This window comes from Benincasa hispida, chromosome 6 (assembly GCF_009727055.1).
Source record: "Benincasa hispida cultivar B227 chromosome 6, ASM972705v1, whole genome shotgun sequence".
In the NCBI taxonomy this organism is placed as follows: Eukaryota; Viridiplantae; Streptophyta; class Magnoliopsida; order Cucurbitales; family Cucurbitaceae; genus Benincasa; species Benincasa hispida.
In genome coordinates, this window is record NC_052354.1 from 31,520,761 (window position 1) to 31,592,849 (window position 72,089).

The 72,089-nt window shown below is 32.7% G+C and overlaps 2 protein-coding genes and 1 long non-coding RNA gene across 3 annotated transcripts; all 3 read right to left on the bottom strand.

Annotated features, from left to right (window-relative positions):
- Positions 1-12,360: 12,360 nt before the first annotated feature.
- On the bottom strand, positions 12,361-20,055 carry LOC120079561 (ABC transporter B family member 21-like). Its single transcript, XM_039033791.1, has 13 exons — positions 19,929-20,055; positions 17,354-17,710; positions 17,200-17,254; positions 16,932-17,107; positions 16,618-16,839; positions 16,141-16,379; positions 15,524-16,049; positions 15,166-15,439; positions 14,044-14,927; positions 13,702-13,968; positions 13,343-13,606; positions 12,958-13,251; positions 12,361-12,858 (listed from the first exon to the last, which is right to left on the bottom strand). The coding sequence occupies exons 2-13, from the start codon at positions 17,681-17,683 to the stop codon at positions 12,496-12,498; spliced, it is 3,894 nt and encodes a 1,297-aa protein (XP_038889719.1). The 5' UTR covers positions 17,684-17,710; positions 19,929-20,055; the 3' UTR covers positions 12,361-12,495.
- A 19,507-nt stretch (positions 20,056-39,562) lies between these two features.
- Positions 39,563-41,419, bottom strand: LOC120080334. Its single transcript, XR_005482477.1, has 2 exons — positions 41,142-41,419; positions 39,563-39,862 (listed from the first exon to the last, which is right to left on the bottom strand). It is a non-coding gene; the product is annotated as an uncharacterized LOC120080334 (long non-coding RNA).
- Positions 41,420-44,860: 3,441 nt separating this feature from the next.
- LOC120079809 (ABC transporter B family member 4-like) lies at positions 44,861-50,993 on the bottom strand. Its single transcript, XM_039034219.1, has 13 exons — positions 50,840-50,993; positions 49,808-50,166; positions 49,652-49,706; positions 49,386-49,561; positions 49,072-49,293; positions 48,747-48,985; positions 48,131-48,656; positions 47,773-48,046; positions 46,652-47,535; positions 46,310-46,576; positions 45,951-46,214; positions 45,567-45,860; positions 44,861-45,341 (listed from the first exon to the last, which is right to left on the bottom strand). Exons 2-13 carry the CDS (start codon positions 50,135-50,137, stop codon positions 44,979-44,981), a joined length of 3,894 nt encoding a protein of 1,297 aa, XP_038890147.1. The 5' UTR covers positions 50,138-50,166; positions 50,840-50,993; the 3' UTR covers positions 44,861-44,978.
- Positions 50,994-72,089: the final 21,096 nt, after the last annotated feature.

Sequence of the window (72,089 nt, forward strand, 5' to 3'; positions counted from 1 at the left end):
AAGAATTCATGAGAAAGTGAGCTTGTGTTGATCAGGAATGAAAATCTTGGTTAACCCACTATTATGCGTTATTTTGCGTCTAATTGTCTATTTTTGTAGCTAACGCAGGAATCGATCGCATGCGATGAATCTCACCATCGCAGAGGCGATCGCATACGTTCGATGCATGAATGTTGTGGCCATTAACCGCATGCGTCCATCGCATAGAGGTTGCGGCTATAGAGTAATAACCATAATAGAAGGATGAACGCAAGGGTGGTGGAATGCGATGATACTTTGGAAACCAAGCATGAATGCATACCTCGGGAGTATCAAAAGATGATGTTGACATTTCACCTACCACGCCATTAGTAGCAGAGATTCAGAGCAGGTCCATCACGCCGTTAGCAGCAGAAATTCAGAGAAGGACCATTAATGCTGTCGGCGATCAAGCTCTATAAATAAAAGCCTTAGAGCCCAACTTGAAATCATCCGAGCTTTTGCCTTAGGTAGATCCTTGTGATCCAGACAAAAGCGTGAGAAGATATTCTCTGAGAGTTCTTCATTCCTCTAACCATTCCAAGTGATGACCGGAGCTTCGCCAGAGATAGATCTCGAGAGAGACTACTCCACCGCCCATCCATGGCACCACCGACAGCCTTAACACATATCTGATGGAAGCAAGACATTGCCCATCTGGCCCTCCATCTCTCTTCTATCTCTGTATTGTATTACATTGTGGCTCAATGCATTTCTCTATTTTATTAAGTGTGGAATATGGATGATATGTGTTGATGGATAGCGTTATGCACTCAAGTTTCCCCCGCAGAATCCAAGTGTAAATTCCTCTGAGTTTCCTGGTAAGTCCAGGGTTGATCACAGAGACTTGTGAAAATAGTTTGCGTTGATAAGTTTCATATGAAAACTTTGCGATAACCGGTAAAATAAAAAAGGTGGTTGGTTTGTTGTTGCGTTAATGAAAATAATATTAAATGTGGCAGAGTTTGAAAAAAGTTAGAAATAGGAAATACGATGAATATGCGGTGAACGGGTTGAGAAGGGTTTCGGCTAACACTCCCTAGGTTGCGTTCATGCCTTACGATCATGCAACATGCATACAATAGTAAACCACTTCTTGGCGTGAATGCCACGGCTTCTAAGTCTAGAACACATGCGATAAATATACGATAAGTCTACAAGGTTTACACATAAACCTCTATTTCTATTTATGCAATGACAACATGATATTCACACAAATATGCGACCGCATAATATCATTCCTATTCCTAGGATGCATGCGATGCAAGTTGACAAACAGAGCTTATCTCTAAGTCCTTATTTCTTGTTTATGCAGGCCTAATCTTGCTCTTTCAAGTCAGATTCTAACCTAGCTCTCTCGAGACATTAAATTTTTCTTTAGATTCTCTCTCGAGCAACTCTAAAGGGATGTTTTGCATAGCATAAAACAAGACAATCGCAAGAAATGAACTTCCTAGATCATGTTAGCTTAGTTCCTCTCAACCCATTCAACTAGTTTAGTTACTCATGCGTATTAATAGAGTGAGCAGATGTAGAAATATAACTTCCATTGAATAGATAAAAGATGAAGTACAGAATAACAATGCAAGTATAGTAAAGAGCCTGGAGCAATTTCTTGCCACCAGGTGTTACACTGTTCTACTCGTGCTCTAAAGATATTCTCGCTTTCGCGAGAGTCAACCCCCTCTCTGCTCTTACGTCCCAAGGTTCTCTCTTGAGCCGCCTTGGACAATCTCCAGCGTCACCACTCTTCTCTAGCTCCACCGTGAAATGGAAAAGAAAACTATGAACAAAGGTGTGAACTTGTAAAGTGATGAAATAATCGACTACTTGACCCCATTCTCTGAAGAATGCACTTGGTATTTATAGGGAATCAAAGGTGAAAGACGGCTTCTCTCTCCTGGTTGTACAGGTGCGACAGCTTTAATTCCTGACTGATGCACCGGATAATTGTCACCGATAAAGCTGGATGTATTTTGTGACCGTTATTGGCTGTCAACTTAATTTGGATCCGACTGCCGTTAGCTTTTTGTCCCATCGATCTTAATTGTTCTTTCGTTCGAATGTGCCCACCATGTTGCGGTGATTCTTCTTGGGTGAATGTTTGCGAGCACGATCAACGCAAAGTCTTGTGGTGAAGTTGCGCTCAACCAATGTATTCCTATGATCGCATTCTTTGCATTGCGTTAATGCATTATTCTGCACAAAAATATAAAGATCAACTGCTCTAATGCATTAGACGCATACGACTACAATATTATAGAATTTATGCTTAATGGACGCAATTTAACATATTCTATCAATGCAATCCAACATTGTTTAAGAACTTAGCACTATGATAACGTGCATTTATGCCCGTTATCACACCCCCAAATTTAAACAATGCTTGTTCTCAAGCATAAGCTAAAGATTCCTTTAGCAAGTCCACCACAAAGTTCCTTTCCTAGATTTCTCAAGGATACTTCATTCAAATCCTATGTACTAGAATTTTCTTAAGTCTTATTCAAGTCTACTCTTAAAATATTTCTAAGACCTAGGGACTGCAAGTTTAATTTTAAAAAGGACTTTACTAAATTTCGGAACATCGCATGATTTATTTCAAAAAGAAAATTTTCTATCAGGGTGACAAAAGATTTATCCTTGCACAAAAATTTTCTTTATTTCTATTTTTTTCTGACCTTGCGCTGATCCGAGTGTCTTGGCTTCGTTTTGGCTTGCCCCCATGGGTGTCATGCGACCATCCAACTACGAGCAATGCACTATTTCTCAGACTAAACTCATACATTTGGCATTGGAGTTGCGGTCATTGATTTATGTGTTGATCTTGGTAACTTACTTTCATTTTGACTTGCCCCCACATGTGTCATGCGGACAACCAACTATGAGTAAGTTCCTTTCACAACTTAACTCTTATCAACATGGGTTTCCCCTTTGCGTTGACAGTGGAGTTGTTATTCTCAAAAATATTTTTTTTTTGTAGAACATAGTAAGGTAAAAAATAAATACCTCACCTCCAAATTTAAAATGCGGCAATGTCCCCATTGCCAAAAGATTAAAATAAGTTATGTGATGTTCTAGAATGCGTTGTAAAGAGAGTTTGCTAGCAAACCCCTAACTTCTAGAAATATTTTATGAGGTGACTATCTTAAGATTAAGTTGACTCTAATATATACGAAAGAAATAGAAGCATATTTTTCATCATTAAAATCATACTTGGCAAAGAAACAGAATGCGGTAGACTACTAAATTTATCTACTTGTTAAATGATTGCGGTAATAAAAAAGGATGCAGTGATAAAACTTTGAAAAGCGAAATGCAAAGTGATAACGCAAAATTTGAAATAAAGATAAGGAAGAATACACTCCTAAATTTTGCGTTGTCGCCTGCATTGTATTGACGCATCCATCCTTGCGGCGGTCTTTCTTCTTTGGGTTGTGGTGATGGAATAAGATGAATGCTTCTTCGCATAACATCGCCGCAATCCAGCGCCCCGATCGTTGTAAAAAAAACAAAGAGAGGGTCAAATTATTTTAAACAACGCAAATTTTTTTTTGTTGGCGGTCTCTCAATCTTCTCCTAAAATTCCTCTCAATCTTCGGGTCATAATTCGCCAGAGATTGAGAGTCTTGTAAAGAAATTACAAAAATTACCATTAACAACTATTTTGCCCAAGTCCCGGCAACGGCGCCAAAGACTTGATGCGTTATTTTATTAAGTGTGGAATATGGATGATATGTGTTGATGGATAGCGTTGTGTACTCAAGTTTCCTCAGCGGAATCCAAGTGTAAATTCCTCTGAGTTTCCTGGTAAGTCCAGGGTCGATCACAAGGACTTGTGAAAATAGTTTGCTTTGATAAGTTTCTTATGAAAACTTTGCGGTAACTAGTAAAATAAATAAGGTGGTTGGTTTGTTGTTGCATTAATGAAAATAATAATAAATGCGACAGAGTTCGAAAAGAGTTGGCAACGGGAAATATAATGAATATACAGTGAACGGGTTGAGAAGGGTTTCAGCTAACACTCCCTAGGTTGCGTTCATGCCTTGCGATCATGCAACATGCATACAATAGTAAACCACCTCTCGGCGTGAATGCCATGGCTTCTAAAACTAGAACGCATTCGATAAATATGCGATAAGTCTACAAGGTTTACACATAAACCTTTATTTCTATTTATGCAATGACAACATGACATTCACACAAATATGCGACTGCATAATATCATTCCTATTCCTAGGATGCATGCGATGCAAGTTGACAAACAGAGCTTATCTCTAAGTCCCTATTTCTTGTTTATGTAGGCCTAATCTTGCTCTTTCAAGTCAGGTTCTAACCTAGCTCTCTCGAGACATTAGGTTCTTTCTTTAGATTCTCTCTCGAGCAACTCTAAAGGGATGTTTCGCACAGCATAAAACAAAACAATCGCAAGCAATGAACTTTCTAGATCATGTTAGCTTAATTCCTCTCAACCCATTCAACTAGTTTAGTTACTCATGCATATTAAGAGAGTGAGCAGATCTAGAAATATAAATTCCATTGAATAGATAAAAGATGAAGCACAGAATAACAATGCAAGTATAGTAAAGAGCCTGGACCAATTTCTTGCCACTAGGTATTACATTGTTCTACCCTTGCTCTAAAGATATTTTCGCTTTTGCGAGAGTCAACCCGCTCTCTGCTCTTATGCCCCAAGGTTCTCTCTCAAGCCGCCTTGGACGATCTCTAGTGTCACCACACTTCTCTAGCTCCACTATGAAATGGAAAAGAAAACTATGAATAGAGGTGTGAACTTGTAAAGTGATGAAGTAATCGACTGCTTAACCCCATTCTCTGAAGAATGCACTTGGTATTTATAGGGCATCAAAGGTGAAAGATGGCTTCTCTCTCCTGGTTGTACAGATGAGAGAACTTTAATTCCTGACTGACGCCGGACAATTGTTACCGATAAAGCTGGATGTACTTTGTAACCATTATCAACTGTCAACTTAATTTGGATCCGATAACCGTCAACTTTCTGTCCCATCGATCTTAATTGTCCTTTCGTCCGGATGTGTCCACCATGTTGCGGTGATTCTTCTTGGGTGAATGTTTGCAAGCACGATCAATGCAAAGTCTTGCAGTGAAGTTGCGCTCGACCATTGTATTCCTATGATCGCATTCTTTGTATTGCGTTAACGCATTATTCTGCACAAAAATATAAAGATCAACTGCTCTAATGCATTGGACGCATGTGATTGCAATATTATAGAATTTATGCTTAATAGACGCAATTTAACATATTCTATCAACACAATCCAACATTGTTTAAGAACTTAGCACTATGATAACGTGCATTTTTGCCCGTTATCAACTAACTACTCGAGAGGGTAAGCAGTTGAACTCATTAATCGAAGTAAGCAGTGTTCCTAAGGATAGGAATAATCTTATGTCAACCATGCTTTGTGTGATTACCTTGTCTTATGAGTGAATAATTCATCATTTGGGCATACTTGGGAGAGTAGTCTAAAAACCAAATCTAGGCTTGGGAGAGTCAAATTGGGTCACATAAGCAAGAATAGAGGCTTAGGAATAAGTTTTGTTTGCTATTACACAACGCATGCACCCTATAGATAGGATATGAAAGTATGCGGTCACATCGCATGCGTCCAGAAGTAGGATACGGTGTTATACGGTGACCTTTTTTATGTGTGAGAGCTCGTGAGCAAGAATAAAGACTTAGACATAAGTCCTATCGACACTATCGCATATGCATCGCATGCATCTTAGTCAATTGTGTATAGCATAGTCGCATAACTTGCGTTGGCTGGGGTTACCCTTGCAATCAAGTTTATTGATGCGGTGAAGTCATCCCCTCCACCATTTTATCTATTTTTCCATACACCTTATTACGCGTTAACAGTTGCTATGTCTCTAACTCTCATAGCCCTACTTCCATTGTTTAATCTATTTAGTTAGGAGTAGCCGTAGAGCATAGCCCTTAAACTTTAATATTCTTTTATTCTTCGCCACAACACATTACTTCATAAAATTTAGCTACAAGTCCCTGAGTTCGACCTCGGATCATCCGAGAAACTTATGTCGTTATACTTGGCAAGAGAGCAAGAAAACTTGTGGTAGGAATGCATGGTCATTGCATAGATTCTCAGATGCATAATGCACATCCCTTAGTCCAACGCATGACCAGCAATGCATGGAGAATGAACAATGAACGCATATTTATTTACTTCATTTTTCACACATCGAGGAGGATCATATTAGGGAGCACAGTCCACGTAATTAGATCATAATTGAAGGAACTCTTATGAAAGAGGACCTATGAGTGAAAGCAAGATCGTTCCAAATTCATTGTGACAGAAATACCGCATTCACAAACATACATACAAGTTATGCATTTCAGAACAAATTATGGCATGCTTTGAAAACTAATTAAATACAAAGAACCGAAAGACTCACCTTTGAGGAACCTTTCTTCTATCATTCTCTCGGTCTCACTAGGAACAACCCTCTCACTGTCACTGTGATCACCAAGACAATCGTCTATCAAACTCGTTGTCGCTCACCACTGAACGGTCTTCTACACGAACAGGCAACAAGGAGGACACCACCACTTAGTGACCTTGGTATTCTCGGAGTGAGAATTTAGGAGGTGTGAGCTCCGTTGGATTTTTTAGAGGGAAGAAGGAAACACGATCGTATTCAATGACCAAGCAAGTGGGAGAGATTTTATGTCTACCGTATAAACAGGTGTTTAATCATTTAGAAAAGGTACACGATCGTTTAGGCAATCGGATCTGATTGTTTGGACGATTGTTTAGGTAATCTCGCTCTCCGCACGATCGTTTAGTAAAAGCTATACGATTGTTTAGGCCGACTACATGTGTACACAATCGTTTAGGAAAACTTGGGCTATCGAGTAGGCTCAAATTAACTTTACGATGGGCAATGTACAACTTAGTGAAGTGATAATCCGATCCTTTACAAAATGAATACTATGTTCATTTATCCTTCAGTTATAAAAAACTGAATGCAACCTCCCACTTTCACGCATGGTTATGGAGAAAACAACCAACAATTATCTCATGATTGTTTATTTATAAATAAATATAATAGCTAACTTATCATATTATATTTATAACCTATATTTTTAATACCACATCATATGCAACATTTAAACCATAGTCATTTTCTCCTCCACTAGATATAAATCATATTTATATCATTCTCCTCCAATTAATGTATCTCATGCATCATGTCAACTATATCATATATAATCGACCAGTTTAATCATATCATATATAATCAAACTCCTTTTTGTCAATTTGAACACTTCAAACTAACCCAAAACTGATTTTCAACTTGAATCCATTGAGCTATCAAGGGGACCTTATGGACTTGTGGCTTGAAGCTCCAACGGTACGTGAATAACTGACGAAACTCTTTAGCCACAAGATCCACCATCCGTTAACTGCTAGGCACTCAACTAAAGACCGACAGCTGCACTCTTCTCACCACAAATATATTTTTGTGTCCCATCGGTTATAACCAGTCAACAGTATGATTACCATTCACAGATGCTCATAAGTACAATTGGGCCAATTTACCATCTAAATCCTTAAATACCATTAATCCCTCTAATGAACAATACAACATAGTCCTACTATGTGTGGACACCTTTCGGGCCATGAGAAGGTGTGGTGCCACATCATTCAAGCCTTGGAATCAACCCTTAAGTGAGCAATCTACATGAGCATATTTTACCAAATGTTGACCTATTTTAACTATTAAAATAGGTGATTAATCTACATAAGCATGTAACTTATCTTTGTTATGGACTTTAAATGTCTAACACAATTTTATAACATCTTACAAAATTTTAGACATGCTAAGCATCCATAACATACATCAAAGTTATTAAACATTTAATAAAACATTTATATTGAAACATTTGAAACCCTATACATGCATACTATATATTATAACACTTTATAACATACTTTCAATGCATGTAACATGCTTCCTATGGTGGGATTTTAAATCTACATGACATACTTTATGCACATAAAAGATTTATTTCATTATAACATTCATCACATGCATAAATAATTAAACACAAACCGATATGGTTTTTGTTTTGGCATTTTTAAGCAAGCAAAGGCCTAAATATTACAAAAAATAGCAAAAACCGGCTCCAAAACACTTCTGAATTGCTTGAACCGCCTTGGATCAGACTTGAACTTCTTGAACCGGACCTCCAATGCTCAAAATTGTGCTAAACCAGGCAAAAAACCATCGAGTACCAAGCATTGAACATGCCACCAAGCATCGAGTATGCCTTCAAGCACCATCGTGTATCGAGTTTTTGAGCATTGAGCATCTAGTATTGGGTAGTGGCTGAAACTCCAGTTCCTGCTGCTCGACTTTCTTCACTTCTTTCTTCAAATACAACCTAATTGCAACTCTAATGAGTCCAAACGAATTACAAAAACTTAAACACACATTAAGGCTCATAAAAAAAGAGCCAATTACAAGAATTACAACATAATTGAAGAGAAAACAATGTCAAAACTCAGAAAAACCATATCATTTCATCATTCTCATACAACTTATGGAAAAACATCTACCAAGCCAAAGTTAAACCAAATTGAATGCTTAAATGATGCTCCGATACCAATTGCTGGATTCAGAAAGCAGACAGCAAAAGCAAAACAGGATCATAAGCATTCTGATTCATTAATTTTGACTTCAAACTAAGCATGCTCATAAACTAAAAACAGAGTTTCAATACTAAACTTTGAAGTACATTTGATTCACAATCTTCAACTGCAATCTCCTTCTTCTTTAGTTGTGAACCACCACAAATTCTTCCCTACTATTCTCTTGGTGCCTTAGATTGAGTTGTAGAACTCAAAATAAGCTTGAATCGAAGGGAATTGAAGAGAAGGTTACTAGTTTTTCACAGTGTGAAGAACATTTCTTCAAACATAAATTCTTAGCTTCAGCAACGATTGCTATATGTTCTTCTTCCACTCAAAATTTCAGCTTTATATTGCATGACTTTTATGCAACTAACAGCCTTGCATGAATCACAACTCATGCTTGATTAATTTAGCTGAAGAAATGGTGGATTAGTGACTAAGGTGCTTGCACTGAAAGTGAGAAAGTCCCACTTTTTCCATTTCCAATTTTTCTTCTTTTATTTTGATTTCCAAGACCAAAAAATCATATTAATAAAAAATTGAAATTAATTTTACAAAATTAATAAATTCAATAATTGATTTTCTAACAAAATTAATAAAATTAATAAAATAAATAATTTTATTAATTTTATTAATTTAATATCAAATATTAAATTAATTTGTCATTAATTCCATTACCATGAATCTTTATTTATAAATTTAATATTTAAATCATATTTAAAAATTAATCGATTCTCCAATTTTGTTTAATTCCAAAATTAAACGTGTAATTATATCACATATAATTGCTAATTCCCTTAATTGAAATTTGAACGTTTCAAATCAATTTAACATGCTACTCAAGGCTAATCCGTTTGTGAGCTAGTAGGGGGACTTAGTGGACCTACAAATCATGGGCTCCAATGATCCGAGATTAATTGGCTAAACTCTTTACATCAAATTAATCCCCATTCATTAACTACTGGGTCACTTCACTAAAGCCCGTAGTTGCACTCCTCTCACGTAGATTTATTATGTCCACTCGATATAACCATAATTAGTAAGTTAACCTTTCATAGATTATTCGTAATAACAGCTGGGTTAATAGGCTGTTTAACCCCCGAGATTACCTCTTGTTTCTTAAGTCTCAGTGATCCTCTAATGAACAATTGGTTTGTGTTCCGATCATCAAACCAAGTCCCTCTCGGGCCAATGAGAGGGTGAGGCCCTTGTTCAAGACTCGAAGTCAGTATTTAAGGAAACAACCTCTCTACTATCCCTGAAAGTGGATAGGAGTGAGTTTTATCTTGCACCCTATATCCCCAGCTATCTACCCGGTCTTACACCTAAAATGGGAGGCTTATTGAGTCGGCGTTGTTGAGCCAACCCTCACCTATGCAAATCTAAGGATAATCCCAAATAAACAGGAGTTCATAATTAGCTCAAGATTAAGGTCAAGTTACCTAGGTCATCGTTTTAAAATAGTTAGTCTTAAATAGTAAACAACATTATAAAGTAAGAATGACTTATTTCATGGTTCGACCATGTGCAAACTCATTGCATAGGACGCCCCCACTTCTCATGTCATCACATGTACGAATTAGGATCACTTCGTCTGTAGCACTTTACAACTCTTTACCACAAATATAGAGTGGACCGCATCCGATAGTGTTACCAGAATAAGGCATCCAACCTTATTCATATACTATAGATCATTTTGACTATTTACTCGACCTGATCCACTTTTATGTCTCCACATAAAGTTCAAGTAATAGTCATGGATCTTTTAGTTTATTGGATTTATTTCTAAAACGAAATAAGCAATTCATATATTCAAAACAACTTTACAGAATGAGTTTATTGTTTACAAACCACGAGTTTTAGGACCTAAAAACCAACAACAAGAGCATTGTAATGCTAGGTGAGGAGTTGCTGTAGCGTTGAAGTACAATGTTATGACACTGCCGCAACGCTTGCTTGTGTGCACACTTCGTCCATTAGAATCCGAAGTGTTGTAACGTTGCATGTAACATTGTGACGCTGCCCTATTTTGCCCAAAAAGCATCGCTTCTGTCTTCAAGCGTTGCACAATGCTTCTTTTAAGCATTGCAACACTTCGCTTAGGGATGATCTTTTCTTCATATGGTTTTCTACAAACATTTTTTCCCTCAATCTGATTCCAACCCTCCATCTGACGAGTGCACATTTGAAGGTAGATGTTGTGTTAATCTTGGGGAGCAATTGAGAAAAAAGATTTGCAGCCTAGGTCATGCCGAATTTTCTTTCAAGGTAGTGATTTTTCACGACAAAAAAAAATTTAGATCTAATGACGAACAACAAAAATTGTGGAAGAGAAAATCTTGGAAATGAAAATAAAATTGATAGATTTGTTTGACGAGAGAGAGTCCTAATTTCTTTATTGTGAATTTTAATCTTAATTTTTGTTTATTTAAAGATGGAAAAGTTGAAATTTAATTGCAATGAAATTTCTATGTAATAAAAGTAAGGAACGAAACATTTGCTAGTTCCAAAGTCTTTTTGTTGGAGAATGATACATTTGGTCTTATGTTGTTAGCAAAGATACGTTAATGCCTTTATTACACTTAGATATGATACTTCAGACCCATATAGTTCTTCATAACCTTCTTAAGGTCAAACGATATCATTTTTCACATCTAATGATCAAACTACCATTGGAATGTTCAATAGATGCTTTATTCATGTAAAACCTTTTAAATATATATATATATTTAAAATTCCATCGGTTAAATGCTCAATTCGCAAACCAAGACAAAAGTTTGTTTTGCCAAGAGCTTTCACTCTCTTTTGAGATATTCTATTACCTTTGAAAGTCTTTCAAGAGTTTCAATCATATTTAAATCATTAACATATACAACTTAGCAAATCTTGACTGTGGTTTTTTTAATAAAAGCACATGGACAAAATTGGATTATTTAATCACCTAAAATATCAATAAATGAAGTTTTTTAATTAAATATTAATTAAAATATTTAATTTAATTAAATAAATATGAATTAATTATATTATTAATAATTAGTAATAAAACATAATAGTTAAGATAACATAAAATATCCATTGTAAATGTATTAGTTGAAATTTATTAAGTCTAAATAATACAATTATATTTAATAATTAACTAAAATTAATTTATTAATTAACCAGGTTATATCTTTATTGTTTATCTCCCACGTATAAAAATGGGGGGTTTTCAAAAATATAAAAATAAAAAAAAATTATTTACATAAAATAACAAAATCTTAATCTTCTTTGATAGAGACTGTAGAAGTTAATTAGTGTCTATCATTGATAGAAATTTATAGAAATCTACAACAGATAAATGCTGATAGAAGTCTATCAATATCTATCGGTGTTTTGTTTTGCTATTTCTGTATATAGTTGGACATTTTTTCTATATGCGAAAATTTTCCTATAAAAATCTGACCAAAATTTAAAATTTCATGAAACTAACTAGGATATAAAATATCCGTCTGAAATCTCGTGGCAAAACACAGGAAACAAAAAGGCCTTAAAACTAAAAAGTAGGCTTCAAGTCTTGCACATTATTGAGACAAGATAAAGATAACGGTTTCATAATTTGTATGAGAATTAATTGTGCTTAGGAGAAACTATTATAGCATTTGATTTATTGAATTATGAAATTGATGCATGTTTGTTCTTGGTATTCAAAGAATTACTATCACTTTTACAACTCTTTCAAAAGAAAAATGCAAAATTATACATGTATATATAAAAGAAAAAGATAAATGGAGGAAAATGGTGATTAAGCTGATGAAGTTGAAGCATTTGTGTGAAGTTGAACCAAGGAAGCATAAAATCCATCTTTGATATTAATCAAAGTATCATGCTTTCCTTTCTCAACTATGGCTCCATTTTGTACCACTGCAATTATATCTGCATTTTTCACAGTACTTAATCTATGAGCAACCATTATGGTTGTTCTGTTCACCATCACTTTATCTAATGCATCTTGAACCACTCTTTCAGATTCCGCATCAAGTGCACTCGTGGCCTCGTCTAACAACAAGATCCTCGGGCTCTTAATTATCGCTCTTGCAATTGCTACTCGTTGCTTTTGCCCTCCCGAAAGTTGAGCTCCTCTCTCTCCCACCATTGAGTTGTATCCCTGCTTATTTTGCATTCATGAGTTTGTTAAATATCAACAACTAGAACTTTTTTTGTTTTATGATGATGATGAATCAACAATAGTATTCATTTCTCTCACCTGATGCAAACCACTGATGAACTTGTGAGCATTGGACAATTCAGCTGCAACGATTATTTCGGCCTCAGTTGCATCTCCTCCCTTCCCATATGCGATGTTAGCTCGGATCGTGTCGTTGAATAGGATCGGTTCTTGGCTCACTAGACCCATTTGTTGTCTCAACCATTTTAGTTGAAACTTGTGAATATCAATTTCATCAAGTGTTATGCTACCAAAATCAGGATTATAAAACCTCTGCAATAAAGAGATGACAGTGGATTTTCCACATCCACTTTCTCCAACCAGGGCAACAGTCTAAAAGAAGAAGCACATGGAAACCAAAATGAAAACTTGCACGTAGTCTTTTCAAAGAAAATTTAAAGTAATAGGGAAAAAAAACCAATACCTTCCCGGATCGGATGGTCAAGCTGAGGTCTCGAAGAATTTGAACATCTGGTCTAGAAGGATACTTGAAGCTTACTTGTCGAAACTCAATCTCACCCTTAAAATTTTCTAATGTTTCACCTGTTTCAACACTCGGGTCAATTTCTGATTTACGGTCAATCATGGAAAATATGGAAGTTGTGGCTTCTTTTGCATTGGTAGAATCAGGTGCAAGTGAACTTGATTGAGAAATGGCAAAAGCAGCCATGGTCAAAGCAAAAAAAACCTGCCAATGACAATTATTATTAATAACTAGCTAATAAACAAGGGTTGTGTCGATTATGAAAGCAAGAAATGACCATCCGTTCAACAGATACTTACTCGAAAAACGTCGGAGAAAGTTGCTTTGCCATCTTCGACGAAATGAGCACCGGCGTAAAATGTTGTAGCATAGACTGCAAACAATAAGAAGAATGATATTCCAAATCCTGTCCCACTAATTAAGCCTTGTCTTATGCCTGATTTCATTGGTCCTTCACATTTCTTTTTGTAAAGTAGCATCACCTTTTCTTCTGCACAAAATGATGCAACTGTTCTTATACTCCCCACAGCATCGGTAGCAACCTGGCTGGCTTGTTCGTACATCAACTGCAAAACGGTAAACAATGTCAAAGAATACTCATAGTAATACTTCAACCTATTTTAGTTAGTTTTAGATTCTACCTTTGCATCTGCACTAAATCCTTTCAAAAACCTCATTTGCACAAAGCCATTAAGCCCAAGGAGTGGAAACATGGCAAGGACAATCAAAGCCAACTGCCAACTTGAAGCAAAAGCAATGACTAAACCAGCTGTAACAGATGCTAGATTCTCGACAAGTTGACTTAGCGCATCCCCTACTAGTGCACGTACAGTTGCAGCATTTGCCGAGAGCCTGGCACCTATCGAACCACTAGAATTCTCGGTTCTATCAAACCAACCAACCTCCATCTTAACTATATTCTGAAAACAAAGCAATCTAATCCGTTGTATTAACTTGCAACCAGCCACTGAAAAGAAGTATGTTTTTGCTGGAGCTGCCAACAATGATGCTACACCAAGCAACATCATTATCAATGCCCAAAATTTCGAATCCTTTTTTAGTTTATCGGGAGGTTTGTAAAATGTCTCCATTGCATTGGCAAATAGTAAGCCGAAAAGTGGAAGAATGACACCATTGATGATCGCAGCCACAGATCCAAGTACAAGTATAGGAATTTCTGGCTTATTGAGGTATGCAAGACGACGGAGTGGGACTGGTGGTGATCGTTTCGTGGTGTCGACAGATGCACTTTCATCTGCGATAGGAACATCTGTGATAGGAACTCCTGCAGGTAAACCAAAAGAAACTGAGAAAGAGTGGCGGCTACTGCTTCCTACTCTAGATGACCCTCTGCTTATGGACCGTGGCATTGATGCTCCTTTACTATATCGTCTAAACGATCCCGATGTACTTTCTTGTTTAACTTTATCAATTCCAGCCTCTTGGGACTCTTGGTTGACTTCTTGCAGCCTAATAAGCTGTGAGTAAGGTCCTTCAGGATCCTTAAGTAATTCTGTGTGAGAACCTGATGAATAAAAAAATATCAATTATCAGACCTAGAGATCGAAAATGTTAAAAGACACTAGTTACTTTTCTTGTCTGGAACTTGACCTTACAAAATTAGAATTTCATGAAACTTCTTGATGTAGAAACTAGTTTAACCAATTGAAACCGACCAAACTAGGAGATCATAATCCACTCATGATAAAAAAAACCAAAATGGGAGTGATATAACAAAAAGGAAAGAAAGAACTTGTTAGTACCTTTTTCAACCATCTTTCCTTTATGAATGACAGCAATCATATCTGCATTCCTTATGGTGCTTAGACGATGGGCGACAATTACTGTAGTTCGATTAACCATGATACGGTCCAGGGCTTCTTGCACGACATGCTCAGATTCAGCATCAAGTGCACTTGTAGCTTCATCTAGAAGTAAGATTCGTGGATCTTTCAAAATTGCTCTAGCAATGGCAACTCTCTGCTTTTGACCACCAGAAAGTTGAGTTCCATGTGCACCAACAAGTGTGTCAAGTCCCTGAATGCAATCAAGGATCCAAATATTAGAAGAACATTCGAAAAGCTGCTGTTTATGCATTAAACTCGTAGCGAATGTTGATACCTGAGGTAGTTTGTCGACAAATTTTGAAGCATTGGCAAGTTCAGCTGCTGCTTTTATCTCTTCCATGGTTGCACCATCTTTTCCGTAAGCGATATTATCCTTTATGCTAGATGCAAACAGCACAGGTTCTTGGCTGACAAGACCAATTTTGCTTCTAATCCATTTTAGTTGAAACTCTTTAAGGTTAATGCCATCAATAAGAACTTCACCCATACTTGGATCATAGAATCTCTCAATTAGACTTATCACAGTTGATTTTCCACTTCCACTCTGTCCAACCAAAGCTGCAGTTGTCCCGTTCGGAATTTTGAGAGAAAATCCATTGAAAACGTGCTCGTTTGGTCTAGTAGGATAGCTAAAATGGACATCCCTCAATTCTATATCGCCTGTAATGTCGTCTAGTATCTTTCCTTTTGTGTCATAAGCATCAATGAGAGGCTTCCTCTTGATGGTCTCAAACATTTTAAAGGCTGCAGCTCGACCAGCAGCAAATGCACTTAGGCATGGAGATGCTTGGCCTAGAGACCTGATAAAAACATTTAGCATACATAAATATTAGAGTGAATTCAGTTGATAAACTTTGTAAGTTCAGTGAAAGAAATGTAAATAAAGCTCACATAGAACCAGTTAACACCGCAACGAGCACGTTAAGAACTTCGCCTCCAGTGTATCCTTTATCCAATATCAACTTTGCACCGTACCATATAGCTAATGAATCGCTGAAGAGAAGTATTGCAGACATAGTTCCAAAACCGATTCCCACAGCCAAACCTTCATGGACACCCGATCGGTAAGCGTTTACAAGAAATTTTTTATAATTTGTCACAGCTTGTTTTTCTCCAGTAAATGAGGCAACCTACAAAGAAGTAAAGTATCAAAAGTCAAAGTTCATAAAGGTTTGGAATGCTTTGAATAAGTTATCTAGTGTGACATGCTCTCATGGACGTTGTTGACACACTGTTAGTAAACCTTGTAAATCTCTATGTCGTTTCTTTACTATTCACATTTTTTGCTTTGTCAATATGGTTTATGTCATAGTAGAGGAAATAGTCCAAAGAAAGAAAACTATGATGTCTGGACAATATATAACATACAGTTCTAATTGAGCTGATTGTTTGCTCAACAACGTCGGCTGCTTTTGCATAAGCACTTTGACCACGAGACGTCATTTTCGTAATAATGATCGATGTAATACCCCCGAAAATCACAAGTAGAGGAAAGGAGGATAACATGACGAGTGTTAAAAGCCACCCTTTGATGAAAGCTATTATAAAACCTCCAAAGAATGTTGATACAAGTTGTATAAATTTTCCAACCTGAATGAAGAAGATATAGATTTCTTAAACATCATTCACAAATACACATGTAATGAACTTTGAAGCTTAATTTCTATACTAAATGTTGATACCTTCTCCCCCATTGCATCCTGTATAAGAACGGTGTCTCCCGACATCCTCTCGACCACCTCTCCGGTGTTCGTTTCCAAGTCAAAGAACGAAACATCTTGTCTCAAAATAGTTTTGAGATACAAACCCCTTATTCTTGAAGCTTGCCTCTCCCCTGTAACCATCCAACTAGCCACCTCTGATATGTGCAGAAAAAAAAAAGAAAGTTGACAATCAGAATCGTTTATGCAATAAGAATTCGATAAAACTCGGTATCGAAAAATGCCTTACGGATAAAAGCTGCTACACCACATCCAATTGCTAAGTACACAAATTTAAGACTGACCTGTACAATTGTGAAGATAACAAAGTTAATGAAATGAAGCTTTTCTTGTAGTAATACAAAAAGGGATTCTTCAAATAACATCACATAACATAGTCTCACCTTGGAGACTACTTTAACTATGTTTGAGCTGCTCTGATTAACACCAAATGAATCAATCAATTCTCCAAACAAAATAGTCATAATGGGTAGACTGAGTCCATTCCCTATGGCACCGATAGAGCCAGCGATTATCAGAAGAACGTCGGTCGAATCTGCAAATGAGAATAGCTTGTAGAATGGAACCGAATTCGTTTTCCCATCTCCATTTCTGTTGTTCATATCTTGTTGGTTTCCATTCTTGTTGGAGCTTTTCTCAGTTTCATTACCTGTTGATGAGCTTGGTTGATCTGTATTATTTGAGTTTCCATCTACACCATTTTCTATCTCCATTGGTGTCCTGACTTCTAGTTCTGCCCACTGGAAAATATCACACAAAATAGTGAATATTAAAACAATCAATGTGGATTCTAGAACAAGTTTGGTTAACAAGTAGCAGAAAATAGTTTAAAAAGCTAATAAGATGGTAAGAAAACCTCTTATATTGTGCACAAAACACCTAATTTCCTAAAAGAAAAAAGGAACAAAGACAGGAAACAAAATAAATAAAACAGAGTATTTGCCCAAATGATAGTGCACATAGTTAGAGCTATCCTCTGGTCTAAGTTATTGCTAGTTTTGAGATATATTTAGATGCTTCCATATATATATACACCCGGTTTGTTAACCATTTAGTTTTTTATTTTTTATTTTAAAAATGAAGCCTATAGATGTTACTTCCACCTCCAAATTTCTTTTTTTCTTATCTACTTTTTACCAATAGTTTAAAAAATCAAGTCAAATTTTCAAAACTAAAAAAGGTAGCTTTTAAAAAGTTGTTTTTGTTTTTGAAATTCGGAGAATTCAACAATTGTACTTAAGAAAGATGCAAATCATTATAAGAAATGAGCAGAAAATTGACTTAATTTTCAAAAGCCAAAACCAAAAATGAAATTGTTATCAAACGAGATCTTGTTACCCCAGATAACTGTGATTCTCTTGTTTGCAGGCCCAAACTACTCAACATAAACAATCAACTTCACTTCAAGACTCACGGAAGACTATATTCTTTAAGCTTTAAAAACTCTTCAATCGTTTACCTGTATGCAGCTCAACCGTGTAGACGAAGCTCTAAGGAACTAGATGATAGTTCAATTGTGTAGACGATTTTAAGAAGCACTAGACGATCGTGTAGACGATAGTTGTGTGGAGCTAAACGATCGTATAGACGATAGCTGAGAAACTAGACAATCGTATAGACGATGCAAAGTAGAGCTAGACGATCATGTAAATGATGCAAGAGGAACTAAACGATCGTGTATACGATACTTAAGGAAACTATCATTTTTCAATGGAATAAGCTCTTGTGATTACAACAAACAAAACAGAAAGAGGCGACAACGATAAACTGATTTCAACTTCATTTTTGTCTCAGTTCTTTCTGTTACAGACCTAAACTTTTATGTTTGATTAATTTAAAGTAATTTTTATAGTGCAACAATTATTCACGTGATCTTGTACTTAATGCCTTTACTCTTTTGGCCAAAGGTTGATTGATTTCTTGATTTAATTTTTAGTTAAGAAAACCAAAATTTAGATTAGAACATTAATGCATGACTAATTCTAAAATTTTGCCTGGAATTGAAGAGTTTTCTTAGAAGTTAAAAAAAGTTTTGTTAATATCTTGCTTTTTATTATAAACTAGACAAAGTTGTTGGTTTATTAATTAGGCAAGGAAATTTAATAAAGCTCAAGAGTGTCAATTAATGAAATTTCTTGACTTGGTTCGTTTGGATTGATTTGAAAAAATATATTTTTTTTTCAAAGAACTCATTTTTATTTAAACATTTTTGATAAAAACGAATTAAAACACACTCAAAAAGCTATCTTGAGTGATCGCCAAATACTCCAATTTCTTCCAAAATAACTTATATTTTAAACTAAACACTTGAAAAAGTATTTCAAACACACTTTTATAATTGTATACAGAACTAAATTGAATCGTAAGATTAATTAAGCATGAATCAAATTGATGAAGTCGAGATGTTTCATCTCCGCCTATCTTAGTATTAGTTTTACTTAGTTTAAATTCAATCTTTCATTTATGTTCATGAGATAAAAGGAAGTGGTAGTATCTTAGTATTAAATTGCACTAGAAATATGATCTCGAAGGCGATATTCGATACTCATATTGATCACCCTACCTAAAACTTGACCGTACTAAAATCATGCAAGAACAAAACAGAGGAATTACTTTTATATTTTCTCTATTATATGCAAGCAAAAGCTGAAAAATCAAAAGAGAAATAGTAAAGATCATGATTAGACTTGATAAAAACACATAAAATGGAAGAAAAGATGAAGAAAATTACAAGAAGATGAGATGAAAGCCTAGAAGATAAGAAAGGATAAAAAAAACATCATTAAGAAGAAATGCCCAATCCCACATGATAGAGAAGGATACCTAATAAAGATATCACCATAAAAGAAATAATAGGGAAAGGATGAAAAAACCAACACAACCACAAAAAAAAGCCCCAAAAAGGGCAAGGGGGTATGCTTAAGCTTGCATTAGATCAAAGCAAAGGCCAAAGAGTACCTGAAAAACAATATGAAATTTGAAAAGCCACCAACTTTGTTTTCTGGGGGAGACAAGTGCTGAAAAGAAAGAGCTCTTTTGGCCCTTCCTCTAGAAAGCTTTTGAGCTGAGCTTTCATAAAGTGTTTCACTTCCTCATTCCTTGATGCCCAAGCTCAAAGGATTTTTCTTCTTCTTTCACTTCCTTTAAAGTAAAATGAAAATTCATTTCCAATTGTCAAAACTTTTAATATAAAGAAATCCTCAGATGGGATCCAAATCCACTAAATCCAAAGTAAAGCCAACCTTTGAAATGTCTTACAACAAATTTCAGGTTGTCTTGGTTTTTGAAAGTAAGTCTTTGTAATTTGTAATTTTTTTTAAGTAAAAGAGTTGAATTCTTAACTAAATGTCAAAAGCAAAAATAATTTTGTATACAATGATTTGCATCTTTCTTAAGTAAAAGAGTTGATTTTTTAGCCAAATTTAAATTCTAAAAACAAGTTTTTAAAAACTATGGTTTTTAGCTTTTAGAAATTAAAAACAAAAAACCAAATGGTTACTAAATAGATCCTTAGTTGTAAAATTTTGGCTTCATTTTTTAAAACATCGGTCAAAGGTAGATAACAAAGTTAAAAATTTAGAGGTGGGAGGGGTTCCTAAAAATTTAATTTCCAAAAACTAAAAACCAAATGGTTACTAAATAGTTGTCGACTTTTCTTTTTTTTTTTTTCCTTTCTTTTTTCACATCTTCATATGAATCTCTCACACTCTTTATAGGATATATAAATTATTTTTTTCTTCAATTAATTTTAAAATGAAATTTCTTGTTTATCTAATATGGTATCGAAATGCATTGGCCCATTTGATACAGATTTTGATCGTCCATTTATTTTATCTTTGGGACTAAGGTAATTGAGATAGAAGCACTTTTCGGGATTTTTTTTTTGGATTAATTTTGCGGCATTGTCTTTTTCTCTCTAAACTTTGACTTTTTTTTTTTATTAATTTTTTCACCACGTTTGAAAACTTGGAACTTTTATATGTAAAAAACACATGTGACGCAAGAAGAAAACTAAAAAAATGAATCATCTACGACTTTATTTGTTTCATGAATTTTAATATAAAAACTTTAGTCATGAATTATTTGGGTTGTTAAAAGTAAATGAATATTGCATAATAGAATTAAAACAGTCTTAAAAAGAGTTCAAAGATAATAAGTGATTGATGTTATAAATATTTAAATTAGATATAGATGTCCATAGATTACATGTCTCCAAATATCTTTTTTATATTTATCTTCTTCATTATCTTCTCCATATATTTTCATTTTTCATATCTTATAAACTTAATAAATAATAGTCATTGCGACATTTGAGAAATACAATGGAATAGAGAATACATTCACTCTCTACTTTCTCTTTCCTCACTTTGTTCTTGTTTCATTTGTTTTACAATACGTTATCAATACGAATTTTTACCATTTTGAGATTTTTTAGAGATTGAATTGAAGATTAGAGTCAATTCATTGGAACACCAAGAATGCTAAAGGTCCTATATATTTTTTATGTATTTAAAATTAAAGTTCAAAAAAGGTAGAATACTTTATTGTAGTCACATATGTGATTTATGTGCTTGCAAATTGATTTTTAAGATATATATGGGTATTTTTGTTAAACTTTTATTTAGATCAATGGTAAAAAGTTCATATTAATAAGATTTCTTTAGTAAGAAAACCTAAGCAGTTAATTGCATGGTGATTTTAGTTTCCCAAACCTTGTTTATTCTTGAATTTGATTGGAGCTATTCTATTGCCTGTGATGAGATTTTTCAACCATTTTTGAAGTAAAGTTAATCTTTGCTTTTATTAGCATTTATGTTAAACGTACACTCGTGTACATGGACTCTTGAATATGGCTAGGTATAAAGTAATTAAGCATTATCATTGAAAATTCATATAAATCATTGAACTCTGGAGTACATATGATGCATATTAAACTAATAGGATCAGGTATTAGGGATTATTAAAGGATTAAGGGTATATTAGTAATTAGCTAAGTAGTTGGTTATAAATAGAGGGGTAGAGAATAGAGAAGGCAAACAATATTTTGGTTTATGAATTAGGGCTTGAGAGTTATTTCAAGATTATTGTTATTGTTTTTATTTGGCATGTAATTTTTCTTTGATTGAAACATTGGATCTTTTTCAGTTGATTTCGTGACAGACTGTCTGGTTTGGAATGTTTCGGTCTTACTGGTTTCCTTGTCTGTAACTTCCTTGTTGATATTGTTATAAAAGGAAATATGAGAATGTTCTTAACTAGGTTTTCCGAAACTGAAGGTTCATTTTCATTTTTGTGCGGCCATTGCTGAAAGCGAAGAAACGAAAAGGTTTGTAGATTCTTTATCGTGCGTGGGTAAATCCTTGAAGAGAAGCGTTGAGTTTAGGGGGAGCCTAAACGTACAAGATCAATAGAGTCTGAGCTGAGAAAATATTTTGAGATAGGTGACGTCAAGTTTAAGGGGAGTCTAAACAAATTGTCTATCTAAGGTTTAGTGTATTACATGATAGTTGTTCTATCAGTTAAGTAGTTTCTCTTGTAAACCTTCTCAATAATACCGAGCTTCTTTTTAACTTGGGCACTGTGTCCCTCAGATGTAGGTAAAGTTATACTGAATTAGGTTAACATATTGTGTGTTACTTTTCTTCTCTGCTTGTTTCTTTTGTGTTAATACTTTTGTTAGCATCATTGTGTCCATCATCATATATTCAATTGATTGTTTATATGTTTTTCAATTGGTATCAGAGTGGGTTTAGTTGTTATATTTCCGTTAATTGTCTGCAATGGAACCAATCAGAGAATGTGGATCTACTACTAGACCTTCAGTCCTTGATGGGACAAATTACTCATACTAGAAAGCCAAAATGACTGCTTTTCTAAAATCAATTGACAGTAAGACCTGGAAAGCTGTTGTAAACAGGTGGACTCATCCAATAATCACTGATGAGGATGGAAAAGTTTCTTACAAACCAAAGAAGTAGTGGTCTAAAGTAGAGGATGTGGCTTCCATAAGATATTCTCGCACTCTAAACGCAATTTTCAATGGGGTTGATAAGAATATTTTTTGACTTATTAATACGTGCATTTCAGCTAAGGAAGCTTGGAAAATTTTGGAAGTTTCTCATGAAGGCACTGAAGAAAATCAGACATGAGGATTTCCATGAGCAGCAAAATGATCGTTCCAAATTCTATATGATATTGAACATACACAATTATAGTACAAGAAACGGAAACTAATAGGTCATACACAATACGAAATTACAACATGCTTTAGATAATCAATGGACAACAAATACATACCTTTGAAGACTCATTCTCCAAACTCCCTCTATCACGAACGCTCGTTCAGTCTCCAAGACAACAATACACGAATGCTTGAACACAACGACCGCAACACAGCACGATCAACAACAACCACCACACGAACACTGTGAACACACAACGAATGACCTCCAAAACCTCGAACTCAGTCGAATTAAGTGAGGACACCACCACAATGGTTACCTTGGTATTCTCGGTGTGACAATCTAGAAGTGTGGGCTCTGTATGGACTTAGTTAGATGTAGAGACTGGAGAAACAACAATCATGTAGACGATTGAGCAAGTGGGAGATGAGAAGTGTCTATCGTATAGACGAATACTCAATCATGTAGAAGAAGGCAGCCTATTGTATAGACAATGCCCTGCGATCGTTTAGCTACAACCAAGTGAATGAACTATTGTATAGTAACACTCTATGATCGTTTAGTCTCTCTATGAGCTATCGTTTACTGAAATCATTTCACTTGACAGCATTCCATAAGTACTTTCCAAATTAAGCAATATTTCTAAATTTAGGAAAACATTTTTTCTTTTATCTCACGGTTACCATAAAACCACCAATAAGCTCCCACTCAATTGGTTATTAGCGAAAAAGAGATCATTATCAAATAATTAATATTATTATAAATATATATGATAACTAACTTACCATATTATATTTATAACCTATAGTTTTAATATTTCATCTCATGAAACATATAAACCATAGTTCTTTTTTTTTTTCTTATGGTACTTAATGTAAATCATATTTACATTAATCCTCCACTTGATGTATCTCATACATCACACCGATTATATCATATATAATCGAATTTCCTCTTGTCAATTTGAACATTTCAAATCAACCCCAAGAACTGATTCTCAACTTGAATCCATTGAGCTACCAAGAGGACCTTATGAACCTGTAGTTTGAAGCTCCAACCTATGTGAATAACTGACTAAACTCTTTAGTCACCGGATCCACCATCCGTTAACTATCGGACACTTCACTAAAGATCGATAGCTGCACTCTTCTCACTATAGATATATTTTGTGTTCATATCAACCAATCAACAGTGCAATAACCCTTCATAGATCACTCGTAAGTACAGCTGGGCTAATTTACCGTTATGCCCCTGTAATTACTTCTAACTCCTTAAGTACCACTAATCCATCTAATGAACATAAGTCCTAGTCCTACTATGATCGAGTCCTTTCTTCCAAAGAGAAGTTATGGCCACTATGTTCAAGACCCGGAATCAGCCCTTAAGGGAGCAATCTATCAACTTACCCCTGCTTCGGGGAAGGAGTGAGTTCCATCTTGTGTAATTGAGTTTCCAGGTCCCAATCAAACAAATCCCCAAAAAGGTAGGCATGTTGAGTTGGCAATCTGACCACTCTAACCCATACTAACCAAAGGATCGCCCTCAAAGGCAGGAGTTCCCAAAATACTCAGGATTGAGGTAATGTCACCTATGGTCGTTTAGGTGAGATGTAAGTCTCAAGTATCAATGGCGTTATATAAAGAGACTAGTCCTCTCGTGGTCCGATCTTATACAAACTCTTTGTATAGGATACCCCTGCTCGCATGTCTCCACATGAATGGTCAGGATCAACCATCTGTAGTAGTTCACAACACTTGTAAACCTCGACAAAGTGGGTCATATCCGTAGTGTTAAAAGGATCAGGTATCCCTCCTTAATCCTTATACTATAGATCTATTTAGGTTATAACTTCAGGCATGATCCACTTGTATATCTCATATACATGTTTAAGTTTTCATACAATAACCATGGAGCTCTATTTATTAGATATGAGTAAATGCAAAATAAAATAACTCTTTTATTTTAAATAACAATGTGTATAGTTTACAAACTATGAGACTCCGAGAGAATTAGGACACCAACCCCAACAGGCACATCCAAAATGAAAATGTCTAAAATTTCTAACTCCGAAGTTTAATCTCTAAAAAGGATGGAGGATGAAACAATAGTTGATTTTAACGTACGTATTCTAGACATTGCGAATGAATCTTTTTGCCTTGGTGAGAAAATGTCAGAAGAAAAATTAGTTTGAAAGATTCTTCATTCTCTAGCAAAACGTTTTTACATGAAAGTGACCGCCATTGAAGAAGCACACGATATAGCTGCCATGAAAGTTGATGAACTGTTTGGGTCTCTTCATACTTTTGAATTAACATTTGATGAAAAAATGGACAAGAAAGGTAAAGGGTTAGCTTTGCAATCATATGTGAATGAAGACCACATCTCAAATAGAGGGAGAGAAGGTGAAGAGAACCTTACTAACTCACTTTCCTTGTTAATAGAACAATTCAACAAAGTATTAAAGAGACTGAATAGGTGTCTTGGTTAGTACAACACACCTCATGTCAGAGACAATATTGACAACATTAATTATAATATGCATAAGAGTTTTAAACATTTTGGAGTGAAGAAAGACAGTGAACGAGGTTTGAATGGTAATCAAAATAGCAGGATCAAACCTTCAAATGCAAAGAATATGAAGGTTTTGGCCACTTCCAAGCTAATTGTCATAACTATTTAAGAAGACAGAATAAAGGACACTCAGCAACCTTGTCAGATGATGATTCAGATACAAGTAATAAGTTAGAGGATGATATTCGCACCCTGATTGGTTGTGCAACTATTGATGAGTCCACGGTAGTTAGTATTGATATTGAATGAAGCAAACAAAACGTGTTGTGAATTGAGTCAGAAAGTACCTCAGCTAAGAAATCTTACCATTCAAGAAGTGAACGAAAAATGGGAAGAAGATCTACTTACGTTGGAATAGCAAAAAGATCGTATTCAAAAGTTATTAGAAGACAATCATCGTCTTTTGAGCACTATATAAAAGTTAAAAAAGGAACCAAAATTGTCTCAACAACATCTGGATTCAATGTCTAAATCTGTTAGCATGTTAAATTCAAGTACATATGATCTAAACAAGATTCTCAACATAAGGAAGCAAGCTGCTGACAGAAAAGAGGTTGGGTTCAGTAGTCATGGAAAGTCTAGTTATAGAATAGCATTGTCATATAAGATTGCCTTTGTTCCTGCTCAAAATCCTCACATGTCTGAGCTAAAAACAGATGATACCATGTTTGTGACTCATGTTGAAATTAGTAAGTCTCGGAAGAAATGGGTGTGTCACTACTTTTGGATGGCAGGTCACATTTGTCCCTTCTATTTTTATCTTCTTGGCAGAAAGGAATATAAAACATTAAGACATTCTTCCCTGAGTCCAGGGACCTTGAGTTATGAGAACAAAAGAGTTACTTCTAGAAGATTCGAGGGGCGTATCAAAGATGAAAAATCTCAAGAGAGGATGTATTGCAATGTGGCTTTTACCTCGTCACACACCTCAAACCAAGAAGATTGGTACTTCGACAGTGGATGCTCGAGATACATGACAGGTGAAAAATCCTTCTTGTCTAATATAAAGGCATGTGGCTCTAAACATGTAACCTTTGGTGATGGAGCTAAAGGAAAAGTGTTGGGTAAAGGAGATTTGTTGAGATCTGGTCATCCTACTCTTCGTGGTGTCATGCTTGTTAAAGGCTTAACTACTAACCTAATTAGCATCAGTCAATTGTGTCATCAGGGATATCAAGTAAGTTTCTCTAAAGATAAGTGTTTAGTAAAAGATGGTAAAAACATGTTAGTTATAACAGGTTCTCATTCAATGGATAACTGATATCACTGGTCTCCCGATGCTTCCATTGATGTTTGTAACTCTTCCAAAATGAGTGAGGCTGAAGTGTGGTACAAGAGACTTGGTCACATAAGTCTACGATCAATAAGAAAAGAAATCAACATGGAAGCCATTCTTGGATTACCCTTTCTGAGAGCAGAAACTGATTCATTCTGTGGTGAATATGAAACTGGTAAACAAGTTAAAACCAGTCATAAGAAATTGACACAATGTAGTGCTAGAACAGTTTTGGAGTTACTACACATTGACTTGATGGGGCCCATGCAAGTTGAAAGTTTGGGAGGAAAGTGGTATGCTCTCGTTTGTGTGGATGAATTTTCTCGCTTTACATGGGTAAGATTTATCAGAGAAAAATCTTACACTTTCAAGGTGTTTCAGACATTATGTCTTCAACTTCAGCTTGAATAAGAGAAAACATCATTCAAATTAGAAGCGATCACAAAAAGAAATTTAAAAATTCTCAAATTGTTGATTTCTAGACTTCTGAAAGGATTCTACACAAGTACTTTACTCCTATAACTCCTCAGCCGAATGGAGTTGTAGAAAGAAAAAATCGCACAGTTCAAGAGATGGCTCGTGCCATGCTTTATGCTAAAAAGATGCCCCTTCACTTTTAGGCAGAAGTGATAACTTATAGAAATACAAGTTATTGTCTCTTAAAATTTGGAGCAAGTAGGACTCTTTGTGATAAAAATGCATTCATCTCAAGGAAAAATGCATGAAATCCTTTAACATATCACCAACGCATGCAAAAGTAGCATTCTTGTTGTGCGTGCTTCACTAATACATATAATTGCAAGAAATCAGGAAATTTCTCCAAGTGTTCCACACCCAACTAATGCAAGGCCCTGCGTCCAAATATGTTCGACGCGGAGGAGATTCATCGGCTTACACTTTTTCTATCAAATCACCATTTGCAGGTATGGGCACCTAACTGGCAGCATCTGAAAAGCTCTGAAATGGCAGGCAACTGACCAGGGCATTGAATAAAGGAAATAGGGAAACACTACTATAATTGTGAATTCCTTTGTCGGTGGAAGATGTAGAAAAGTCCTTGATCCCTTGAATCAATGAATGACCTCTAAGTGATTCCTCTCTCACACTTTTTCTATAGATTAAACACTCTCTAAGACTCTTTCATTTCATGTCTTGGATGGTTGAACGACCCTAGGCTCTATAGAGAAATTAAACTTTTCAAAAATACATTTTTTTTTTTCCAAAAGGGGTCATGGCGCCATAAGACAACTGTTGAGGTTGATGTCTTTAATCTCGTAGGGTTCTGTAGTTTGTAATTGTTTTGTACAAAAATTTTATTTATTCAATAAAATATGAGATATTTTATTTGACATTTAGTAGCATTAAACCCACAAACTAATAAACTAACATCCAAGGTTATCTTTTGTAGCTTAAACATGTATATGGAGACATACAAATGGATCATGTTTAAGTGATAACCTAAATGGCATATAGTAGATGAATAAGGTTGGATACCTTATCTTGGTGATACTACGAGTACGACCCAATTTGTAGATGTTACAATTGTTGTAAAGTGCTACAAATGATCTAATCCTAATCATTCATGTGGAAACATATGAGCGGGAGTATTCTATACAAAAGAGTTTGTATAAGACCGGACCATGAAATGACTAGTCTCATTATATAATGTCATTCATAATGGAGACTTACATTTCACTAGAATGACCATAAGTGACATGACCTGAATCCTGAATGAGTTATGAACTCCTGCCTATGAAGACGATTTCTTTGATTTGTATGGGTGAGAGTGGCCAGATCGCCGACTCAATAATCCTACCATTTTGGGGATTCATCTGATCGGGGAGCTAAGAACATAGCTACATAAGAAGGAATTCATTCATTCCCCAATGTCGGGAAAAGTAGACAAATTGCTCCTTTAAGGGCTAATTCCAAGGCTTGGACAATGTGGCGTCATACCCTCTCTTGGCTCAAGAGGGATTTAGTCATAGTTGAACTATGATTTATTGTTCACTAGAGGGATCAGTGGTAATTAAGGAGTTAGATGTAACAATGGGGCCAAAATGGTAATTTTGGCCCAGCTGTACTTACGAGCAATTTGTGAAGGGTCTTTTCTAATATTATGTGCCTTAGATGCAGGGAAAAATTTTCTAAGAACTTATTTTTCAAATGATTCCATGTAGTGATGGATCCCGCGGGCAAGTAGTACAACCAATCTATGGCCACATCCTTCAAAGAGAAGAGAAAAGCCCTAAAATTAAGTTATTATTGGGTTACCCCATGCGGCCGCATTCCGTCACATACTAGATGAAATTCTTTCATGTGTTTGTATGGATCCTCATCGGATTGTCCTTTAAATCTATGCAAAAGATGCACAAGTCTCGATTTAAGTTCGAACGGAATGATAGTCTCTGGGTACACTATGCACAATGGTTGTTGGCTGTAATCCGGCTCCGCAAGCTCTCTCAAGGTTTGTTCCCTCGCTTCTCCCATAATGCTTGATCGAGTTGGTTCTTTTTATTCTCCTCTTGTTCTTTCCCTTTGAAGTCGCCTCTCCTCGCGGTCAATGTCTACAATCAAATCACAAAGTAGACTCCGAGAGGAGCGGGTCATGAACAAAAGGAAATCTAATCACACTAAATATTTTTTAGTTTATTACTTCTCTTATTTTTTTCCCCTTTTTTTAAGGAATTCAAAATTCAAATAAGACAATTGCATGGTTCCCCAACAACGACGCCAATTTGTTCGAGCTAAAAATAATGTTGTCAGTTCAACTTAACCCAAAGCAAATAAAATTTGTAAAACATGCACAACTACTAATACTAACATATAGTAATAGTGGGAGCATGAGGTCGATCCACAGAGAACCTTTATTAACTAGCAAAATTGTGTTTTGAAATCCAAAGTGAAAGGGGGGGTTTATTGGTTTAAAGAAACAAAGTAAATGTAAAAAAGAATTGATATGAAATTTTGGTAATTAGATTAATCAGAGAGAGTATGAACGAAATTATGTAAGAATTTCAATGGAAAAATGATCTTGAGGATTTTATGTTGATTAACCTAATTCTATCATAGACTTAATTGATTTCAAGCAATTCAATTGTTTCATATTTCATTAAGGCTAAGCCCTAATGCCTTAGTTAGTCAATTAACCTAAATTGGTCAATTAACCCTAATTTAGTTCATAAATGCTTCTTAAAAACATCCCGCATTTAATTCCTAAATTGCATGCATTTCTTGGGTTTTCTCAATTATGACATTCTTGAAATTTAAAAGACTAAAATCAAGTAAGATTAATATGAATGTTCTAAACTAGTAAATCTTTTCAAGAAAATAGGAAAAGAAGTCCACACTTTCCATCAAAATCACTAGTTTTTGCAACTTAATTACAATTATGCTATAGAGCCATGTAATTTTGCATACAAAAATCTAAAAAAATTGAGGTGTCAACCCATTTTCATCAGAATTTATTGAAATTAATAGTAAGAACATTCAAGAACAACAAATTACAAGAAGAAATTGAATGAAAAAGTCTCAAGAATTGGCCAACCTAACATAATCCCCAAGATAAAAGAACTTACCTACTCATGAAGTAGCAAAATCTTCAGGAAATCCATTGAGTCTTGCAAAAATTTGTACAAGGATTGAAGAAAATTATGGAAAACACTCTAAAAAATACAGAGAAAAGCTCTCAAAATCGTAAAAATGGGTCTCTCTCGCAAAAATGGCTGAAAAACTATGTTTACACAGATGCTGCAGCGTTGCATCGCTCTTTTGCATAGGCGCACATTTTTTTATCTTTATATCAAAATTCGTAGCATTGCAACGCTATCATGTATATCAGCATTCTACTTTGATCTTTTAATGACAGACAAACAATGACAGACAGTAGAAATCTGCTTTTAATGACACACACAAGATGTCGGTTGGCAAAAAAAGCTGCACATCTTCATATTTTCTTCCTTCTTTTCTTCTCTTCCTTTGATCCATTGCTCGGTTTTGACATCTTTGGCTACCCTTTTTACTCCAATTTAATCCAAAATTGTTGTAATGGCTTTAAAATGCTCTCAAAACTATTTTACCTATAAAATCGGGATATTAAACAAATTAATAGTATAAAATGAGCAGAGTTAACATGTAAAATATAGTTTATTTCAAGACCTATCATATTTCATAGGTCGAACTCTTTTCCTCCTCATCCTTGCCTATAAAGATGTTGAGGTAAGTTTTTCTTGTTCTTGGGAGTTAACCTATGTAATGACTTTGAGGATTATTTGAATTAATTTCATGTTCAAATTTATGCATCTTTGAATCGTTTGAACTCTCGATGTATATTTATTGGTTTGATTGACACTCTTTCCTTTGAATGTATGTCAAATACTATAGATTTTAGGCTTGTGTGATGTCTTGATTCTTTGTTTAGCTTAAGTCACCGAGTAGCAAATATTGAATCACGCATACTAGGCTTTATAGTCTAGTCTTGAATCTTAAAATGCATGATTTGATTTGTTCCAAAGAACTTAGGTTAATTAGGTCGGGCTTTCCGGTTAATTAACCACACAATAGAAACCTAGGGCTTAATGTAAATGTAATTGATTCTTCACAATCGCTAAGGATTCCGTAGGATTGATTCCATTTAGTTAATTAGAGCTTCGTCAGAGGTTTAATTATGCTTAGGTCGCTTGCATGGTTCAGTCTCACTAGTTTTCCGCCTTCATAGAGGCTAGTTAAGGCGAGTCAAGCATGTTGTTACATAAAGTATGATCGATATGAGTTAATAAAAATAGTCCGATGATAAAAAATTACATAGGAACCAAATTGCTCCTAAGAGCTAGAATCTCCGATCCTTGAGTACATTTACCCACTTTATTTTAATTTCTTGCACAATTTTCTCTATCCATACCAAACCCTTCCCCCTCCCCTCCCTGCCTCTCATTTATTTTTATAACTAGTAAATTGGCTTAACGAACAAATTGCGCTTCCTTGCGAATCGACCCAACTTACCATTATTGTTGTCTTTGTAGTGATAGTAGTTCGATATTATAAATTTTATACTGATTTGTGGCTCTTTTGGAGAATTAAATGACACCGAAAAGGACACTATCATCGAGCGACTTAATTATCTCCTTCTTTATGACCTCTTCCATGATCGGGTTTAGCCTACATTGGCGTTCTATGCACCTATCCTTTTTTTTTTATAGGCAGATTTTATACATGCAGAATGCTGGATTGATTCCCCGGATATCAACAAACATCTAACTAATTGCATTGACATACTTTTTTAGCACCTGCAAGAGAAGATTCTCATCAGTTAAGATCAACATAGAAGAGATAATAATAAGTGTTATTGTCCCCTAAGTATGCATATTTTAAATGTGAACGTAAAGCTTTTAAGTCAAGGGAATGGGGCTCCTCAAGAGAAGGCTTGGTCTTAATAGTTTCTCTATTACTCAAGTCCAACGATTCAAATTCTGATCTCTTTCCACTTATCGCATATACTTCTTCAACCTCACACTCATCTTCATTTTCTTTCAATAACAATACTTCAAAATCATTTTTGTAGTACTCCCGATTATTAGGCTCAGTTTCTTCAACCCGTTGGTAAGATTCCCTTTCTTCTAGGTACTTCATCATGTGGAACATAGTAAACTTGACCTCTTGGTCATCGATGCGAGTAGTTAACGGTCCTTTCTGCACGTCTATAAAAGCTTGTCCGGTAGATAGAAACGATCTCCCCAAAATGATAGGGATTTCACTATCTATTTCATAGTCTAGGATGATGAAGTCAACTGGGAAAATGAATTTCTTGACCAGCACATCCTCAATCGTTTCCTCTGGATAAGCGATAGAGCGATAAACCAACTATAGGGTGACGGTGGTAGGCGTTGTTTTACAAATTCCTAGCTTCTTGAAATTTGAAATTGGCATGAGGTTGATGCTTGCACCTAAATCACATGGTGCTTGCCCCACATCCATTCCCCCAAACAAGACAGTATGAAGCTCCACGGATCTTTCATTTTGGCAACTTTTTTTTAAACAACACATTGCATTCATGTGTTAGACCCATTGTCTTAAATTCTTCCAACTACCTTTACTTCAACAGAATATCTTTTAGGAACTTCACATAGCTCGACATCTATTCCAACGATGGTGGTTGTCACACAATCTCTTCAACCTAATGTTAAGGTTGTTTGCCTTTATCCTTACCTTTCGAGGCCAGCTTTTCAAAAGTGCTAGCACTGGTACAACATTTTTCTTTTCTTTTTGCATCAAATGTTATGTTTTCCCTGTTGTTGGTGTTGTACAATTCAAATCAGAGGTAATGGTTCTTGTGTTTGATCTGCTGGAGTAGAATCAGGATGGGATGAGGCGGACGAATTACAATAAAGATGAACATGTTGGGATTGCTGTCCTAATTATCTCGGAGTCTCATTGTTTCTAATATACACATTGTTATGAATAAAATAAGAGTTATTTCATTCGAGAATTTACCCATATCCAATAAACAATGCTCTATGGTTATCGTATGTAAACTTAAGCATATATATAAGATATACAAGTGGATAATGTCTTAAGTGATAACCTAAATAGGTCTGTAGTATAAGGATAAAGGTGGATACCTGATTCTTATGACACTACGAATACGACCCGCTCTGTAGAGGTTTGCAAGTATTGTAAACTACTGCAGATGGTAGATCCTGACCATTCATGTGGAGACATGCGAGTGGGAGTGTCCTATACAAAGAGTTTGTATAAGATCGGACCACGAGATGTTTCGTCTCTCTATATAACGCCATTGATACTAGAGACTTACATCTCACCTAAATGACCATAGGTGATATGACCTCAATCCTGAGTATTTTAAGAACTCCTGCCTTTGAGGGCGATCCTTTGATTAGTATGGGTGAGAGTGGCCAGATTATCAACTCAACATGCCTCCCCGGCTATAGCGCCAAAAACTTCTTGCATTATTTTATGTGATGAAATTATAGAATAAGATGCGGTGATGGAAATGCATTAAGCAACAAGTTTTCTCAGTGGAATCCAAGTATAAACCCCCTGAGTTTCCTGGTAAGTCCAGGGTCGAACTCAAGGACTAGGGAAAACAATATACGGTGATAATTTTCCAAAAGATTTTGCAGTAACCAGAAAATCAAATAGTTGTTTGGTGTTGTTGTTTGCGGTATAAAGTAAATGTATGCGACAGATTTGAGAAAAGATCGATTATGCGGAGATGCACTGAGTATTAGAGGAATGGGTTGAGAAGGTCTTTAGCTAGCGCTTCCCGGGAATGCATCAAATTATGCGATCATGCTACACTCATGCAACAATAAGTCATTTTCCAATGCAAATGCGGTGCTCCTTGTTCTAGGACGCATATGTTGAATGCAATAGTGTCCATAGAGCTTATTCCTAAGTCTCTACTCTTTTCCTATGCGATGATGCAAGATGCATACAAAGACAAGGTGACCGCACACAATCATATCCTATCTCTAGGATGCATGCGATGCGTTAATAGCAAACAATGCTTATTCCTAAGCTCTTATCTCTTGATTATGCATTCTAATCTGACTCTCCCGAGCCTAGATTCTAATCTGACTTTTCCAAGCCTAGATCATGTCCTTAGACTACCCTCCCGAGTATCTCCAATGGACGAATGATGCATACATAATATAAGATAATCGCATAGAGTGAAGACCCCTAGTTGTGCTAGCTAAGTGCTTCTCAATCCATTCAACAGATGTAGCTACTCATGCGTAATAAACAGAGAGTGAACAGATATAAAGAAGTAAATTCCATTTCTATAGATGAGTTTAAGTACAAAATGACAATGGAAGATAAGGATAGAGAGCCTGGTAGCAATCCCTTGCTGCCCAAGTCTTTTACACTGTCAACTCTATTCTGTTCAAAAGATAATGCTGCTTTCGCAGGAGCTGGCCCTCTCTCTAGTCTTGACGCTTCTGGCACTCTCCCAAGTTCACCGGAACAATCTCTTGGCACAATCTAGCTTATTTCGCTTCCGCCTTAAAATAAAAGAAAATCTAAGAACAAGGTTATTCTAAATATGGAAAAAATTATCTAAGTATCTGAACTGCTTTGCTGAAGGTTGCCTTTGGTATTTATAGAGCTCCGGGTGAAAGACGGCTTCTCTCTTATGAATGCACTGATGGGATGGCTTTAATTCTCTGATTGATGCGCAAAATATTTTTCAACGAAAAGCTGAGTGTACTTGCTATAGTAGACCGTTAGCGGCTAGTCAACTTAATTCGGACTCGACCGTCATCAGCTTTCTGTCCCATCGTGATTAATTATGCTTTTCACCTATATGCGCCCACCAAGTTGTGCCGGTTCTATGCGGCAATCCTTCTTAAGCAGATATTTGCGAGCACAAATCACCCCAAAGCCTTGTGGTAACGCTGCATTCGATCGTTGCTTTCTTATGATCGCATTTTCTACCTTGTGTCAATGCATATTCTACACAAAAATACACAAGTTAACTATGCGATGAACGCATGCGACCGCAATGTCATGAACTTAATGCTTTTTGGACGCAATCTTATATTTTATCAATGCAAACCTTCATTGTTTAATAACTTAGCACCGTAATAACGTCCATTTCTGCCCGTTATCAAGTGGCCAGATTTTCAACTCAACATGCCTACCTTTTTGGGAACTTTTCTAATTTGGGAGTTGGGAACTCAGGTACACAAGATGGAATTCACTCCTTCCCTTAAGCATGGGTAAATAGATAGATTGCTCCCTAAAGGCTGATTCTAAGGCTTGAACATACTGGCCACGACTTCTCTTTGGAAGAGGGGACTCAGTTATAGTAGGACTATGACTTATGTTCATTAGAGAGATCAGTGGTACTTAAGAAGTTAGATGTAACTATAAGTGCATAACGGTTATGGGTCGAGCTGTACTTATGAGCAATCCATGAAGGGTTATCGCACTGTTGATTGGTTATGATGGACACATATAATATATATGTAGTAAAGAAAGTTCAGCTGTCGATCTTTAGTGGAGTGCCTGGCAATTAACGGATGGTGGATCCCGTGATTAAAGAGTTTAGTCAGTTATTCACATACCGTTGGAGCTTCGAGCTACAGGTCCATAAGGTTCTCATGGTAACTCAATGGATTTAAGTTGAGGATCAGTTCTTGGTGTTGATTTGAAATGTTCAAATTGACAAGAGATAATTCGATTATATATGATATGATCGGTATGATGTATGAGATACATCTAGTGGAGGATTAATGTAAATGAGATTTACATTAAGAGCCATGAAAAGAAAAAGAGCTATTGTTTATATGTTTCATGAGATGAAATATTAAAATTATAGGTTATAAATATAGTATGGTAAGTTGGTTATCATTTATATTTATAATAACATTAATTATTGGATAATTATCTCTTTTCCTCTAATAACCAATTGAGTGGGAGGTTATTGGTGGTTTCATGGTAACCGTGAGATAAAAGGAAAAATGTTTTCCTGAATTTAGTAAGATTTGCAAAATGTTGATTTGAGATTTCCATTCTCGGAAAAGTTCTCACAAAAAGGTTGTCAAGTAAATATGATTTACTAAACGACAGCTTGGAGAGACTAGACGATTGTGGAGTGTTTCTATACGATAGACACTTAGCTGGCGATGAGTTAAACGATCGCATAACTTTAGCTAGACGATCGCATAATTTTTGTTAAACGATTGGGCATCGTCTATACAATAGACATCTGCCATCTCCCCCTTGCTGAATCATTTACATGATTATTCTTCCTCCAGTCATTACCTCTAACCAAGTCCACACAGAGTCTACACTTCTGGATTCTCACACCGAGAATACCAAGGTAACCGTTTTGGTGGTGTCATACTCAACTCGACACTGTTGAGATTCTGTGGAGACCGTTCGTTTCGTATTCGCTGTGTTCATGACCTTGGTAATCGTTTTTTTCAAGTTCACTATGACCGTACAGTGTACCGGTCGTGGTATATGAGCGTTCGCGTGTTGTAGTCTTGCGGGTTGATCGAGCGTTCGTGATCAAGGGTTCTTGAAGATGAGTCTTCAAAGGTATGTGAATTCTTCCCTTGATCGTGTAGTAAAGCATGCTGTAATTTTTGTTTTATGCATAGCCTGTTGTGTCCATTTGTGATTGTAATTGTGTTATTCATATACGATTGAAATTTGGAATGCTCCTTCCGCTGCTCATGGAAATCCTCATGTCCGATTTCCTTCAATTGATATCAGAGCCAGGTTGTTTTGATATTCCAAAATTCACTTCTATTTTGAACTTCTTTTACAGTCATGGTGGGTTTTCTGCATTGTGTTTAACTGTTAAATACGTTTGTGGATGGTGTTGATGAATGTTTATGGGTTTAATTGCCTATGTTTAAAGCTTTCTTTAAATTACAAAGTGTTAATTTGTAAGGGCCCCTGTGTTTTTGGGTGTAATTAACATGCAATCGAGTCTGTAATTCAAAGTGTCGAGTCATTCATGATGAAGTTTCGAAGCATGGAGATACAGTTCTCAGTGAAAAAGAAGACCAAGAGTTGGTAGTGTCGTGTAGCCTTAGGTAAACGATCGTTGGTATTTAACTAAATGATCGTGTAGATTTTTCTATACGATCATGTAGTATTTACTAAATGATCGTTTAGATTTTTCTATACAATCGTGTAGTATTTACTAAACAATCGTTTAGCTAATGCTAAACGATGGGGTAAATCAATTCCTTCTACCCTCTACCAAATCCATACAGAGCCCACAACTCCTGGATTCTCACACCGAGAATACCAAGGTAGTCTTCTGGTGGCGTCTGCTTACTGTTCGAGGGTCAAGTGTTATTTGTTCTTGTTCGAGGAGTTTGCTGAGGCGTGACGTTCGTGTTGGTGAATGATGATGTTGTTAGATCGGGGGAACGAGAAGAAAAGTTCTTCAAGGGTAAGTTCTCTTGATCCTGTCTCTTATACACATCTAGATGTGTATAAGAGACAGAGATCGGGGGAACGAGAAGAAAAGTTCTTCAAGGGTAAGTTCTCTTGATCCTTAGTATTTTTTTTTTTTTTTTTTTTGAAGCATGATGTAATTTAGAGTTCATGCATAACTATTACTGTTTGATTGTAAATGTATGTTCTGTCACAATAAGGTTTGGAACGATCTCGCTTCCGCTCACTGGTCTCTTTGATAAGAGTTCCTTCACCGAGAGCATTGAGCGAGAGTTTTGATGCTACAATCAGAGGCACTTTGGTTATTTCTCCTTCTTTGACGCTCAAATGCTCAAATTACCTCCAAATTGTTTCAACTTAACCCTGTTTGATTCTAAATGCTCGGTTCTACCTCTTCGGTGCTCAGTACCTACAAAATAGTATAATTAACATGTAAAATCCATTAACGAGCCTAATTTAGAATCAAACAGGGAATTATAGCTCTTTTTGAGAGTCATCACTATGCACTGAAAGTGAGCATTCGTTCTTCCAGCATAACTTTACTCTGTGCATGGGGTTGTAACGTTGCTGTGAGTGGCATTTTGGTAATTTTGCTGACTTTTGGGTGTTTGATGCTCCAATTCTACAAATTAACATCTTTTGGTCCATTTTTGTTCCAAATTAACTTTTCTACCCTTTGGACGATTATTACCTACAAAATACAACATTTAATGTATACACAGATGCACAAACAAGAGAAAACTAAGTTGGAAATCATAGCACTTTTATGGTTCTATCAGAGAACGTCGCATCTATTTATACAAGCTTGTTTTTTTCTTCTCTACAAGTAACTTTTACAAAAAAAAAATAAAAAATAAAAAATTGAAGGGTTACTATCATGCTATGAAACGGAAAAACCATTTTATAATTGTTCTGTTCCATAACTCATTATTTCTACAATTACTCACCTCTTGCATTTATATGTTATCTTCAAACATCCTAACCTGATAAATTCTTTATGCAAATTTTCTTGAAAGACATCAATAATAATGTAGACATTAAATAAGGGTACAATTTTATATAGAAGTATAACAATATTACATGGTAAAAATAAGATTCATTAAATTCAAGATTGACCTAATATTTATTTGGTATGAAGGTTTCCATTTCTAGTCAAGAATTTGAAAGGTAGGGTTTGAGTTTGACATTAAGCAATTTGCTAGCAGACTTGTGTTTGTATGAACAATTGATAGGCAACACACTTCATGAAAATACCTTAAAAGGTTTCCATGGTACTAAATCTATGTGGCTTATGTAGTAATCCTCGCATTTTCCAACAACAATGCCTTCACAATTGGTTTGGCCAACGAATTAGTGTATGATGAAACCATAGGTTTTCAATAAAGAACCAAAGGTAGCTTTCCAAACTGGAAACATTTGTAAAGAAGAAATCCAAATTTCATACAAACATGAATTGAACATGGAGTAACAAGTAGCCATGCACATACATCTATTCAAGTGAGCAAAATCCATTTTAAAAAAGAAACCAATTACTTTTCACTAACCATGTATTTGCATACAATTTTGCAAGCAATCAATTCCAAGCCATCTAATCATCACAAATATTTGAACTTTTGTAATCTAGAAACATCAAACGCTGCACATGAACTCCGTAGATATGAATCCAGTTACTCGAAGACATCAGGAAGAGTTTATTAATGCAATGCCAGAATCTAAAGAAACATTACCATTTTTCAGATTTAATACAAGTCTAGCGACTCGAGAACCCGACGAGCTTAGATGTGCAGTGCTGTTAATCTCTCCTTTGGATCAAGAGTGGAGACAAATTGACTAGCTGCTCAAATCAAGGAGGCTGATTTCTCTCCAAGAAGCTGCCTTATGTTCTCATGTATGGTTGCTAGAGAAGGCCTTCCCATCCCATTTACCTGTACAATAAGAAGCAGTAAGAACTCACCATATTTCAACCTAATCATAAGATCAAGTTAATTAAGGGAAACACATGGTATTCATAGCCTTTGAAGAGGACTATATCTCTCCCACCAACTGCGTAATGTATAGAAAATGGTTGATGTGATGATGATAAAGGAAGCACCAAATATAGTTTGATAGATAAGAATGGGAAGAACCTGAGGTTTTCATCTATATATTTGTTCCTTATGAGCACTATAAAATTTTATAAGACTCGTTACCTTATTGATAAATAGAGTAACCATTTGTCAATTAAAATATCAATCTAAAAACTTTTGGTAAGTGAGAAAAAAACAACATAAACATAAGCTTGAGAACCTATAAAAAAATTACAGAAATTTAAAGTAAAAAACTGAAAAAAGAAGAAAAGAAAAGAAAGGGAACTACAAGCAAAGCATACCAGATGGGTCCAATTCCCTTGTAAGTTTTATGGCATAAGAAGTTGCTATGGTTTGATCGATAGGAGATATTGTTAGAATAATGCAATTAGGCTATAAAATATATGCAGAATACAAATTTAGATTTAGTATTAAAACATTCATTATTAAAAGAACAAAAGAACGCAAACAAATTCTTGAAAAAAAGACAAACAAAATGCAAACAAACATATATTTTTGCTATCAACTTAGCAAGCAAAGAGCAACATAAGTCAAATATACAAACTGCTTTAGTAGAAGTTATGGACACTAGCTTCACTACCTATAACTTAAGAATCCACATATTCTTCTTTGATGCAACTATGTAAGGCTTGACTACCCATCAAACAATAATTATAACTAAAAAGGAGCATAAAAAATCCCACTACCTTGCTAATGTAATTTCAAACCATATGGTCTCGATATCTTCAACGATACTTTTAACTTTAGGTTGTCCCTTTATATTTAAAAAATACAAAATACATTTGTAATTAAAAGTACACATATCTTGTTAAGTCGAAATATTATTCATCAGAACATATCTACATACCTACTGCAACTATTATTAAACTAGGTAAATTAACAAGAATAAACTTGTGTTAAAAAAAATAAGAGAGGAAATGCGATTTTCACCTTGAAGAGACAAAAAATACCCACCATTACTTTGAAATGGTACAAGGAGGAAAAAAATTAGAAAGAAAATCCCATAAGGCATTAGCAAAAATAAAGCCCTAGCTAAATAGAGAACTGAGGTTTTGAGTGTAGACCGATGAAAATTAAAGGAAACAAGGGAGAAAATATGAAGGAGTAAGAAATTTACAATGTTAGAAATGATGGAGAAGAAGTTAGACATGGATTAATGTTGCTCGAATGGAATGATGTGGAGAAGTCGATGCTCAAACAGATTCTGGAACATGGAAGTGAATTTTTAGAAATTGGAAAACGAAGAGATTCTAGAACAGATGTTGGAATGCGAACGCAAATGGGAACAGATCCTGGAACACGAATGATGTGGAGAAGACAAAGTCGATGAAGAAGAAATGAGCAATCTGTGATGGAGGAGAGATCAATTTGGGATTCTATCCTTTGGGAAAACGAGTGAAGAGGTTTTATGATCGAGAATGAAGGAGGGGAAATTGGGAAAAGTGTAACCAAAAAGAGGAAAGATTGGCACGTGCATGCCAGAGGAAATTTGGGCAAGCAAAAATTTTTAGTTCCCGGTTTTTTCCCTTTTTCAATAGCCTTTTATGTAAAACGCTATCCTCAAATGCTATTAAAAATGATTTCTTATAATGTATCCTAATTACATTATGGGCACGACCCATCTTATAATTGTTACAAATGATTTGATCCAAAATGCTAATATAAAGACGTGAGTGGAAGTATCCTATACAAAGTATTTTTATGAGGCTGAACGATGAAATATTTAATTTCTCTTTCATAAATTCATTAATTGGAATTAGTATTTCAAAAGATGATCATATTCAACACAATAAGAATTTTGAGTGTGTTATGAACTGTTGCCTATGTGGACTCGTCATCCATATAGAAAGTATGGGATCACTTAGTTTTTATTTAGAATTAAACATAAATCAAAAGGGTTAAACAAATAAAAACCTCAAAAGAGAAAGAAAATTATGTTGGCTAGTTTCCTTGCACTTCAACTCCACAAGGTTGAATCTACATTTCCTCACCAAAAAGTCTTCCTTGTTATGAGACAAGGAATCAAGGCTTGTGGGAATCTCCTTGAAAGGGAAGGGTGTAACACCCTAGGACCAGGATTCGGACCAAGATTCAAAATCCGAATTCGGCACCTGATGGCCCCAGTATTCCCCTGCATCCCCTACGACCTGGTTATGTCGTCCTTACATGCCCTTGAATACTTCTTGAAGTGGAAGTTGTCCCCACAAACTAACACAGGTCCTTTCAGCATACTTTGTCCTCACTCACATGAGTCCTTGAAAATTTTCCAGGAGGTCACCCAACATAGGATTGCTCCAAACTAAGCACGCTTAACTTTGGAGTTTTTATGATAGAACTACCAAAGAACTCTTCGCTGCATTTTGATGAATTTCGTCAATCCTTCTTATGGCAAAAAACCTAAGTTTATGGCCTCGAGTAAATTTTGCCTAGATTAAAATTATTTTAATATATAATATGCATATGGTATATATATGTAGAAGGGATTGAACTCTTCAATCTCACAACAGAAGCTTTAGAGCTTCTTTGATTTATTTAGAACTAAACACAATTAAAGAGAAGATTAAGCAAATATTTCCTTTGTAGTACTAGTTGCCAAAAATTCTTACGATCTACCTTCTTCAGTTATAATCACCACCATAAAATCTTCCTTTCTATAACTCTAGGAAGAATCAGGCTTGTGGGAACCTCCTTGAAAGAAGTAAAGGTGAAGAACATATGTTCAAAGGATTGATGTTACTCATCTAAACCCCATTTTCTCTCATATTCACTTTTTCCTTATATTCTTTTTGTTTTTCACTGGGCTAACACCACACATCCCCCTTTTACCGAGAAGTTTTATTTCTTGCATTTTTATATTTATTCATGATACAAAACACAATATACCATATATTGATCACTTAATCTACGAGTTTGAGTAGGAAATAATTACATAATTAATTGAGATTTAAACAAAATCCTCGTGTTCGACCTCAGTGCTCATCGAGAATTACCTTTTATTAAGTTTATACTTGAGCTTCTAAAGAGAAAACTTGTGAATTCTAAGAGATTTTATCCACAAATATTTGAGCACGTGCTAGACAACAAGTTTTTGGTGTCGTTGTTAAGGAATTTTATTTGAAGTTTTGACTGAATTTTGTTTGGGTTGATTCCTTGATATTTTCAGGTACCACCTCAATCAAAGGAGTATTGTCAATTTCTGCCTAAAAGTAGCAAAAGGTATAAAAGCGACGATAAGCTACCTGAGTTTGATATTGACCCTAAGATAGAGCAAACCTTTCGTTGGAGAGCAAGAGAAAACTGGTGTAGGAGGCAAAGGAACCGAGATATGGATAATCAACAGAATAACCCTGACGCAAAAAATGCGACCAATGATGAGAATACACAAACTATTCCCATACTACTCCTAAATAACCGAAACAGACTTATGCAGGAGTATGCGTCACCGAATATCTATGACTTTTAACCGGAAATCATGTGTCCCGCTTTCGACGTACCAAGGGTCAAAATGAAACCTATGATGTTACAGATGATTTGGGTTGTTGGCCAGTTCGGAGGTGCCACTAGTGAAAATCCACAAGCATATAGGAAAAGCTTCATGGTGAAATGTAATACATTCATAATCCCTGGAATCACACCAGAGGCAATCCAAATTTCGCTATTTCCATTCTCTCTTCAAGACAAAGCGCGTCAGTAGAATATTCATTCGAACCAGGTGAAATTACAACATGAGATTAGGTGGTGGAGAAGTATATGCAAAAGTATTTTCCCCACACTATAAATGCTCAACACCGAAGAGATGTCATTTTTTAGCAAAATGAGACAGAGACCTTAAGCAGCACATGGGCTAGAGCCAAACGACTTGATAGAAACTGCCTGCATAATGATACACCTGATTGTATCCAGAAGGAAATCTTCTGGAGGATTAAATTATCCATCTAAATCATTTGTTGATGCCTCTATGGCAAGGGGATTAATGGACAAAACATATACTGAAGCTAAGGATATATTGGACTAGATTTCGAAGAATCATGAAGAATGGGTTGATGATGGATATGGAACTAGATCTTTGGACAAACCAAAAACTAATTGGTAATTTCGTCATTAATTTGAGAAATGACATGACTATTTTATGGCCCAAAATTTATCATTCAACCATAAGAATTGATATTCTAAAACTACTTGAATTATTTTTAGAACAAAAGTATTACACTTAAACTCTTAAATAATAAGAGATATTGTTATTAATTATAATTATACAAAAAATTTAAATTAAAAAACAAAATAAACAACCATGAAAAAGTTATTTAAAATTCAAGATCGATGACTGAATAATATGTTATATGCCACGTGTCATATCTTCCAAAACAAAAAATTTTAATTAATTCATTAAAAGAGTCTTGTTTGGTCAAAGTTCATAGTGACAATAATGATAGAAGAGAGGAGTTTGGGATTATTAGGGATAAGAGTTTCAATTGATCGAGTTCACGAGAACTACAAAATTGGCTTTAAATTAGTTAAATAAATTTGATTCGTATTAACAAAAATATTTAAAATAAAAATAGACATCCAATTCATGATAGATGTGGGAGTGCATGTTAAGTGACTCTTTAGGATTTGGGTATATTTTAATCTCTATAATTTTTAAAATGTATAGGCTTCATGAATTTCTTGTCTTTAAACTCCTAGATTTTCTCAGTTGTATTATTGTCATTGGTTTTAAGGCTAGACTCATTCCAAATTTATTATTACAAAAATAGAACTCTAGTATCAATAGTAAGGACACCAATTCAAAAAATAAAATTATACATAATTTATTTAAAATCTCCAAAAAAAAAAAAAAAAAAAAATGAATTGCTAACTCTTATACAATTCTTTCAAAAGAAAAATGCCAAATTTTACATGTATATATATTAAAAAAAAAAAAAGAAAAGGATAAATGGAGGAAAAATAATGATTAAGCTGATGAAGTTGAAGCATTTGTGTGAAGTTGAACCAAGGAAGCATAAAATCCGTCTTTGATATTAATCAAAGTATCATGCTTTCCTTTCTCAACTATGACTCCATTTTTAACCACTGCAATTATATCAGCATTTTTTACAGTACTTAATCTATGAGCAACCACTATGGTTGTTCTGTTCACCATCACTTTGTCTAATGCATCTTGAACCACTCTTTCAGATTCCGCATCAAGTGCACTCGTGGCCTCGTCTAACAACAAGATCTTAGGGCTCTTGATTATCGCTCTTGCAATCGCTACTCGTTGTTTTTGCCCTCCCGAAAGTTGAGCTCCTCTCTCTCCCACCATCGAGTCATACCCCTGCTCATTTTGCATTCATGAGTTTGTTAAATATCAACAACTAGAACTTTTTTTTTTGTTTTATTGGGTATTTAATATGGTATGTGTTCGATCCTCTTGTAAATGTTATCAATTTCTTCTCAATTAAGGAGTGTTTTAGTTGTGAAAACATATGATAATTGTATCTAGTACCACTATGAATCAGTTACATGATGATCAATCAACAATAGTATTCATTTCTCTCACCTGATGCAAACCACTGATGAACTTGTGAGCATTGGACAATTCAGCTGCAGCGATTATTTCGGCCTCAGTTGCATCTCCTCCCTTCCCATATGCGATGTTAGCTCGGATCGTGTCGTTGAATAGGATCGGTTCTTGGCTCACTAGACCCATTTGTTGTCTCAACCATTTTAGTTGAAACTTGTGAATCTCAATTCCATCAAGTGTTATGCTACCAGAATCAGGATTATAAAACCTCTGTAATAAAGAGATGACAGTGGATTTTCCACATCCACTTTCTCCAACCAGAGCAACAGTCTAAAAGAAGAAGCACATGGAAACCAAAAATGAAAATTTGCACGTAGTTTTTTCAAAGAAAATTTAAAGTAATAGGGAAAAAAAAAATACCTTCCCGGATCGGATGGTCAAGCTGAGGTCTCGAAGAATTTGAACATCTGGTCTAGAAGGATACTTGAAGCTTACATGTCGAAACTCGATCTCACCCTTAAAATTTTCTAATGTTTCACCTGTTTCAACACTCGGGTCAATTTCTGATTTACGATCAATCATGGAAAATATGGAAGCTGTGGCTTCTTTTGCCTTGGTAGAATCAGGTGCAAGTGAACTTGATTGAGAAATGGCAAAAGCAGCCATGGTCAAAGCAAAGAAAACCTGCCAATGACAATTATTATTAATAACTAGCTAATAAACAAGGGTTGTGTCGATTATGAAAGCAAGAAATGACCATCAGCTCAACAGATACTTACTCGAAAAACGTCGGAGAAAGTTGCTTTGCCATCTTCGACAAAATGAGCACCGGCGTAGAATGTTGCAGCATAGACTGCAAACAATAAGAAGAATGATACTCCAAATCCTGTCCCACTAATTAAGCCTTGTCTTATGCCTGACTTCATTGGACCTTCACATTTCTTTTTGTAAAGTAGCATCACCTTTTCTTCTGCACAAAATGATGCAACTGTTCTTATACTCCCCACGGCATCGGTAGCAACCTGGCTGGCTTGTTCGTACATCAACTGCAAAACGGTAAACAATGTCAAAGAATACTCATAGTAATACTTCAACCTATTTTAGTTAGTTTTAGATTCTACCTTTGCATCTGCACTAAATCCTTTCAAAAACCTCATTTGCACAAAGCCATTAAGCCCAAGGAGTGGAAACATGGCAAGGACAATCAAAGCCAACTGCCAACTTGAAGCAAAAGCAATGACTAAACCAGCTGTAACAGATGCTAGATTCTCGACAAGTTGACTTAGCGCATCCCCGACTAATGCACGTACAGTTGCAGCATTTGCCGAGAGCCTGGCACCTATCGAACCACTAGAATTCTCAGTTCTATCAAACCAACCAACCTCCATGTTAACTATATTCTGAAAACAAAGCAATCTAATCCGTTGTATTAACTTGCAACCAGCCACTGAAAAGAAGTATGTTTTTGCTGGAGCTGCCAACAATGATGCTACACCAAGCAACATCATTATCAATGCCCAAAATTTCGAATCCTTTTTTAGTTTATCCGGTGGTTTGTAAAATGTTTCGATTGCATTGGCAAATAGTAAGCCGAAAAGTGGAAGAATGACACCATTGATGATCGCAGCCACAGATCCAAGTACAAGTATAGGAATTTCTGGCTTATTGAGGTATGCAAGACGACGGAGTGGGACTGGTGGTGATCGTTCCGCGGTGTCGACAGATGCACTTTCATCTGCCATAGGAACATCTGTGATAGGAACTCCTGCAGGTAAACCAAACGAAACTGAGAAAGAGTGACGGCTGCTGTTTCCTACTCCAGATGACCCTCTGCTTATGGACCGTGGCATTGACGCTCCTTTACTATAGCGTCTAAACGATCCCGATGTACTTTCTTGTTTAACTTTATCAATTCCAGCCTCTTGGGACTCTTGGTTGACTTCTTGCAGCCTAATAAGCTGTGAGTAAGGTCCTTCAGGATCCTTGAGTAATTCTATGTGAGAGCCTGATGAATCAAACAAAGTCAATTATCAGACTTAGAGATCGAAAATGTTAAAAGACCCTTATTAGTTTTCTTGTCTGAATCTTGACCTTACAAAATTAGAATTTCACGAAACTTCTTGACGTAGAAACTAGTTTAACCAATCGAAACCGACCAAACTAGGAGATCATAATCCACTCACAATAAAAAAACCAAAATGGGAGTGATATAACAAAAAGGAAAGAAAGAACTCGTTAGTACCTTTTTCAACCATCTTTCCTTTATGAATGACAGCAATCATATCTGCATTCCTTATGGTGCTTAGACGATGGGCGACAATCACTGTAGTTCGATTAACCATGATACGGTCCAATGCTTCTTGCACAACATGCTCGGATTCAGCATCAAGTGCACTTGTAGCTTCATCTAGAAGTAAGATTCGCGGATCTTTCAAAATTGCTCTAGCAATGGCAACTCTTTGCTTTTGACCACCAGAAAGTTGAGTTCCATGTGTACCAACAAGCGTGTCAAGTCCCTGGATGCAATCAAGGTTCCAAATATTAGAAGAACATTCGAAAAGCTAATGTTGATGGATTAAACTCGTAGCGAATGTTGATACCTGAGGCAGTTTGTCGATAAATTTCGAAGCATTGGCAAGTTCAGCTGCTGCTTTTATCTCTTCCATGGTTGCGCCGTCTTTTCCATAAGCAATATTATCCTTTATGCTAGATGCAAACAACACAGGTTCTTGGCTGACAAGACCAATTTTGCTTCTAATCCACTTTAGTTGAAACTCTTTGAGGTTAATGCCATCAATAAGAACTTCACCCATACTTGGATCATAGAATCTCTCAATTAAACTTATCACAGTTGATTTTCCACTTCCACTCTGTCCAACCAAAGCTGCGGTTGTCCCGCTCGGAATTTTGAGAGAAAATCCATTGAAAATGTGCTCGTTCGGTCTAGTAGGATAGCTAAAATGAACATCTCTCAATTCTATGTCGCCTGTAATGTCATCTAATATCTTTCCTTTCGTGTCATAAGCATCAATAAGAGGCTTCCTCTTGATAGTCTCAAACATTTTAAAGGCTGCAGCTCGACCAGCAGCAAATGCACTTAGGCATGGAGATGCTTGGCCTAAAGACCTGATAAAAACATTTAGTACAAGTAAATACAAGTGAATTGATTTGATAAACTTTGTAATGTGTAGTGAAAGAAATGTAAATGAAGCTCACATGGAACCAGTTAACACGGCCACAACCACATTAAGAACTTCACCTCCGGAGTATCCTTTATCCAATATCAACTTTGCACCATACCATATAGCCAATGAATAGCTAAAGAAAAGTACTGCAAAAATAGTTCCAAAACCAACTCCCACAGCCAAACCTTCTTGAACACCCGATCGATAAGCGTTTATGAGAAATTTTTTATAACTGCTCACAGCTTGTTTCTCTCCAGTAAATGAGGCAACCTACAAAGTAGTAAAGTATCAAGAGTGCTTTCGTAAAGAAAAGATAGTCCAAGAAAACTATGATGTGTGGACAATATATAACATACAGTTCTAATTGAGCTGATTGTTTGTTCGACGACATCGGCTGCTTTTGCATAAGCACTTTGACCACGGGACGTCATTTTCGTAATAACGATCGATGTAATACCTCCAGAAATCACAAGGAGAGGAAGGGAGGATAACATGACCAGTGTTAAAAGCCACCCTTTAATGAAAGCTATTGTAAAGCCTCCAAAGAAGGTTGATACAAGTTGTATACATTTTCCAACCTGAATGAAGAAGATATAGATTTCTTAAACATCATCCACAAATATACATGTAATGAACTATTAAGCTTAATTTTTATACTAAATGTAGTTACCTTCTCCCCCATAGCATCTTGTATAAGAACAGTGTCTCCCGACATTCTCTCAACCACCTCTCCGGTGTTCGTTTCCAAGTCAAAGAAAGAAACATCTTGTCTCAATATAGTTTTGAGATACAAACCCCTTATTCTTGAAGCTTGCCTCTCCCCTGTAACCATCCAACTAGCCACCTCTGATATGTGCAAAAAAACAAAGAATTTGACGATCAGAATTGTTTACGCAATAAGAATTCGATAAAATTCGGTATCAAAACATGTCTTACGGATAAAAGCCGCTACACCACATCCAATTGCTAAGTACACAAATTTAAGACTGACCTGCACAACATTGAGAAGATAACAAAGTTAATGAAATGAAGCTTTTCTTGTAGTAATACAAAAAGGGATTCTTCAAATAACATAACATAACATAGTCTCACCTTGGAAACTACTTTAACTATGTTTGTGCTGTTCTGGTTAACACCAAATGAATCAGTCAGTTCCCCAAACAAAATAGTCATAAGGGGTAGACTGAGTCCATTCCCTATGGCACCGATCGAGCCAACGATCATCAGAAGAACGTCGGTCGAATCTGCAAATGAGAACAGCTTGTAGAATGGAACCGAATTCACCTTCCCATCTCCATTTTTGTTCTTCAAATCTTGTTGGTTTCCATTCTTGTTGGAGCTTTTCTCAGTTTCCTTGCCTCTTGATGAGCTTGGTTGATCTGTATTATTTGAGTTTCCATCTACACCATTTTCTATCTCCATTTTGTTGTCCTAAATTCAAGTTGTACCTACTGAAAAAACAGCACACAAAAGAATGACATTTAAGAATAATCATTTTGAATCCTAGAACAAATTTGGTTAACAAGTAGCTGAAAAGAATTTAAAAAAGACAATAAGAGATGGTAAGAGAACCTTGTACATTCAACACAACAAACCCAATTCCCCAAAAACAGAACAAAAAAAAAGGAAAAAAAAAAACAGAAAAACAAACAGAGAATCTGCAGAAAACAGAGAAATTACTTTACACTTTTTCTCTCTTATTCAAACAAAGATGAAAATCAAAAGAGAAACCAAAAAGATAATTAGACTTTATTCCATTTCTCCATTTCATTTTCATCAAAAGAAACCAAAGTTAAACAGAATAAAGTAAAAAAAGGGGAAACAAAAAAGCAAGTTCTTCAAAATTCTCTACCACAGGAACAGAGAAAAAGCAGAAAAAAATGGAGGAAGATGAAGAAAACAGGAAGAAGAAGAAGAAGAAGATTGAGTAGAAATGTGAAGTCCCACATGAAAGAGAAAGATACTCACTACAGAAAAAGCCATGAAAACAGAAGAGAGAAAGAGGAAAAGGACAAGACAACAAAGAAGAAGAAGCTCCCAAGAAATGAAAATTTAAAAATAAATAATGGGCAAGTGGGTGATTAAGCTTTGCAGAAGATTTAAGCAAAGGCCAAAGAGAAGTACCTGAAAAACAAAGATGAAAGTTGAAAACCACCAAACTTTTGGGGGAGAGAGGCTTCAAAAGAAAGAGCTCTTTTGGCACTTCCTCTAGAAAGGTTTTGAGTAGAGGTTTTTATAAAGGGATTTTTCAAAACCTCCCACTTTCTCTTTCCTTGATGCTCAAGCTCAAATCTTTTTTCTTTTTCTCTTTCCTTTTTCTTCATTTAAAAAAAAATGGAAACCCATTTCCAAATTCTAAAAATGGGATCCACATCCACTATATCAAAACCAATAACAAATGTTTGAACTTTGAAATGTCAAACCAACACTCCATTTTTCCCATTTCTTCTTTTTTCTCTTTTCCCATACCTTCACATGAATTGAAACAAAGTAATATCAGTTTTACATATATATATGTGGATGAATATATCAATAGATGTTCATGTTAATGGATATTTGTAGGAAAAAAAAAGAATCAAAGAAAATATTTAAATTAAGAAATAAATATTTTATCTTTTTAAATAATGTTTATTATCCATTTATATTCACAATAATGACACTTTATTGTGTATTTTTTTAATTTCATTTTAGTCTATTTACTTTGGATTTGTCCAATTTTAATCTTTATACTTTTAATATCTAACTTTTACTCCTATACATTCAATAAATCTTAAATTTAATCTCTTGAAATTATATTTTATCACAATTGATTAACTAATGATAATAATAATATTTTGCATGCAATAAAATACAATATAAGAATATATTTTCAAATTTTATAGTGAAAATATTAGTTAATAATAAGGAAAATTATTTTAAATGGTAAAACTATTGAAAATATTTACAAGATATAGCAAAATTTTAGAACTATCAATGATAGACGCTGATGGACTTCTATCAGTGTGTTCTAAAATTTTGCTATATTTTGTAAATATTTTAGTTTATTTTTCTATATTTAAAAACAACTCTAATAATAAAAGATTTTTTAAATAAAATCAATAATAAACTAGTAGTCGAAACTAAATTTAAGATCTATGGAAAGTTGAACAAACTTCATATAATGACCAAAATAATATTCGAGGTAAATATTAGGTAGGGGTTCCAACTCAAAACCAATTGACAATGAAAGAAGTAGAGATTTACCAATCTTGATTAAATCACAATTTTTTTTTTATTGAATTGAATATCCGTTTTAGCTTTATAGATTCTGATATCATAATAAATAGTACGGGATCTCCTCTCTAACTTATTAATTTTTCTAACGTCAGATCTCAAATTTTATGGAAATGTGGGGATGAGAGACAGAATTTAAAACTACATGAATTCACACATATGCTTGGAAGCTAAGTAAAACTTTACCTCAGCACACCAAAGATTTCGCCGTTTTGACTTATTTATTTATTTAAATAACAGATGTTTTATTTTCTTTTTATTTTAGCGTAAAGAATATTACAACCAAAAACAGGTAATTGGAAATTGCATAGAATCCAGAGAGAGAAACGACCAGGTACAGATCTTCATTGCCAAAACCAATTTTTTAAAAAGCACTTTACGAGAAGATTGATGAACATGGCCTTTGTCGGAGCACACCTCTTTCTTTTTTTTCTTTTTTTCTTTTTTTTTTCCATTTTGGGTTTGGTTTTTCACTAAGTTTGAAAAATTGGAACCTTTTTATATGTGAAGAAGAAAATTAAAAAATAATTCTATGACTTGATTTCTTTTTATTGACTTTTAATATAAAAAGTACTTTGGGCCCCTGAATTTTATTTGAGTTATTAAAAATACCAACGTTGCATATAATTGGATAAAATTAGTCATAAAAAGAATTCAAAGATAATACGTGATTGAGATGTTTTGATCATTTACCAATATTAATGTATGGTACCGAGTATAGGCTTATTATTGTAGTAGGGTGGAAATTTTCAACTTATAAAGAAGGTTTTCACTATTTTACCTTCATATATTTACTTATTTCCTTTTAACTAGAAACGGGGAGCGAGAATTATTGGATTAGTTGATGACTAGTTTTATAGAATGGAACATCGAATCTCATACCTTGAGATTGATAGTACAAATTAATGTCAATTGAGATATGTTTTTGTTCGCACTAATTGATGATTAATAAAACAAAAATAAACTTGCAAAAATTGTGTGTGTGTATGATCAAAAAAGAATTTAAGTGTTGGTTGAGCTACACATTTTTAGTTGCCAAATAAAATTTAGGGAATTCGCGAGGATCGGGTTCCTCGTGGGAAATTTTTCTCCGTTACTTTTTTTTTTTTTTTTGTATAAAACCAACTAATCTAAATCACTAATGTAAAAAAATTAATTAAATAATTAATTTTATCACTAAATTGTTTATTATGGTTAGTTTTACATGACAATTTGAATTTTTAAGATAAATTACTCAAAATTTTGACCTAAAAAAAGCTAATTAATTTTTTTAGTATAAATAAATAAATATAAATCAAATTATTCACATATATAATCTAAATTTAAATATTCAAGTTAAACATATTCATTATCTTTCCCAATAAATAATCAAATTTGAAATTTAATTATAATATTTTATTAATAATAATAATAACATAACATTCAATAACTATAATAAATAAATATGTAGAGCTAATAGGGTTTTGAGGACGGAGAACAGGACGGGGGCAAGGATGGGGAATGCATTCCCTGTCTTCTTCCCATAGGAAAATTGGACATCTTTTTAGGGTGAGAATTTCAACTTTTAACTTATAAAGAAGGTTATCGCTATTTTAACTTGATATATACTTGATTTCATTTTAATTAGAAATGGCGAGAGAGAACTATTGGGTTAGTTGATGACTAGTTTTTTTTTTTTTTAAAGAAAATATGTATAATGAGACATCGAATCTCAGACATTGAGATTTATAATACAAGTTAATGTCAGTTGAGATATGTTTTTGTTGGTATTAATTGATGATTAATAAAACAAAAAGAAATTTTCAAAAATTGTGTGTACACTATCCGAAAAAACTTAAGTGTTGGTTGGACTACACGTATTTTTATGTCACTTATTTAATTATCTAATAAAATATGTGTAGTCTAAACTATACTTAATAATTGTCATATATATATATATATATAGTACACGAGTGGAAGACAAAACTTGTGCGACAGTGACAATTATTTGTTAAAGTAAAAAAAATAATAATAATAGATTTAACTTTCACTAGTGTTAGAACCGTATCTATAGCTTTCATAAGTTAGTACTAGTTTTCTATTGCACTAAATTTAGAACTTCAATAATAATAAAGAAAATAGAATCATAAGTAAAATAAAAACAACAAAACAAATTGACAGTGAAAATGGGTGAAGAAAGTCAATTTATAATGGTAGTAAATGAAGAAGTTGTGGATTTTAAAAATCCAGGACTTAATGTCTTATTCTTCCAAATTCAAAACTAAAACCGTAATTTCTCTAAGAATTTATAAATATTAATTAACTCAATATGTATTTTATATAATAATCAACTATCTGAATATTAATTAACTATCATCATAAGAAACAATTGTTTACTTCGCTCCTATCTTTAGAGAGGGACGTTGAATCATATTGGTGGGATCAAATTTGGTTGGTTGAATGTCTATCTGCCATATTGAGAAGGTGGTCTAAGTATTTGTCATATTCCTAATTTCTTGGGCAGAGGTTTATAGTTTAGCAATTGTAGTATATATGTAATTTATCCCTCTAGTTCTTTGTTGTTGTCGTGGTAGGTTATCCTTCATGTTAGGGACAACTTAGACCCTTGATTTGTTTTTCTTTTAGAGATGAACGTCACTCTTCAATTTGGTTCAACTATTGGCTAGAAGGAACATTATCCTTCATTAGTTTGATACGATGGTTATTAGATGTGAATAGTTTCCTTCAAGATTAGGTATCTAATTTTGTAAATCTATATAGGACTTGGGTTTGGTTGTCTAATTCTAGAGATATGGTACAATTCTTAGAGCAAATACAGTTTATAGTAGATGAGATTAGAAGGGAAGATGTGTGACCCTTGCTTCCTTGTCGCTTTAGAGTGTTTTCAATCCCTAGTTTAGGGAGTCCTCATAATCTAGCCAACCTATGGTCCCTTGGTCTAACCTCCTTTGATTTGGAGGTAAAGTGCCCATACACACGTCCATTCCTTGGCTTATTATTCACAATCCACTATAGATGCTTGGATCTCATCATAGCAAGTGGTGTCCTAATATTTCTAGTGTCTATGTCCTTTACAATAGTAGGGTGAGTCTCGAGACTATTATTCTTTGATTATCTTTTTAGTCAAGCTATCTAGGGGAGGTGTTCTTGTGGCGAAGGTATTCTCCATATGATATCTTATTGGGATTCACAGCTTGACTGGATTGGTCGTATGAGTGTTGGGCAATCAGTTGCAATATAAGGTTTGGAATGTAACCCGATGTGTTGTTATTTATCATATTTGAAGAAAGTGTAATCTTTATATCAATGGAGTTATCTTACGAATGTTCCTAGGTGGTTATTCACATTATGTGGTCGACATTTTTCCTTGAATTGTGCAAGTTTTTCTGTTATTTTTTTTGTGTCCATGCAGCTCTTAGGCTGTGAGCCCCTCTCTCCTCATTGCAATTTAATATATATATAAAAGGAAATTAATAATAAGTAAGTACAAATTAATTGCATATGAATTAAATTTAATTATTGGCTTACTTGTCCTAACTACTTGTTATATTTTCAATTATGTTTTAAATTATTCGTTTATATGATTTTGAAGGCATTATAAAAATATTTAGAGGTGTTTAGCCCCCAAGTTGGGTTGGATGGGTAAAAAAAACTTACTCACCATTTGGTTCACTAATTGTTAAAGAGATTTATTATTTCGTTATTCGTGTTAACTCACATTTTTCATTTCGTTATTCATATCAACTCTCTCAATTACTCTTCTTCTATAATAATTATTAATTCAATTTAACTCAATTCTATACGTTAAAAAATTTAAATCATAATCTCAGGAGTAAAAAGTTCTTCGTTAATTATTCCTTTGGCTCCCTTCTGGAGGGAAGAGACAAAGCATCTCCAAATGAGGTTTCTCTTACCTAATTAAATTCCTCAAACAAAGAGAGGATTCCTCCCCAGAAACCCAAAAGAGGATGCAATTAAATAATTAAAAAAAAAAAAAAAATAAACTACATATTTAATTTTCTTATGACATGTCCATATCTTCATCATTATTTTTATATTTTATTAAATTTGACATAATAATAAGTGATGAAGTGATATTTCTTGATGAAATAGAAAAAATGATCAACAAAATATTATTATTATAGATATAATATAAATAATAAATGTGCTCCCTTTTTAAGAAAAGCATAAAAAAAATTTAATTTTAATATGTTTTATAATTTTTATTAATATCGATATTTTATCAATATTTCTATAATATGTTTTCTAAAATTAAGACTTCAACGTTTTCATAGATATGGATATCAATATTTGAAACCTCCAAAAATGAAATAAAAACTGTCCAATAAAATGAAAAGAGAGAAAAAAAAAAAAACCACCCCTTTAGAAAACACAAATGGTATTTCATGGGGTCTTCAAAAGTTGCATTATGCATTTGTTATCAATAATGGGGAACATAGCTAAACATTAAAAATAATAATTAAAAAAATAATAAAAAAAAGTTTGATACTTTATTCTCGTCTTTCTTTCTTTTCACCGTTGAAAAAAATGTCCATGAATTTTTTTAATCCAACACAATACCCATTTTTTAAATTACGAGCCGATTCTTTTTAAAAAGTTTAAACATCAGTTTGGTAATCATTTTATTTTTAATTTTTGTTTTTTAAAATTAAGCCTATAATATCCACATTTCTTACCATCATTTGCATCTTTTTTTAAGTATAACGATTGAATTCTTAGCCAAATTCTAAAAACAAAAACAACTTTTTAAATGCTACTTTTTTTAGTTCTCAAAATTTGACTTGGTTTTTTAAACCATTGGTAAAAAAATAGATAACAAAAAAAGAAAGTATGAGGTAGAAGTAGTGTCCATAGATTTATTTTTCAAAAACAAAATAATTACCAAACGTGGCCTTAAATAATATGATTTAGTTTGATTCAATAATTTATTTTTCTTCTTGTATTACCTTAAAAAAATAAAAATAAAACAAAATTTTTTCTTTAATTGTTATTGAAGACAATTTTTGTTAAAATAAGCATAACTCGACGGACATAAAGTTTGTACTTTCAATGTCAAGATTAAATTTTAATTTGTCCACTTCACATATTAAAAATTAAAATAAATAAATAAATAAATAAAAGGGATTCGAGATGGTTTGGTTAAGTTTAATCAAATTCTAGACTTATTTTTAAGTAGGTAAGATTGAAATTTATTAATTAATATTATGTAATATTGGGTACCTCATACAAAGTTGAGAATTATATTAAAATGAGTTCTATTCAATATGGTCTTGCCATCATGATTTAATTTGCCTAAAAACAATATTATGAATTGGGTGAAATGATTGAACTTGTTGATTAAATCAAGTTGCAAAGTCTACTAATAATGGACACTTGTTTGAAGCTGAACAATTTATCATATAGTGGAGGGAAAGGAATATATTTGCAACATTATTCTCTCCACTTCCCTCTTGATTTTATAGTTGGATACCAATTATTTGCAAAATGACATTTATTTTAGAAGCAATAATAGGTATGTGGGGGCACATAGGTAATTAATTTAGAAAAAATAGTGGCATTTAAAAGATAATAATTACCAAATTATTATATAAAAAGAAAAAATTTTCCCAAATAGAAAAAAATGTCAAACTATTTACAGAAATAACAAAAAAATATTGATAGACATCTATAGACTTCTATCCGTGTCTATCAGTGATAGACTTATATTATATTCTATCACTGATAGACTTGTATCACATTCTATCGCTTACTGATAAACACTGATAGACATCTATCAGTCTCTATCGATGATAGACGACTTTTATCAGTTTCTATCAGTGATAGATTTGTATCGGTTTTTATCACTAATAAATACTGATAGACTTCTATCAACGTTTACCTGTGATAGACATTGATAACAATGTCTATTCTATCACAACTATCTAAAAGCAACAAAACTCGAATCTAGCATCCAACTTCATGGGTAAATCAATTTTAACATCAAAACTTAATAGGTGTTCAAGAACCAAAGAAAATTAACACAAAACCCCCCAAATCTTACCCTTAACGGTAAAAAGTCCGGCGAAGTCTAGCGCTAACGACGACGAGGATTGAGCTGCACGGATCTAAGAGTTAGAGAAGGAGAGAGAAAAATCGACTCATCGATGGTGACGTACAACCAACCTGCGATGTAAACCCAAACGACGATGGATCGACAATTAGACATGAGTGCGGTGGTTGTTGGATGTTAGAGTGTATAGGTTAAAGAGAGAGACCGAGATCATATCGAAGAAGAAGAGGAAGAAAATGAAAAAGGAAAGATTAAGAAGGGGAAGATAACTAAATTTTGCTATTTTGTGTAAATAATCTTACTTATTTTTCTATTTTTTAAAATCTCCTATTAAAAACTAATAATTATCATTACATATATTTCTAATTTAATAAATAGCTAAATTTGAAACTTGGTTTACTTAATAATAATCGATGGTTGATTATGATCTCCATCATATCATATAGTTTAATGTCACATCAATCTTCTCATCTCATCAAAGAAGAGAATATATATATAGTTCTTCACATGAAAAATTATAATTTACGAAGAGTGGAAAATATTGAACCTATTATTCTGTCTTCATAACACCACTTTTTGTCTCTCATTAATTAAAACATGGTAATATATTTTATAGTTTTTAATCCAATCACAATGACCTAAACTATTGTGATAAGTACATGTTGCTTTGATTCACTCATGATGTAGTACTTTTTTGAGTTAGAAGATTGCTTTTTATTTATTTTAAAATTTTTGATTAATTTTTTTCTTGTTTAAATCTATTTTAATTCATGAACTTTGAATCTGGTTCTATTTTGATTCCTAAATTTTTAAAAACGTATGTTTTGGTCTCTAAACTTTTAAAAAAATGTTTATTTTAGTTCCTATTATTAAGATTATGTTAACATTTTAAAATAAAATCTATTTAAGGATGAAGTTGCATCTAACATAGGTTGAACTAGATGAAGGTGAAGTTATCAGTGACCAATGTGCCAAAATAGTGAATGACCAAAATTTTAGACGCAAAATGACTTTTGAGATCTTCTATAATAAATCGTTTTACCACCTAATTCAAAATTAAAACCCTAAATTTTTTTAGCATGACTAATTTATTTGACAACTTAGTCATTTAAAAAATATAAGTCATCTCATCATTATGTTGAGTTAACAGAATCTTAACAGCATGGATCAAAATAAGCAATTTTTATAGGTTTAAGTGCTAGAATTGACGTTTTTGAAAGTTTAGAAACCAAAATAGAATAAAATTCAAAGTTCATGGACCAAAATACTTAATTTTTTTAGCATATGTCGTTTGGTAATCATTTGAATTTTGGTTTTTAGGTTTTAAAAATTAAGTCTATAAAAACACCCTTGTCATCTCTATTTTTTTTTACTTTGTTATCTATTTTCTACTCAGTTTTAAAACTAGAAAAAAAAAAAAAAAGCTACAAAATCTTGTATTTTATTTTTAGAAATGGACTAAAAATTCAATCCTTTTACTTAAGAAACATTAAAATTATTTATAAAAAATATGAGAAAATAGATTTTATTTTCAAAACAAAAATCTAAAATCAAATTATTACCAAATGAGGCATTAATGTTATTTATTTTCCCCCTTTCTTCCATGTACAAATGTGGGTAACTTTTATCCTACTTTTTATGTCCTTAATTTCAGATTTTGATATAATTCATTACTATTAAAGTATATATATAAAACATTATATTAAAAAAAAAAAAAACAAATATACCTCATGCATATGAATATGATTTAGTTTATCCACTCTCTGTATATAATTGGAGTGGTTGAAATGTTTGGGCCCTAGAGAAAATGATGGCATTTATATAATACATAAAATAAATGCTATATAGAATCTCTTTAACTTTTTTTTTTTTCTTTTCCTTAAAAAATGAAATTGTATGTTAGAAGCAACCAAACTCAGAATTAATTATGAAATTATAATCTTGCTAGGAAATAAATTTATTAATATCTAAATCTAATCATTTAAAGGTTTTATAAGTATGCTATAGTGCTTTTGGAATAACTTTTTGAGAAAAAAATGATGATTTTTTAAATCAAACCAATTTTTTTTTTTTAAATTATGTTCCATATAACTACTTGAATGATTTTGGATGATCAAAAGTATTTGTTTTTCAAATCTTAATAAACAAATAACACTTTAGAAAAACAAAGATTAATTAAAAATATATTTTTGAAGAAATAATACTTGAGAGGTAGATTATCCATAGCGATTCTAAGTGATAATGACTGAAAATATTTTCGCAATATTGTAGTAACAATAACAATTAGCACTTGTAATTAGAAATATATTTTTTAATATAGTACAAAAAAAAGGTGTTATTTGATTACTTTAAAAAAAAAAATCTTGAGATATAAAAATATTATTAACTTTTTTAAAAAAAAAAAATAAAACTTTTCTATTTATAAAAATTTCCTATTTTAAATATAATTTTGTTTAACAAATATTAAATTTTAGCCCGTAAAAATTTAGTTAATTTATTTTTATATTTATAATAATTTAGTCTTTTAACATTAAACAATGGAACAATTTAATTTATGTGTTTTAAAATTAGTAACAATTCAATTTCTATCATGGTCAAAAGCTTAGTTAAGTGATAATTAACATGCACTTTCTCTTTTAAGGTTAGAGGTTCAAATTCCTATTCCTACAATTATGGTACTAAAAGTCATTATAAAATTTTCATCAAAATTGAGTGTCGATAGGGAACTTAAACGTCATTATGTAATAAAAATTGATCGTCAATTTTTATTATGCGTTCAATTTTTATTATGTAGACCCTCTTAATAAAGATTTGGTTTTTTGTTTTTTATTTTTGAAATTTACGTTGATTTGTATTAATTTTTTAATTATACTATTTCCCCATGTATTAAAGAAAAAAACATTTGAATCCATAATCAAATTCTAAAATAAAAATATGTTTTTGAAAACTAAGTACTTTTTTTTAAATTTTAGATTTGGTTTAATTTTTCAAAACATTATTTAAAAGTGAATAACAAAACATAGAACCAATATGCTTATGTTTTTAATTTTGGAAAATAAGAAATCAAATGGTTATTAAACGAGACGGTAATACTTTTCAAGTTGATCCTTAATTATTTTATCCATAGACATATATAAGAAGTCTCATAAACTCTTGGCAAAATTTTGTATGATAGGGACTAAATCATTGCAAATTTAAAAGTATACAAAAACAAAGACTCCGTTTAGTAACTATTTGGGTTTTTGTTTTTTTTTTTTTGAAAATTAAGTCTATTTCACCTACATTTCTTACCATGATTTGCATCTTTCTTGAGTACAATGATTGAATTCTTAGTCGAATTTCAAAAATAAAAACAACTTTTTAAAAGCTACTTTTTTTAATTATCAAATTTTGGCTTGGTTTTTAAACTAATGGTAAAAAGTAGATAAGAAATGAATAAATTTGGAGGTGGAAGTAGTATCCATAGATTTAATTTTGAAAAACAAAAATTAAAAATAAAATGATTACCAAATGAGACCTAAACGGTTACAAATTAAAGCTTAGGAATTAGGTCATTATTTTTAATTTCATTAAAGTTTATGGACAAAAAATGCTCTTTAATCTAAATTGTAAAAAATAAGGTATTACAATATTATATTTTGTACCATTCGAATACAGAATATCATGGTTAGTTTTTCATAGAAACTTATTTGTATTAGATAATGTAAGATATTCAAGTATTCGTATTTCTATAGTTGTTAAAAAAATAGAAAACCAATGCATTACAAGAAATGAGAAAAAAAGGAAATAGAAAACAAAAAAACAAATTACATGTAACAGAAAATATGGGATTAAAATTTCTTTCATTTAGTCTTCATTGTCACAAAGCATTAAAACTAATTACCAAAATAGGGATGTAATCTAAAAATTGCTCTTCCTTAATTGAGTTAAAATATTTATGTTTTAGGTTTGGTGAAATAGATACAATACACACCCATTAATAGTTGTTAATTTGTTCAAAAAAGGAAAGTTTTGTTTATTATTTTAATTATATTGTTAGATAAAATTATACGAAATACCGTTAAACTTATCATTTGTTTAAAAAATACTCTTATACTTTTTGTTTCAATATTATCACTCAACTTTCATGAACATTTTTAAACTATCATTGAAGTAGGAATCTTTTAGAATTTCAAACATAACTCAGATTTAAAACTATGTGACAGTGACCTAAAACAAACGATGTAATGATTAAAATTTTTGTTTTAAAGATCATTACTACGTTATTTCATATCTCAATCTTCGTCCAAAATTCTAAAGATCAAATTCTACTCCAAAAGGTATTCTTAAAATATTTATGAAAGTTCAGGGGTAATTTTGTAATTTTTAAAAGTATAGAGAGATATTGATCCAAATGAATCATTCTTCTGTTCTCTCTTCGCTCCCTACCCTTGAAGGTGTAGACGCTTTCTAGAGATAGAATCTTCAAGTTCTTTCTAGCTATTTGACTCGGAATCAAGTTTTTTTTCCCCCATTTAGTACCAAACGAGCCGGACCCAAACCTTTTTTTTTTCTTTTTTTGAAATAGATGACCAAATTTAACCTATTTTTTTATGTTATGATTCAAAATTAGTTCACCATTTTTCTAAAAAATCAACCTTAGCCATGGTTCCAATGAGGACAAGAATGTTGGTTGCATGGTGGTTTCCACATTATATTATTTACTTTATTTTAAATTTCTAAAAATGGTGACAACCATCTCGTGATGATAGCTAACAAAAAGTCAATTTTATAAACTTTATTTTAATTAATAGAATACGTGTTCGTAGTGCCAAGGATGATCTCTCGCTTAACATCCCCAAATGTTGCCCTTTTTATTATTTAATCCAAAATTATTTGTAATTAAAATAAACTTGGGGACCATTTTTCAAATTGTAGTAAACTTGGGGACCATTGTTTTTTTTTTTTTTTAATTTTAATTGAAACTTTGGACATTTCAATCACGGTTCATAGTATATGTTAACATGTCAATCGAAAATAAAACCATTAGCTTAAAAATATTATTAGATAATATGTAACAATCAAATTATTTCATAAAATAATACCAAATCCATGATTCAAATTTAACAACTAATAATTTAAATGACTTAAAAGTTTGTATTATCAGTTTTGAAGTCAAAACTTCGATATTTCCATCAACTGATATATAGTATGTATTAGCGATTAAGAGATCTGTAATTTGAATTAATATAAAAAAAAAAAATACTATTTTATATTTTATTTTTAATTTCAATTTAAATTCTCTAGCAAAGGATTTGAAAGCTATTTGATATGTTTTCTTTTGTTTGTTTTTTTTAATCCATGTTGACAACGATATTTAATTTTAATTTTGTTGTATATTACGTCATCCAGTTTTTAAACTCTGAATAAAATCGTAACATTACACAGCAACATTTTTTAATTTAAGGAAACCTATTTTTCAGAATTTGAGTTGATTAAAAGTATTTTTAAATATGAAAATGTATTTCTTTATTTTGCTTATTCGTCACTTTGTAGTCCTTGTCAAAATAATCTGAATTGAGGTATTGTTGATAAATATTTTCATTATAGATGATATCTTGGGAAATATATTATTTAAGGTAAATATAGGTATTTTGTCCAAATCAACAATATCTTCTCCTTCGTGTCTTTCTCCAAATATTCCAAATTTCAGATGTCGACAAAAAATGGGGCAACATTTCTATAGTGGAATGAAAGATCATTTGGTATAATGAGTTAGTTATTATAGTTGGATTATGATAGTTTGTGTTTTGGTATAGATTATTTTAGTTTCGATTATAATATTATGTGTTTGAGGTGTAAACTATTTTAGTTTGAGAATGAAATATTAAACACGGTAACAAATAATAAAAAAATGATGAATGTAAAATAGTAAATACTATAGCGAATGAGAGTTTTGAAATAGTATTGACTGTAGCTAATTGGAGGTTTTGAAATAGTTTTTACTGTAGTAAGAGATGGTTATTATATTTTGATGATAGCTCTTGCCCCAAACGCCCCCTTAGTGAACACGTTTCGTTTGAAATACCTTCTAATTTAAACAATTTTGAAAATGAATATTTTTAATAAAAATATTATTATATATACTTTATACTTTTAGGAGAGCTATTTTTAAATATAGAAAAATGAGTCAAATTATTTATAAATATAGCAAAATGCTTCCGTTTATCAGTGATAGATAAAGATAGACACTGATTATAGATGTCTATATGTGATAGACAGTGATATTTTGCTATATTTGAAAATATTTCCAATAGTTTTGTTATTTAAAACAACTACCTTTTTTAGCAATACTATTTCAAATTACAAAAGAGAAAAGTATCTTTTTTGTCTCTATGTTTTGAATCTAGTTAATTTTCATTTAGTCTTGAAGTTTCAAAATGTTGTCTAGTCCTTAAGTTTTGAGTTTTATTTCTCAATTTAGTCTTTAAGTTTTAAAATGTTACAATTTTATTTTTGAAGTTTGTATTTTGTTTCAATTCTGTCCTTAGATTTCAAGTTTTACACTTTTAACATTAATTTTTTTTTCATTAAATACTCACTTTCAGTCTCTAACATTAATGTCTATTAATTAATTTAAATATACAATTTTCACTATTTTTTCTCCACTATCCAAAATTAATTTTAAATTTTCACGTTGTCATTATTTTGAATTGATTAATATACCTCAATGGCAAAGACTTAAATGAATATTAGTGAAAAATCAAGGTGATTAAAATGGTAAATCTTGAAATTTAGGAACTAAATTGAAACAAAACTCAAATTTTAAAAATAAAAATGTGACATTTTGAAATCTATAGATTAAATTGAAATCAAATTCAAGACTTAAGGCCTAAAAGTATAATATTTTGAAACCTAGGGATTAAATGGAAACTAGACCAAAAAATATATTTTTCCCCAAAATTTATTTGATTACACTATATTCAAAAGTGATTTAATTAATCATACTTTACGTTCATTTTCGTAGTAACAAAACTATATATTCAAGGACTATATAAAACCATTGTCTAAAGATTAAATGGTAAGTTGTAAGATATTTTAAACCTATGGTCTAAATAAATTACTAATACTTATAATATATATCCATTAAACAATAATGTCTGACTAGATTTCTATTGGTTTATCGTTATTGTAACTTTGTTATCTGAGAGTTAAATTGTTCATATTGAAAGACTTTGTCTTCAGAGATTTGACTTGAAGGCATCCTTCTATGGACAAATTCGACCTTATATTCTGATAGGATTTATTCTTAGGTGTTTTGATTTATGCTGTACTAAAAAAACAATAACGTTAAAAGATTGCAAACATAATTTTTTTTTAATATTTAATCAATACGAAAGGACTTTATTATGTGATATAAAATTCAAATGTTTCTTTGAAAATTTAATATTGAAATAATTTTTAAGAAGAGTCATTTAATAAAGATGGACTAAATTATATTAAAATTCTACTATTATAACATGTGATTTTAGAAGAAAGTTATTGAGTTAAATAGTTAGACTTGTGGTCACTTGATTCATGGTCATTTAATAAAATGAAAAAGGAGAAAACAATGAAACCAAATTAAAATTTCATAGATGTACTGAAAATTTGGGCCTAAAACTTGCTTCCATCAAAATCAACAGAAATTATCGAAATGGCTTTAGTATGTGTCCTTGTGTCGGGTTTCTCGACTATCGCTCTTGCTACTATTACATCAACAATTTCAATCCTTACAATTTATTATTCCTTCTCTTACTGTTCATTTCCTTTTAATAAAAAGAGCAAGAGAAAAATAGAGAAAACGAGGAGAAGAAAAACCTAAATCCTAAGAAGCGGGAGTGAAATCCTAATTTGCAGATATGATACAAGTACAAGTCAAAAAACTTGATTAGATTTCATTTTGACCTTTCGATTTGTGTCATCTATGGGAAAAAGTCTAATGAAAATTAGTGTGGAAGCATATAAGAACGATGATGGTATGTTTTGGGAGTGATTCTAAAATGAATAAAATCATTTTGTTATTTTTAAAATCACTCCAAAACATATTTTTAATAATTCAAAACTAATTTTGATAATATGAAAATGTCATTTAAAAGTATATAATTAAATTAAATTAATTTTGAATGATGAAAGGCGTGTTTCAGAGTAAGTTTAAACATGACAAAAATAATTTTAATAATTTTCTAATCACTCTAAATATGGACTTAAAAATTATTCCGAAAAATTAGTCTCCACCCTAGTAAACAATCTTTTCCTAAAATGGATGTACAAATTAAAATGTAATAATGTCCCAACATCAAAATAATTAATGATTCAAAAACAATGGTAGTGTAACTTATTTTAAAACTTTTTTTTTTAAAAAAAATAAATGCCAAGGAATAAAATTTAAAATAAAAAGAAAAAGACGATTAGATCATAAGATTAGTTAATGAATTTTGAAATGGTCCTTACGAATAGACTTGATTTGATAATTGTCTTATTTGATGGTTTGTTTGAAACCACAAACATATCAATATTTTTTAATATTATATGTACATTTAAGGTATAGGAGATTTGAATCTAAAAGAATAAAAAATGGCTTAACCATCAAATGTATATTTTACACACATCAATTAAATTTCTATGCTATCAAATGTAGATTTGAATCTCATGAATTTTTTAATAGTCCATTATTAAATTTAATATTTTTTCATAATTCAACATTTTTATATATTTGGATTATTGATGTTAAACTGAATGAGATTTATATTTATCTTATACAAAAGAAAATTTATTCTAAATATATCTTTGATTATCGATCGATTAACCTTATTCTTTGTGTTTAATTACAAGATTATAATTTGCGTCCTGTTGAATCAACTTGCTTTTGTGGCTGATAGACATATTCTTGATACTTCTTTGATGACTAATAAACTTATTGATGAGTGGAGTCCTTCTAACAAGGTAGGGATAGTCCTAAAGCTTGTCTTGAATTTTTTTTTTTTTTTTTTTTTTGTTGATACGGTTGATTGAGACTTTCTTGATCTTGTGCTTTAGGCAAAAGACTTTGGTATTCTTTGGAGAAATTGGATGAGTGGTTTCGTCTATAGTGTCAATTATTCCATCATCATTAATGGGTGTCTTTGTGGGAAGATCATCCCAACTCGTGGTATTAGACAAGGTGATCATTTATCTCATTTTGTTATTCATTTAAGTTGTTCATTGTTTTAGTCTTTTTGGATCATAGCTACTCCATGGACCTTATTGTTGCTCACTCCATTGGAAATTCAACATTTTATCTGATTCATCTCCAATTTGCTAATGATACCTTATTATTTTCAATAGCCGAAGCACACTACTTTGCATCAATTTGTTTAACATTATTTGTGAAAGGAACCAGTGGGTTCGTAGCGGAAGGGGATCGTCCCAATTTTACAATTTTCACATTACAAATTTACAGAACAATTAAATTATGCATTATAAAATTACAACATGCCTTTATGAATAATTAGGGAAGAAACAAACATGCCATTGAAGACAAAAAAAAATCTTCACAAATTTTCTCGAACTGGTCACAAACAATTCGTTCCAAAAACCAACCATCCAAAATGGTCACCATCATAAACGAAACCTCTGTATTCTCTTGGGATTGTGAATTCAGCAGGAGTAGTGGACTCTCCTTCTTTTGGAGGAGGGAAAATTTGAGAGGAGGAGAAAGAAGAACTTTTCTTCTATGTGAATTCTAATGAGAGAAAACACACAGAGAGCTTCCTATGTAAAAAAAAAAAAAAAAAAAAAAAAAAAAAAAAAAAAAAAAGATGATTAGACGTTCTAAAAAACTGAACCCCTCACGTTCTGGTTGATAGAGAAATAAGGCAACTTCTTCCCTTTAATTAAACTAGTTTCATAACACATGCTTTGCACGGTTAATAACGTTTAAAATAGTTGCCTCGAAAATATGTAAATAAACAGCTTGTAAGTTGACTTATAAAAAAGGAACATGTGAATTATTAAAATTGAAATGTTGTGTTTTTTCCCCCTAATTTTGAATTATATGCTTTTGGTTTTTATTCTTTCAAATATTTAGGTTTGCTTTTACGCATATCAAAATTAATATATAATCATATTATGTTTTTAGAACAACCCATAATACATAAACTAAATTATAATTTTTAAAATAATTCGTATAAAAAATGATAAAATGGTGACATCTTTAGCATAATTTGATTGGTCAAAGATTATATATCCATTCTTTTAATTTATTCACTTTATATTTATTTATTTCACCATGTTGAAGAAAGTAAAATAATATTTTTACATGGTCATAGCTAATGATTAATCTTAAATTACCGTTTCAACTATATACTTCAGCCATTTAGTATTTTAAAAAATGGAAAATGAATAACTAAAAATAAATATCAAGTTATAATAATAGAAATGTTGGGATATTTTGTTATATACGCAAATAATATCTTTTTATGATCCACTATGTTGCTCCAATTATGTTAACTTCCTATCCTACAAACTTCAAGAATTATTCAATTAAATTTTTTTCTTCTAACATTTTTTTTTAGTAGATAATTGGCCTAATTAAAGGTTATTAATAAAAGTGAAATGTTGAATTTTCGTGGGGTATATATTAGTAAATAATATAAGATAAGATATTGGATAGAAACTAAATCTATAAGATCTTTGAGATTTTTTTCCCTTTCAAGGATCTTTCAATAATATTTTTAATTTATATAAAAATTTTTATTTGAAATCATATATTTATGGTCCAATCTATTACATATCGACTACAAATACATCAACAATTCACATTAAAAATAAAATTCAAATTAGTAGTTATTGGGAATGATTTTTGTATTTAAATACTATGCAATAAAATAAAACAAACGAAAATGATTGTATTCTATGAAATCAAATGAATCTTATTTAAGTGAGTTGTTATATTTATCTAACAAAACAAATTTTAAAAAATGAGAATTGATTAAAAACAAATATGGTGGCTATCATACAATTATCTACAAAATCAAATATTTATATACATATTAATTAAATTAAAAGTGAAAAAAAAATTGAGTAAACCAAATCATATGAGATCACATATGAAACCATGTGGAGGGAAGTGATAATAGAAGTAATAGGCAATGTACATTTATTTGGCTTTGATTTTTTTTTTACAAGATTATCTGATCTTCATTTGTTTCATTTCCACATCTTTCTCCCCCAAACTATTTTTTCCATTTTCAAGCAAAATAACAAAGCAAACAAAAGTAAATAGGTTATTAAAATCAATTAACCATGTAAATAAACACCTAAATCAAATCCATCACAAAAAAATAAATAAATAAAAATAAAAAAGCACACACAAGCACACACACTTGCAAACAAACAAAATATTTCAATATAAACTACTTTTGTTTCCTTAAAAAAAAAAAAAAGAAACACACACTCACATTTCTAAACAAACAAAAAAAAATTCAATACAACATCCAAAAGAATTGCTAAAGAAAAAGCTACCTATTTGAAAACGCCGAAGATCCCATCTCATGCAAAATGCAAAACATATTTAAAAAATTGAAATAGAGTAAAACAAATTGATAGAGGTTATATATTCCAGTAAATCAAATGAATTTAATTGTTATATTTAAATTCAGATTTATGTAAACAAATATGGTGGATATCATGCGATCTATGAAATCAAATATTCATATAAACAAATCACATAATCTTGAATCCATGGGAAGGAAGTAATAGCTAATATTTTGAATTCTTTTAGGTTATTTTGCATCTTTATTTGTTTCAATGAAGTTATTGAAATCAGTGGGCATATTGTCCTGACCTCTCCCTCTATATAAACTCTTAAATCAAATCTCTTAAAAAAAAACACGATGCACATTTGCAAAGAAACAAACGAATAAAATATTTACATGAATTACTAAAATCCATGAACATATTGCTTTGATGTCTCCATGTAAATAAACTCTTAAACTCCTAAATCAAATCCCTAAAAAACACACACTTACAAAAAAACCAAACAAACAACATATTTTGATACAACACCAAAAAAGATTGCTAAAAAAACCTACACCCATTTGAAAACATTGTCGAAGATCTATGCTTCGACAAGATAAATTTCTTCCTCTGTCTATCATAAGTCTAATGGCCTCATGAAAAAATTCTCATTTTCAAAAGTGATCTTCTATTCCTCTCATAAAATTAAGATTTTTTTTAGAAGTGAAATGGGACATTAGAGGGAATTTCTCCATGACTAAATCTTGTTATCCCGATGGAGGAAGTTATATATGTGTACCTATTTGTAGATTTTTTTGTTGGAAAGATCTTGTTTGAATCGACGTGTCCTTTCATAAATAAAATGTCTTGTCGTAGAAGTTTTGGATGGAAAAATTTTGAGGGTAAAGTAGAAATTTTCAAAAAATTGAAGGGCAAAGAGGGAAGTTAAAAATTCTCCCCTCTTTGCCCATTTTAATATAGTAAAATAATTTAATTTAATATAGTGTGTATATACTATATGTTATATAACCTATAGTTTTTGTATTATATCAAATATAATATAACTTATAGTTTTATTTTCTCTCAACAATACATGATATTTAATATAAATCACATTTATACTAAATTTAATTATATGAATCTCATCCATATAATTAATATTTTGATCATATTCAAATATTTAATTCATCTCTACCATTCATGGTATTTAACATAAATCATATTTATATGAAATTTAATTATATGAAATTCATTCATATAATTAGTATTTGAATCATATTTAAATATTTAATTCCTCTCAAAATAAACTTTATGTTATAATGTATCGAATACATTATATTAATTATATCATATATAATTATATCATATATAATTAATTATATTATATATAATTAATTCCCTCAATTAATTTGAACAATTCAAATTAATAAAAAAAATTAATTCTCAATTAATTTGAACAATTCAAATTAATTCCTCTCAATAAGGATTATTGAGCTATAGAGAGGACCTCATGGACCTTTAGATTGAACAATGGTACTTGAATAATTAATTAAACTCTTTAATTAAATATCCATTAACTGTTGGTCACTTCACTAAAGACCGACAACTGCACTATTTGTACTATATATATATTTCTTGTCCATTGGATATAACCAGTCAACAGTGCGATGACCTTTCACAAATTGCTCATAAGTACAACTGGATCAAATTACCATTGCTCCTATAGTTACATCTAACTCCTTAAATACAACTAATCCCTCTAATCAACAATAAGTCATAGTCCAACTATGATCAAATACTTTTCCGGCCAAGAGAGGGTGTGGCCACATTGTTCAAACCCTGAAATCAGCCCTTAAGGGAGCAATCTATCTACTTACCCCGACATTAGGGAAGAAGTGAATTTCGTCTTGTGTAGCTGTGTTCCCAGCTCCTCAATCAGACAAATCCCCAAAAATGGTAGGTATATTAAGTCAGCGATCTGGTCACTCTCATCCATACAAATCAAAGGACTGCATTCAAAGGCGAGTTCACAACTCACTCAGAATTTTAGGTCATGTCACCTATGGTCATCATTGTTGGGGCTAATGCCATAAATCCTGTAGGGTCCTGTAGTTTGTAAATGTATTGTACAAACATTTTATTTATTAATAAAATATGAGATGTTTTATTTGACATTTAATAGCATTAAACCCACAAAACCAATAAACTAACATCCAATGTTATCTTCGTATCTTAAATTGTTGGGTTTTATGTCCTAAAACTTATGGTTCTTAAACAATAAACTTATTTTGTTAATCAATAAAGATATTGTTGAAGTTTGATTCAATCAAGTTGTTATTGAATATATGAATTGCTCATTTTGTTTTAAAAATAAATCCAATAAACTAAATATTTATGGCTAACACATGAATACTCGAATTTTATATGGAGACATAAGAATGGATCAAGTTCGAGTAGATAGTAATAACTGGTAGAAATACAAGTTATTAAAGCTTAAATTATTAAAACAATAGG

Bases quoted from the DNA above. Each gene is read 5' to 3' on its own strand.
- LOC120079561 (XM_039033791.1), bottom strand. From the start codon at position 17,683: ATGGAGATAGAAAATGGTGTAGATGGAAACTCAAATAATACAGATCAA. The intron at 16,840-16,931 runs GTATCAACATTT...TTCTTCATTCAG, and splicing joins AGGATGCAATGGGGGAGAAG to GTTGGAAAATTTATACAACT. The intron at 13,969-14,043 runs GTAGAATCTAAA...ACCGTTTTGCAG, and splicing joins GATTTAGTGCAGATGCAAAG to TTGATGTACGAACAAGCCAG.
- LOC120079809 (XM_039034219.1), bottom strand. From the start codon at position 50,137: ATGGAGATAGAAAATGGTGTAGATGGAAACTCAAATAATACAGATCAA. The intron at 49,707-49,807 runs GTGAGACTATGT...AATGTTGTGCAG, and splicing joins TAGTTAAAGTAGTTTCCAAG to GTCAGTCTTAAATTTGTGTA. The intron at 48,986-49,071 runs GTATGTTATATA...ACTACTTTGTAG, and splicing joins CAATCAGCTCAATTAGAACT to GTTGCCTCATTTACTGGAGA.